This window comes from Dipteris shenzhenensis, chromosome 18 (genome assembly GCF_047967505.1).
Source record: "Dipteris shenzhenensis isolate YYH24624 ecotype China chromosome 18, Dip_SZ_1.0, whole genome shotgun sequence".
Classification (NCBI taxonomy): Eukaryota; Viridiplantae; Streptophyta; class Polypodiopsida; order Gleicheniales; family Dipteridaceae; genus Dipteris; species Dipteris shenzhenensis.
In genome coordinates, this window is record NC_141613.1 from 2,551,374 (window position 1) to 2,623,462 (window position 72,089).

At 41.8% G+C, this 72,089-nt stretch overlaps 2 protein-coding genes and 1 long non-coding RNA gene across 6 annotated transcripts in view; 1 reads left to right on the top strand and 2 right to left on the bottom strand.

Moving 5' to 3' along the window:
• The window catches only part of LOC147890703 (beta-phenylalanine coenzyme A ligase-like), a 20,494-nt gene extending 15,348 nt beyond the window's left edge, over positions 1–5,146 (top strand). Inside the window, exons 4-6 of the mRNA XM_087389542.1 lie at positions 4,162–4,229; positions 4,347–4,449; positions 4,822–5,146. Coding sequence (XP_087245668.1) covers positions 4,162–4,229; positions 4,347–4,449; positions 4,822–4,947 — 297 coding nt within the window. The 3' untranslated portion in view covers positions 4,948–5,146. The remainder of the gene's footprint in view (positions 1–4,161; positions 4,230–4,346; positions 4,450–4,821) is intronic.
• A 15,346-nt stretch (positions 5,147–20,492) lies between these two features.
• LOC147890704 (pentatricopeptide repeat-containing protein At3g53360, mitochondrial-like) lies at positions 20,493–34,053 on the bottom strand. 4 transcript variants are annotated; one of them, XM_087389831.1, is made up of 5 exons: positions 33,611–34,053; positions 33,439–33,527; positions 23,740–23,858; positions 23,421–23,593; positions 20,500–23,177 (listed from the first exon to the last, which is right to left on the bottom strand). In XM_087389831.1, the coding sequence occupies exons 1-5, from the start codon at positions 33,717–33,719 to the stop codon at positions 21,442–21,444; spliced, it is 2,226 nt and encodes a 741-aa protein (XP_087245957.1). In that variant the 5' UTR covers positions 33,720–34,053; the 3' UTR covers positions 20,500–21,441. The 4 variants fall into 4 exon arrangements, with proteins under 4 accessions (XP_087245955.1, XP_087245956.1, XP_087245954.1 ...); XM_087389829.1 differs by having other exon boundaries at positions 20,493–23,566; XM_087389830.1 differs by having other exon boundaries at positions 20,495–23,593; positions 33,796–34,053.
• A 7,380-nt stretch (positions 34,054–41,433) lies between these two features.
• Positions 41,434–42,198, bottom strand: LOC147890705 (uncharacterized). Its single transcript, XR_015542558.1, has 3 exons — positions 42,096–42,198; positions 41,924–41,992; positions 41,434–41,798 (listed from the first exon to the last, which is right to left on the bottom strand). It is a non-coding gene; the product is annotated as an uncharacterized LOC147890705 (long non-coding RNA).
• Between the last annotated feature and the right edge of the window lie 29,891 nt (positions 42,199–72,089).

Here is a 72,089-nt window from a genome sequence, read left to right on the forward strand (position 1 = left end):
ATACTCGAGCTTCTGGAAGCTTTTCATATGTCAGACTCTCGTGCCATTTCCTCACCCATGGACCCCAGTACCAAATTATCCAAGTATGACCCCAGTGATCCAATGGATGCAAGCAGATACCGCCGGTTAATTAGCTCCTTGATTTGGCTCCTCAATACTAAACCAGATCTATGTTATTCTGTGGTCTTCTCAGTTCCTTTGTGCAGACACCTCGGAAGACCCATTGGGACACTAGTATGCGGATTCTTCACTATCTTCAAGGGTCTCGCAATCGAGGGTTTGTTCTATTAGTCCAAACAGCATTCCAGGATCCAGCTTTTAAGTTCGAGTGATTCAGACTGGGGGAGAGATTTCGACACTCGCTGCTCCACCACTGGATACTGTTTCACTGTTGGCTCAGCCGCTATCACTTGGAGCAGTAAAAGGCAACTGACGGTAGCTCTATCTTCCACTGAGGCTGAGTATTGTGTTGCATGTTCCGCTACTTGTGAGGCAGTTTGACTACGCTAGTTGCTCGGAGAGGTTGGGTTCCCACAGACATCCCCGACAGTCATCCACAACAACAATCAGAATTGTATAGCTCTTGTCAGGAATCTTGTGTTTCATGCCCGCACTAAGCATATTGAGATCCAGTACCACTATGTCTGAGAGAAGATACTTGATGATGTGATCCAATTGACGTATTACAAGATAGAGGACAACAAGGTGCACCTCTTCACCAAGCCCTTGGCATAGTAGCTGCTTAGCAATCATTCCAGCTCCCTCAAGATGATTTATGATCCAGGAGCTGAGAGGGGGTGTTAGAGGTCATCTCCTGTATCATAGAGCGAGAGCCTTGGTTGTGGGTCTGCTTGCCCATGTGAGGTTGAGTGAGGGCCACGCTTGTGAGTTTTCCCGCTTGGGGGGGAGAGAGAGAGAGAGAGAGAGAGAGAGAGAGAGATGGATGCTGTCCAGCCCGTGACACCTTCGAGGACGTATAGGGCAGACTTGGGGCCTGTTTTAGACTTGTGCCAAGGCTACCTATTGCTGCTACTAGGCTGCCGTCATGGCGCCCTGGCTAGGGACCTTGTATAGGCACTAGCTCTAGTCGGCTGCCCCTACCCAGCTCAGTCGGCTGCACCAACCAGGCTGGTCAGCTGCACCCTGCTCTCCTAGTCGGCTATCTAGGGCTGGGAGGGGAGCCTATATATAGGGTCCCTTGCCCCCCCATTTGAGCATCTCAGCTCATAGTACACACATCACTTGAGGGTTTTCTATTGCAATTGAAGAGGTTTTCTGTTGTTTTCTTGTGAGTGTTCGCTGTTTTCTCTCCGTTGTTGCTCCGCACCGCTGCACTTCTCACAAATCTTTGACCCAGTGATAAATAAATAGTACCTCATAAATGTATGATTAACATGAAGATTTGGAAGGCAAAGCAAGAGATGAAGCTTTTAGATCTTTCTACTGGTTGATAAAGCATATTGTGTATTATCTGCTTGTATATGCCAGTAAACTTGAGAAGATTTTAGTGACAACACATTTGAAATCATTTTTATGCTAGTCTTTTTTATTTCAGTCATTCAGAATCAGTGAACTTGGTATGATTTTTTGGAATGATAGAAACATCTAGGAAGTAGCAGACATGCAATCTTGGTTTAGGAAGTAGCAGACATGCAATCTTGGTTCTTGGGGAAGGTCAAGAGAGTCACACTCCATCTTTAGATGTTCATTTTACCACTGCATGAAGGGACAATACTCTTTTAGAATGCTTTGTGTAGCATCCTGTTCAACATGGGTAGGCATTGTTGAAACTTGATTATGTGGACATTCCGTCACAGAGAGAAGATGTGTTATGCCGCATGAGATCATGCTAATCATAAGAGAAGTTCATTGAGGGTATAGAAGGAGGACTCCTTGCAATGGAAGCAACAATAAGAAAAATTCTCTTTTAGAATGCTTTGTGTAGCATCCTGTTCAACATGGGTAGGCATTGTTGAAACTTGATTATGTGGACATTCCGTCACAGAAAGAAGATGTGTTATGCCGCATGAGATCATGCTAATCATAAGAGAAGTTCATTGAGGGTATAGAAGGAGGACTCCTTGCAATGGAAGCAACAATAAGAAAAATTCTCTTAGAAGGATATTGGTGGCCAGCCCTATGGGTAGATGCTTACGACTATGTAAAAAGATGTGATATATGCCAAAAAACAATCAATCCTCAGCACAAGGATTTCAACCCCCTGACAATAGTTACTGCTCTCAATAACCATTTGAAAAATGGGAGATTGATTTCGTGGGGTTCATACATCCAGCTGCAAAGGGAACACAAGCACGTTACATCATTGTGTCCTTAGACTACTTCATAAGTGGGCTGAAGCTAAAGCGTAAGAAAGGCATATGTCGAAGCACAACAAAGTTCTTATATGAAAGTGTAATTGCACGATTTGGATGCCCCATTGAAATTGGGTCAGATAGAGATACACATTTTGTCAAAGGTAATCCAAGAACTTTTGACTGGCTTTATAGTTATCCATAGAAAAAGCACACCCTACTATTCCTAAGGCAATGGACAGGACGAGTCCACCAACAAAGTACTATGCATTGGCCTCACCAAAATAGTGGAGTTCAAGAGATGTGACTGGGTAGAAAAGCTTAATGCAGCCTTATGGGATATTAAACCACTCTAAAGGTTAGTACAAGATTTACGGCTTTTCAATTGGTGTATGACCTTGAAGCAGTGGTCCTACTGGAATTTGTAATACCGAACCTATGGATAGTACTGCAAGAAAGACTATCAACTGGAAAAGCATACAGAGACAAGGTTAATTGCTTGCTATGCCATGATAGCAGAAAAATGAAGAAGGAAGATATGGTTTGACAAAAACCTTAAGGATAAAGAGATAAAGGAAGGTGACCAAGTTCTGCTATACAATGCCAAGTCCACAAGAGCAAACTCAAATATCTAGGTCGAGGGTCACATAGAGTCAAGAAGATGAATCTAATTGGAGTTATGCTGCTAGAAACATTGGACAGAGTCCAATTCACCACAACAATCAACGAGAGTGTCAAGTTCACAAAGGCAAACTCAAATATCTAGGTCGAAGGCCGTATAGAGGCAAGAGTGTGCTGTTGCTGCTCGTGCTGTTCTCCAGAGACGTGGTTCTCGTCCATTTTACTTTTCACAAGTAATCTAGGGTGATGATAATGTCTTGGTGCTTATTTATCTTGAGATCTTGCATCTGCCCAGTGTCTCCATGTTCTAGCTTGTTGTCCACTTCGTGTACTTGGTGTTGAGCTTTGCATAGCCTGCATCCACCCTGCTTTCAATTGAGATAAGATTTTGAGAAAAATCCTTCACACTTTCCTGCAATTGCGTGAGTTCCTGGGTGAGCAACATGTTTATCTTGTACATGGCCTCATATATTTGTCCCTTTGTGGATCTGTAGTGATGGGGGTCATGAAGCCCTTCACTCCCAGTGGGATGGACATTTATTAATGTCTTACTATTTGTTGTTCAGTGCTCAGCAGATTGTTAGTGGAGATCAAGTGTGTCAGCTTATATCACCCAATTGTAATTCAGTGAGACGGGGGCCTGCTTAGTTATTTCTAGAGTCACAGCAATGCCAGTGCCAGAGTCATTGCAAACAGTTTGTCGTGCAAGTGTGCTTCTAATAAACTCTCATAACAGATGTGGAGTGCGCTCAGACATTGTCATTAGATGTCTATCAGAGTTGCTTGTTGATGCACCAGCAATTGCCCATGCGAGTTGTCTTTAGTGAATAGTCATTTGTACCAATTACTGTACAATTCCAGTGCACTCTTTTCCATCGGTGGGTCGACAAAGTGATTGCATGGCCTTTTTGGAGGCTTGAGAAAGGTCCTGGGAGATAGACCTGGGCCCTAGCTGGCTATGAGCTGGTTATGGGTGGGTTGCAGGCTGCCTAGATCTACAACAGAGATCTCAGAGCGGATTGACGACGGACAAACCACGATATGAACAAACCTACGGATCTATGACAGATGGACAAGCCTCTGACTGATGGACCTACATCCACAGAGAGAGAGAGAGAGAGAGAGAGAGAGAGAGAAGTATGCCCTTGAAAGGTCACATCAGCAAAACTAGAAGTTTAAAAGTTAGAGAAAAACTCTTATGTGTGCTAAAGTCTAATCCATGCAACAGGTTGCTCCAGCAGAACTAGAAGCGGTACTTCTATCTCATCCAAAAATTGTGGATGCTGCAGTAATACCGTACGTCATTAAAGCCTGATCAAATATATTAAAGTTTTCTGCTGTTGACAACATTCGAGTGTGTTTGCTATGTAAATTCCATGGATTATGATCGTAATTATTGTGCTCCTCTCACAGATATCCAGATGATGAAGCAGGGCAAGTTCCTATGGCATATGTTGTTAAAGACCCTGGGAGTGCAATCACAGAAATTGATGTGATGAATTTTGTGGCAGAACAGGCAAGTTACCCATAAAAGAAATAGGGAAACTAGACGGGAATGGAAGCTGATCTCACATTATTCCTTTTTAAATTGAAGACTATCTTTCTCCGAAGTTCCAAAAGGCACTTTTGTTTCTAGTTTCATTGCTATCTCATAGCACCTGCTGCTTTATTTCTTGAAAAGTCTCATTTTTGGTAGAAGCAGGGCGGCAGAAATTACAAAAAGCCCACATGTGGGCAGATCTTCCTGCATTTCTGTCTTGCCTCAACATGATTTTTTCCTACTTCATTTTGGATTCCTTTTTTATAATTGAACATTGGAAAGTTATCTTTGTGAGTGGAAAGTCTAGTCTTTATCTTTTTAACTGGAGTTCTGTTCCCTGGACTGTAGGTGGCACCTTACAAAAAGATTCGCAGAGTAGCAATTGTAAAGAGTATTCCAAAGTCTACTTCAGGAAAGATTCTGCGACGAGAACTAATCGCCGAAGCCACCTCCAAAGCCACCTCCAAACTTTAATGTTCCTTGTGAATTTAGTAGACCAGAATGGGAAGTTGATCACAGCATGTACATACAGTTACGTGCCTAGGCCTCTTTGTCAGGGTTTTGTTAACAACATGTGACATTTATAACTGTCCATAGGCTAGGAAATTGAGTGCTACTGCATGTAAGAGGAGGTATAAAGAAGGATCCTATCCTAATTATTTTTTCAAGATGAGTCATGGCATTTTTCAGCTAATAGTAATGCAAGCTTTTCTTTTCACACCATTAGATTGCAGGTGCCTTGCAATGAGTGGAGCACAGATCATTCGCCTGTTTATTCTAATCACTGATATATAGGCCACCATGCAACAGGGACAGACATCTATTCAAAGTTGATGAGATAACACGACTTCACTTTTATAATATTCATTCAAAATGTCAGCTTGAGCATTTTAGGGAGGTTGCATTGGACTGTTTGCTGTGAATTTGGGGAAATTCTCACTATTCATCAATCCTTACCAGGCATTTCTCCCTTATATGTAGTGCCTGTCAGAGGCTCATGACAGTCATGAGTATAAATTAAATTGGTTTGGCATCTTATGGCATTATAAGTCGCATTTCCTATTCACTACTGGTGCAGCCTATCTGAGGCTTTTTATAGTGGTCACTTTAATAGTATTCTATATTTCTCATGCTGATCTTAATTCCAGGAGGGTAGCTAGTTGTATAAAGACTGAATCAGTCATATCTATCCGGAGAACTCATCCATGCTAGTTGAGTAGTACAACTTGAGTAATCTCCATGTCATTCTCACCCCACCATGCTACTCTCTCCGATTACCATCCTCAAGAATATTATACACCCTATCAACCACGAGCCCCAAGAACATGAAAATAGAGATATCTGATATGTATGACCCATGGCGTGGGCACTGGGTACAGGGGAGGATAAGGTCTATTAAATGGATGTTTTAGTTTTTAGACAATCAGTAATATGGCCATTTTCAAAATGAAAGCAGCCAATAAGCACCCAATCATTTGGAGCATCGTCTTGCTTACATTGTATAACATCAATGGCCATTATAGTAGCGATTGCCCCGACGAGAGGAGATGGCTCATCAAGTTAGCCATGGCCGACCTAGTAGGAGTGGGGGAGGATGAAGTGTGGAAGTTGCTGCAGACGGATGTTTGGAGAAGGGCAAGAAAACCAGGAAGGAAAGGTTGGCCGCAGCAGGGTAGGGAGCACTCTTTGTCGGATGAGTTGGGATTGGATGTTGTTAAGCCTGAGCTGGAACACTTGGCTAGAAGGGGGTTTATTTGTTTTTTACAGGTAGGATTCGTTCTATGGATGAACTCCAATTTCTTAAATTTGAGTGAGGTGTTTTGGCAAATGCATATGCTGCGATGGTACTGGTGACAATTGTAAACCTAAGCTTGTGGCTTGGAAGGCCCAACAAGCATGTGGAGAATATTAGGCCACCATGGCTTGGAGCTCAAGTGGCTTCCTATAAAGCCACTAGAGAGCCATCTTGTAAAATGGTTGATAATCAAAGTCTTATCTTTGATTTTATTGTGGTCTTCTCTCCTTATTCTCTTCTCTTCTCCCATGTGTGAGCTCCCACTTAGCACTCTAGATCCTAGACTTGTAACATGGTATTAGAGCCTTGATTGAGCCTCTTTTGTTGAAAGACCACACTCAACATCATGTGATTACATGTGCATAGCACTAACACATATAGAGTGCTATAAAGGAAAGGGTTAGATTTTTTAACCCTAATTCTAACTGGGTTTGTACATATTCTACATTTTCAACTAAATCTAGTTAATAGTTGGTCATTTGTGGTGTGCTCTTTAATTGTGCTCTCTCTCCTATCTCCACTCTTCTCCTCTCCCTTCTTTATGTATTGTCATGGTATTAGAGCTCCCTTGGCTTTTGCTGATGCATTGAGATCCTTGTGAGAGAGATTGAGTGATTGAGAGATTGAGCTTTCATTCTTTCTTTCTGATGATGAAGATTTCCAATGAGATGGAGAATTTTCGTTCAATTCCGTTCATTGAGAGGCAAAGTTATTCATTCCGTTCATAGTTACACTTTGAGTGAGAGAAAGATATGCTTCATTGTGAGTGAGGTATCTTGAGAGGGGAGATATGTTTCTGAGAGAGAGATATAGGTCTTAGTCTTTGAGAGAATTGTGTTTGGAGAGAATCTCCGAGGGACTGTTCAAGGCTGTTGTAACCGAGAAAAAAGCCAGATAGATCAACTCTAACTTCAGCTACGTACCTAGCAACCTCGTACGTGCAATCACTCCGAGCAATGACAATCAAAAGCCTCCATGGTCGTCTAGCCAACAACGACATCTATTGCAGCACACCCTCAAGCTAACAGGCACGTAAGGACTTACCACCGTGACGACTCCTGTGACTCCCGTCACTCTAGGAGTGTCCTTCAATGACCAACGACGCATGCAACGCACCAAGTTCCTTGTCAATAGCTATAGCTACCTCTACAACAGTAGCAACTTCCTCTGTGTGAGGATTCTTCACGCCATCTACGAGCCTCTCATCGACACCCTACAAGCCTCTTATGGACTTCTGTTGCATCTAAGCCGATTGCCAGCAGCAAGCTCCAACGCCATAGCCATCCATGCTCCAGCAAGCCTCACATGCAATAATCTGCATCATCGACTCTCGGTGGCTCCTCCATCTCTGCATCAGCGATGTGCCTTCTCCAACGCTCATGGCGGACAAACATCCAACAAGACCAACGAGACTAGCGAATCGGCTCCTAGGCAACAGCAGCTTAGTTGCGCCATCCACAACAACGAAGCATGCCATCTTGACCAGCAGGCTTGCCATCGCACCTCCATAGCGTTTGCTTCAAACAAGCATCTCCTATGAGCCATCACGCCAAATGACAGTCGCCTTCTCCAAGCTCCTTCACGGGCAACCTATAGTAGCAACGAACTCCAAGACAACTCCATAGTCACCTCCTCCAAAGCTCCAACAGAAACTAGGCTCCATCGGTCGACCAGCCTCATCTAACGCGGGTGCGACCAAGCAAGCAATGACCTCTCCAGTCTTGCAGCGCTTCAGAGCTCCAACGAAGGACGCAATCTCAAAAGATTTCGTTAGCATTAGAAAGATTACAGTGAGCTTCCCCACGACACTTTATGTGTGGATGCCATGTTCTGTGCTATGGTCATCTCATGCACTTGTGCTTTTGGCATGCTTTTTGGAGTCATGCGTTGCTTTTCCTTTTGTTGCAAAGGTCTTACCAATTGATTTCTTTCAATATTGGCAGTGTCTAATTGCATACACAATGATTATGATCTGACAGGCACGTAGAGCTCGGAAAGACGATCACTTTTCCTTTTTTGTCCTGCTAGATTGCAAGTTACGGCTTGTCGAAGTTTCTATGAAGAAGAGGGCCTTTGATGATGTGGCAGAGGTATCTACATGCAGAATTCAAACTGTGCTTAACAAGGGCCTCTGTGCTTAGGTAGCACTGTTGATGACATGGATTGTGGGAGTTTAGTGAAATCTAAGCTCGGTTAAGTAAACTCAGGTGATGTGGCAACTACACAGTCAGCAGATGACGTGGTAAAAGTTTAACCACCGCCTATACCCTGGTTGAGCTCAACCCAACCTTGGTTACATATTATCCTCCAGGTGTCATCTCCTAAGGTTTGAAGGAGATGGAGATGGCGATGCAAAAGATGGCGCGCCGCTCTGAATGGGATGTCAGTGAGGCTGCTTGTAGAGTTTTCAAAGGAGGCGAGTTGTCAATGCAGGGGCCCGTGAGCCTATGGATGTTTATTTGTTTGTTGAGGCCTCGCCGTCTGTCCTGATCTGCAGGCTCCGTTTCAAGATGCCGCTCTGTGTCATTGAAGGCTGCGTTGTTTGTTGCAGAGTACTAGGCTGTATGCGTGGCGTGGCGCTACTTCGAAGCTTTTTGGAATGATGGTCATCTGCTGGTGCTAGCTGTTGTCATGGAGGTTTGCGTCAAAGCAGATAGCAGTTGCTTTTGAAGCCTTGATGTTGCTATGGTGCTGTCACTATAGGCCAAGCAGGAGTCCACTAATGGAGGTCGATGATCCAAGAAAGCTCTCTCTCTTGGCTTTCTCTCGCAAACAAATCTCTCACAAATGAAAATTTCTTCCCCATAGAGAATAGATCTCAACACTCAATGAATCTCTCTCACACACACATAATATGTCTCTCAAAGAAGGAAACCTTTCAATCTCACACGGGCGGAAATATCTCTCAAACGGACAGAATTTTCTCTATCACTCAACGGAAGTGAAAGGATGGAAAGACTCGATTCTCAATCTCTCAATCCTTCTCGCAAGGATCTCAATGCCTCAGCGGAAGGCAAGGATGCTCTGGTACCATGTTAAAGAGCCAACATGTGATCGCCACTAAGCCTAGTGCACACAAGATCAGCGGAAGAACTAAGGAGGCTCAAAGCACACTAAATAAGACATGAGAGGGAGATAGCAAATCTATATCTCTTGCAATGTGTGTTCTCAACAATACATGATAGGCCTCTTATATAGAGAGTGCCCTTTGGATAGTCAACACTTGTGCGATCCTTTGGTCCACATCTCTCCTTGTGGATATCCTCAATCCACATCTCCACATCATGTAGTCCACATCCTAGGGTGGCTATTTTAATTCTTTCCTATACCATACCTTAGCCTCTAATTCATGTGCTCATGGCACCATATCTCAAGACGTACTCAAGATCAAAGATTATAACAATCAACTCGCACTAGGAGAGGGATACGAGAATCTAGTCCAAAGTATTGCCATCCAACCGCAAACTTTGACACTAGAAGAACTTTAGTCAGTTTTACTTGGTGAAGAACTCAGGACTCACACCATTCAAGCACGCAAAAGTCATTTTAATGATCAAGCATTCACAGCTTCAGATAGAAGCAGAGGCAGAGGCAGAGGTAGATCATTCTAGCGAAGTGGTCATCATCAACATCAAAACCATCATCAAAGTCAGAATCAGCATCAGCATCATCCTCAACAACATCAAAATCAGTAGAGGAAATCATTCCAATCAAGAAAGATTCCAAGGGTGAGGGAATGCATCCACCAATGTGTCAAACATTCAGTGTAACTACTTCCATAAGTTTGGACACTATGAAAGAGATTGCCGCAAGAAGTAGTACAAACAAGGTGGTCAATCCAGTAGCAATCAAGGGAATTTTCGAGGAAGAGGAAATCATTGTGGTGGCCATTCTAGTCATAGTCATTATGCAAATGAACCTGGGAATATGTTCCTTACAAACGAGGAAATGCAGAAGACCAATACACTATATCTTGACACTGATTGCAATTCAAAAGAGGATTTCATCTATCAAGTCAACCAAGCAGATCAGGATCCTTGGTACATCGACAGTGGCGGTGCATCATCTCATATGACAAGGCATCAAGAATGGTTCATAGAGATAAAACCATTAGAAGGTCAGAAGAATGTCATCTACATGGCAGATAATACACCGAATCCAGTTCAAGAGATAGGCTTGTCCCTATGCAAAATGAAAATTATTAATTGGATTGGGTAGCTCTATAAACATAATGAATTAGTCAATGGAGTAGATGAAATCTTAAGCAAGAACCTCTTGTCAGTAGGTCAAATGATGGAACACAACTATCGAGTCATCTTCGATGGAGATGAATGCACTATCAAAGACAAATCTAGAGGATTTCAGGTAGTAGGAAAAGGAGGCAAGTAAGGACGCTTGTTTAGAAGGCTAGCCACAATACTAGATTTACATGCCATGTCAGCTCAACCACAACAGATGCCACTTTCTGCAAAATGGCACAAGAGATATGGACATGTCAATTTCAAAAGCTTGATAAAGCTTAGAAACCAGAATATGGCAATTGGGATTCCTAAGCTACAGTTTCTTGGAAAAGTTTGCGAAGCATGCTGCTTCGACAAACAAAAGAGAATGAACTTCGGCAGAAGCACCTCTCGAGCACAAGGTATTCTTGATTTGATACATACAGATGTATGGGGTTATGCCCAGACCCGCAACATCAACAGTTCTCTTTACTACTTGACTTTCATCGATGATTAAAACAGATATTGTTGGGTCTACTTTTTGAACGAGAAATCTAAAGCCTTTTCCACATTTCAAGAATTCAAAGCCATCGTAGATTCAGCACCTAGATGGCTCTCTCTTTCGACAGAGAGTCGAGATTGTAGGTAGACAGGACCAGTGCAGGTTTGTAGGACCCTTGGGCACTTTGCTAGAGATTGCCTAAGGAAGAGAAAAAGACCCAAGAGGTCTTCTGGTGTGGCTCCTTCACTTACTACCCCGACTGCACCTCCCCAGTGCCCTGTACCATGCCCTCCAGGACCACCAGGAGTAGCAGGGCACCCTACTTTGCGCACCACAGAACCACCAGGGGCAGCAAGGCGTCCAAAGCCCGCAGCACACCCAATACCACGATGGAGAGAGACCAGAGCGGCTCCCTTACCTCAAGAGGAGACCTTTGATCCGGTTCAGACAGACGCCATCCAGACTCCAGAGGTAGAGGTTGCTACAGCCCCAGACACTACAGTTCCACATCAGGAGGGGCCTTATGCACCAGTACCAGCCCCAGTCACTTTCGTTTCTGATCATGAGGGGGCTACCGATACTTCTTTCCCATAGACTGTTTCTGCCACACTCAGGATGACCGAGGGAATGCATGCACAAATGAGGACTCCATATTCCTCTTCAGCCCAGCCACAGGCCTCCTCAACCCCCAGCTCCAGTTTTGCTGATAGAGGCCTAGCATGTCCTTCTCCTCCATCTTCCACGAGTGCAAGTCTTCTTCTCACTCCTCGGCTAGACCTGCTTCTCAAAAACTCTTTTTCGGCACTGGCAAACTCGGCGACTTTCATGGATGAGGAGGAGTTTGTGCCCTCTACCTTAGGGGTCCCGATCATTGGGATTTCTTTTGATAGGGCCTCCCCCTCAGCAGGTGTGGGGATCCTTTAACCTGTTGAGTTTCCTGCCCTCAACAGGAGTGTTTCGGCCTCGTTTTGGCCCAAGGGAAGCTAGTGTCCTCTACTAGGTTGGGTAAGCCTTTCCACCCAGCATCCTCCTGTCGAATGAGGATAGTCAGCTGGAACATACAGGGCCTAGGCAGAGTGCCACACCATCACCGTAGGTAGCTGATCCAGAGTCAGCTTCATCCAGGTGTCACAGGAGGTGCTATTGATATCCTTTTTATCCAGGAACACAAGTTGGATGCCAATGATTGCTCTAAGTCTAGCAAACTTCTTTCAGGACATACCTTCTGGTCGCTTGCTATGGGCACAAGGGGAGGTACTTGCATTTCGGTCTCTCCTTCTATTCTACCCTTGGTTGCTGGTCATGGTATTATCTCCCCCTCTAGAGCTCAGTGGATCATTATTTTGATTGGAGGGCGTAAGATTGTCTTCTCAATCTATATGCCCCCAACAACAGAGGGGAGAAAGTCTCCTTTTGGAAGGAGTTACTATCTTGGGCCCCCATTGCAGATTCTTGGATCATTGGTGGTAATTTCAACATGGTTGAGTTGCCATCAAACAAAAAGGGAGGCAGACAGGGTGGAATTCATTCTTTGGAGAGGGCAGCCAAGGATGCCTTTCTCTTTTAGTATAGTGGCAGGGACACTTGGTTTGATGATGCCTTTCATGTTATGCCACAGTCACTCCTGTACTCTTGGTTGAACAGGAGAGTACACATGCCCATCCATGCATGTATTGACAGATTTTATGTAGACGATTGGGCACTTGACAGAGGCAGATCTGTATACATTTCTACTGGGGTTACCACCTCAGATCATTTTCCAGTGGTGTTGCAAATTCATGAGCCTCATCGGAGAGGACACTCTGCCAGTGTCAAGATTCCGGATGCTTTTTATGCAAAGGAGCCTCACGGAGGATATTTTACAGATTTGGGTTTCTCAAATAGAGGGTGGAGTTGTCCGCCCATCTCAGCTAGCTGCAGCCTTATCTAGAATTAGTGACTATTATCATACAGTGGCTGATTCCAGGAGACGTGAGATTGGTATGCGCCAGTAGTTAGCATCCCTTCAGAGGGAAGAGCAGAAGAGGCCCACAAATGCTTGGATTCAGGAGCAACTTGCTACAACAAGGGCTCATATATAGATATTTATGGATCAGAGAGCAAAGTATGCCTTTCATGCATGGGAATCCTTTTGGATTCAGATGGGTGGCAAGGTCACACTTTTTCTCTACTCATGGGCCCAGGCATATTAGAGATAGTGTCTCACAGCTTGTTGACTTGGACGGGGTGTTACAGTCAAATCCTAATGCTGTCATGCATGTAGCTTCAGATTTTTTAGGATCCCTTTTTACTGCAGATCCGGGCACACAAGCCATAGATGATGCCAGAGAGGTTATTTGGCAGTGTATCCTTGTATTGGTGAAGGATGAGATATATGTTTCTCTTAATGCACCTTTCACCAATGTAGAATTCAAGACTGCATTACTTGCCCTTCACAAGGGCAAGTTAGCCCTTCTTTTTTTATTACTTTTTGGGAGCAGATTGGTGATCACATTACACCAGCCTTGCAAGGCATGTGGGACTCTGGTGAGATGCCTGACTCACTTATAGATGGTCTCATTCATCTCATCCCAAAGGGGGGTAATAGGAATCTAGTATCACAATGGATACCCATCACTCTATTGGGCACTTTTTACAAGATTCTAGCAAAAGCCATCAGTCAGCGGCTACAGGTCTTTCTTCCAGATTTGCTTCATGACACACAGACAGGGTTTGTGCATGGCAGAAGTATTTTCAATAATATTTTCTCATTTTGGGAGGCCTCAGAATGGGCCATGCAGAGCCGTCAGAGGTTGGCCATTCTACTCTTGGACTTTGCGAAAGCTTATGATAGAGTAGACTGGGATTTTTTAGAGGGTTCTCTATCTCGCTTTGGTTTTTCAAATGCATGGATTAGAGGAGTATCCTCTCTCTACATATCAGCCCATAGCCAGGTGCTTATTGGGGGGGTAAGAGGGGACAGATTTCAGATCAGTAGATCAGTTCGCCAGGGATGTCCTCTTGCCCCTTTTCTTTTTGTCTTTGTGGCAGAAGCTATGAGTATCTACCTTAGATCTCAAGCTGATATTTATGGGCCGAGGCTTCCTCTTTGCCATCGGGAAGAAGAGCTCCTGAATAGTGGCTTAGCAGATGACACAGCTATTTTTTTGGATGCCTCCCCTAAGACACTCCCTTCCTTCCGGACAGCCTTGGTTTTATTTTGCACGGCTGTAGGTGCACACATTAATTGGCATAAATCCAATGGTTTTTGGATTTGCGATGATGACACCCCAGATTGGGGTAATGATATTGGTTTCACTTGGGTACAGAGGGGTGTCTCCATTAGATATTTGGACTGCCAGGTTGGGGTGGGCATCTCTCCTTCACAACAGTTTGCTCCGGTGTTGGAGAGCATCAGAAGAAAGCTCCTTTTATGGAGCTCAACCAAACTTCACTTGGCATCCAAAGTGGTGGTGGGGTTAACCAGGTTCTTCTAGCCACAGCATGGTTTGTATGCTCTTGTTGGTGCCACTCTAGGGATTGTATCACTCAACTCAAGAGGCCCGTACAAAACTTTTTATGGAGTGGTCTACATGGCAAAACTGATGTTACAGCCAGGGTGGCTTGGGAGACCTTGATTCTTCCTACAAGAGAGGGGGGTTTGAATATCATCGACCCAGATCTACACTGCAAAGCCTTACTCTGCAAGGTCATTGTGAGAGGACTTATGCTAGGGCAAGAGCATTGGAAGGACTTTTTTATCAGATGCATAGATAGAGATTCAGAAAGTATTAGTGGCATATTGTAGCTTGTTCATCTTACACTATAGATCTTTCATTATAAAGCCTTATTGGCTATATTTCTAGCATATTGTGCACATTTTAAGCCTTGTGATGCCTTTTAGGCTATCCCTAAAATATTTTTCCATATCAAGCCTTGTAACAATTTTTGATTAGATTGCAGTTTCTTTCTTCACCAACAGATTGTAATTTACAAAGGTAGCATTTTCATAAAGAGTACTCTTGCATCATGTCTACATTTAACACCCTCAATCTTGACGCATTTGCCAAGCTAGAAAACTCTACCAATGCTACTTGGATCCACTTCACAAATTTTTGAGGACTATAACTTAAATTATCAAGAGCTAAGGCAAGCTCCTTCAAAATGAAATTGCATTCTAGTAGCATGGAATCATGCATATCCCACCAATATTTCATGTCTTCACAACGTGATCCCCTGTGTCTCTACCTAAATTTTGAATCCTAGGTATTATGCTTGGATCTCAAGGTCTCCTATAGCTCTTACATCACTAGTATAATTCCCATCTCCTCCTTCTTACCTCCTCCTCACAATGGCTCCTCCTCCTCCTCCTCCTCCTCCTCCTCCTCCTCCTCCTCATCTTCCTCCTCTATTCCTCCAACCCAAAAAATGATCCAAACCATGTCAACTCCTTGGGTTTTGGCATCTGTTGGAAAGTAGATAGCAATGAACTCGTTTAAAACTTCGTGAAGGTCTCGACCATGAATCTCTGAAACATCAATAGTGCAAACCAAATGGCATAAGTTTCAGATATGCACCCCACTAAGTAATGTTACAAGCTCTTGGGTGCCAATGAAATCTGATGGGATCAACTGTACCCATTCATGACCCATTCATGAACGAGTACATCTCATGCCTTGCTACTTGGAAGATATCTTGTTGATGTTTTCACGTTTGTCTTAATCCATTATTCATGAACATAAATTTCATTCCCAAAATGCATGAAAAACGTGGATCCAATTGGTAACATGACAAATCTACTGATGAATCAGGTGAATATACTATAGTAGTAGACAATATATTGATGGTATGCAGCATGAAATTGGAAATTTCAGTGCATAATGCTAGAGATATTTTTAAAAAACCAACAATATATTATATTGAGTAAATGGTACGTGTAATTATATTGGTGGTATATATCATTCTACCGACTATATTTTTGAGTGGCTTTTCCACTCATTTTTTTGCATATAGAAAGCTTGTGAAAGTTGTAAGCACTCTTCATTCGGCAAGATTGTAGTCGAGAGATCCTATACTTATCGTGTTGGGGTAAGGGTCAACCATAATCGTGAGGCAATGAATGTAAAGGGGATTATTTGAGGGATCAAGAGTTCTAGGAGGTTTTCTTTACTCAACTATTTATGCACAGTGAGAGAAGCTCATGTACATCAATTTCAACATTTGCATTGCCGATAAAAGCATGGTCCCCACTCTAGGGTATTGCACGTCCATTGGGATTTGCAATATAATTATCTTGTGAGATGGCAATGAAGGTCCCTTTCCATCTTGTAGGATAATATGTGTGTGAAACCCAATAGACCTAGAACACTCTAAATTGGGAACCAAGCTCTTATTGGCATTTACTCGATGTATATGAGCCTATCTCACTCTGCATGGTTCATATTTCCAAAACACACACACACACACACACACACACACACACACACACACACACGCACTTACTTTTATTCCTTTGATGGTGCAACTTGTCTTTATCTTCATGTGAATGAGATGGCACAACTTGCTTTTATCTTTATGTCAAGTGCTTATTCTATTTAGAGAGATTGTATTGATGCGTGTTTATGCATTTTGAATTTGCAATTTTTGTTTGAAAAAAATATATTTGGTTGTGGAAGTTGATCACTGCTACAATATGTAGCATATTGGGATAGGCAAGCCAATGAATGCAATGTGAAGAGAGTGGGAGAGAAGGAAGGAGTCTCACTTACAGCTTTCTCACATACACATATACACAAAGGTGGAGGTTGAAAACAGTTTTTCTCTTCTTAGTTGTGAAAGCCAAAAGAACTCTAAGTACAAAAGAATAGGTGAACCCTATATGTGGGTCTCAAACCAAACTCAGCTAACTAAGGTGGCATACTAACTAAGCCACTAACTAGAGTAGATAAAGATAGCTGTCATCCAGCTATTATTCATAGGCGGTGTATCAACCGCATCTGCAGCTAACAAGTCAGTGACATAAATGCACAACGGTCACCCTGGCATATCACGAGTTGAGCTCGATATCTCAACACTCCCCCTCGAGCTCAATCCCAATTCCTACATACCAAGTAGGTCTCTGAACTTGCATAGCTTCTCTACACCCAATGCCTTCATGAATATGTCAGCCACCTGATCCTCTGTGTTGACATAAACTAGATCAATAAAACCTACTAGAACCTTCTCCCGCACATAGTGATAATGCACCTCAATGTGCTTTATTCTAGCATGATAGACTGGGTTATTTGCCAAGTGTATACTGCTCATGTTGTCACAATAAATGACAACTGGCCCATCTGTAGACTGATGCATATCATAAAGTGGCTTATGCAACCAAGCTACCTCACATGCAGCCATTGCTGCACCCCTATACTCAACCTCTGTGCTCGACAAGCCAACTGTAGGTTGTTTCTTGTTGCTCCAAGTGACTACAGCACTCCCAAAAGAGAACGTATATCCACTTGTAGATCGTCTATCAGATATACTACTAGCCCAATCAGCATCAATGTATCCATGCAACTGTATTTGAACCCCAGTCTCATAAAATAGTCCATATTGCAATGTGGACTTCACATACCTCAGTATGCGTCCAGCCACATCCAAATGCAGTTTCCTTAGAGCCGGCATAAACTGACTTACCAACCCAACAGCATAGCTCAAATCTGGCCTGGTAATAGTCATATAAATCAAACTTCCTACTATGCGTCTGTACATAGTAGGGTCTTCCAGAAGCTCACTTGCATCTGCGCTCAACTTCACATTCTGCTCCAAAGGAACTGAAATAGGCTTTACAGCCTATCATCCCATATTTGGACAGCATATCCAATCCATACTGCCTCTACAAGAGCCATATTCCACTTGTGGATCTAATCACCTCAATGCCCAAGGAGTAACGCAGCTCTCCCAAACCCTTCATCTCAAACTTCTGCTTCAATAGCATTTTCACATTAAGGATATCTCCATCACTATCACATGTGATGATCAAATCATCAACATAAATGACAAGCAACATAATGCCTTTCTCTGTTTTTCTCACATAAAGTGAGAAATCTGCCTTGGAAATCTAAAAGCCAATAGTGACAAGATATTGTCTTATCTTGTCAGACCATGCTCTGGGTGCTTGCTTCAAGCCATACAAGGATTTCTTCAACCTGCAAACAAACTTAGGATGAACAGCATGAACATAACCTGGTGGCTGCTCCATATAGACCTCTTCTTGCAAATCACCATGCAAGAAAGCATTCTTTACATCCATCTGATGTAAAGACCATCCCTTTGATGCAGCCATAGCAATGACTGCTCTTACGGTTGCCATCCTTGCAACCGGATTGAATGTTTCTTCATAATCAATGCCGTATGTCTGTGCATCCCCTTGACAACTAATCTTGCCTTGTATCTGTTCACAGAACCATCTGCATTGTGCTTCACCTTATAAGCCAATTGCATTCTTGTCTTTAGGCAAAGGCACCAATTCCCATATAGCATTTACTTCCAAGGCATTCATTTCTTCATCCATGGCTTTCTCCCATTTTTCTTTTCCCATGGCTTGCTCAAAAGAAGTGGGTTCTAGTTCATGTATCACTTTGACCATATAAGCATAGTGAATGGCTGTAAATCCATCATATTTCAACCTATCCACAGGATACCTAGCTCTGGTAGACTTGTGCAAAATAGGCTCACTACCAGGTGCTCTCAAAACATCCCTTGTCTTCCAGTATCTTTAAGATGCAAGCACCGCCCACCACAAGCAGCCTAGGCTCTGATACCATCTAGAAAATTCTGGAAGAGAGAGAAAGAGTTGACTACACAATTGAGTGAGAGAACACACATAATAGGATAGGATAATCTTACACTACTTTAGAGTAGATCTAACATGACTTTTATAGATGAGCCCATTTGGGTTATGTCTCCTGAGTCATTTCGTCCAATCGAGACATACACTATCTTAATGCCACTTAAATGATCCAACAACAAGGGAAAGGGGGGAGGCATAGGGGCAAGTGTGCTTGCATGTTGTGCGCACATGCATGCACACGTGTGCCATGTCAAGAAACAACGAAGTATCTACACAAGAGTCTATGAAAAAGGTTGCAAGAAGAGCTAGCTAACAAACAACTTGAAACAAACCCTTTAACCCAATAAATCGGTTCCTAGGAGGAACCATTGAGAACCTTTTGGACTCCTCCCAAGGCCACTGAAGACCTCTCTTCGGATACACACGAAAACACAAGGGAGTAGTAAATAAGGTAGAATGCAGAGACCTCAAGTCACACCAATGGAGCGACACTCAGTGATGAGGTTGAATTCGTCTTCAACTTTGAGCCCATCTTGTACAATAGTTATACATGCTTTTGGGTTTTTCTGGCGCTCTACCACACGTGCATGGTTTGAATCATTGCTTGTGTGCACAGATGGAGTAGGATCTAGAATATTGTGTGCATGCATGGAGCAGGATCTGGATCATTGTGCAGTCTCTACGGTTCAAAATTATTACATTGCATATAACGGTTAGGCCTTGGCTCAACCTTCTCTACTTTGCGGCTTGACAACTCAATTTCTTGGTTCTTTGTTAGCTTCTCATACTTTATCCTTCTCCCCAAGTTGTGCTTTCTCTAGCTCCTCTACTATATGGATCACCCTTTGATCTACCTTTAGATGTTCCTTGCTTTGATCTGCACCAAGTGACTTCCGCAACTACAGTAAAAGCACTAACTCATCCCCTTGGTTCCGAGCATCGACAACTCCGCCTCACTGGTAACATGCACAATTCCTCTACGCAGCTCTGCTTTCATCTCTCTCAAATAACAGTTTCTCATTTTTCTTCTCCCACAACCAAATTTAAAATTGCAAGCTATTTCAATTGTCATCCAACAAGCATGCCGGATAGCAACTCACAGAAGTAACTATTAAATTGTGGATACATTAAGGGACATGTCTCAAATGCTGATCAAATTTTTTTGTCAGACGTTATTTCTCATAAAAGCTGAAGCACGATATGCTGATTTATAAAAGCTAAACGTACAAACTCATTTAAACGTGCCCCAAACCGTTATCAACCAGAGCAGCTTTACAGTATTGATTCCTATAAAATCTCTGATGATGCCATTCTAGTCATTTTTAATTTGTTGCATCATAAACATTGTCATGAGGCTCTGATCTATTAAAATGACCTTTTGACAAATCCTTTCAAAAGATTTCTCAATTCCCTTGCCTGCCCACTTCTGTCTGGTGAAGCCTTTTGAAGGTGCAACAGCAAGTCTGGCCTTTTACCTTCAGACGTAAGATCATTACATAATGTTGCTCGCTCCATAAGAACCCTCTGCAAATTGATTCCAAATGTCTTCCAACAAGTTACGAAGGATGAAGCAGATAAAAAAGGGCTGTCCCTGCATGAACAACCTTTCCTGTTGAATCAAGAGATCCAAACATCTGAACGACAAAAGCCTTGTCATCTTGTAGCTCTGACAACATCCCCGTGCCACATGCACTTCAAAGAGACTACTGAAGTGCCCGCTTCTACCACTAGCCGGCCAGAGCTGTAGCAAACAGGGTGGATAATTGAGTTGAAAAAAAACAAGTGCTTTCCAACATCTCATAAGGACTCAACTTGCGTCAGCTCCTTTGGACATGCAAAAGCCCTGAGGCTAAGACTGGCTACAAATTTGCATAGCAATTTTGAAACTCAGACCAAATGCTTCTTCAACTCCTAAATGGAAGCTGCCCTTTTCTGCTTTAGTACTTCACGCTCAGGGATGCACTTCCGCAAATCTCCTTTTATAATGGCTTTTGACCTATGCACTTCCCAGCATATCATTCTTGACTGATGAAAACTTGTTCCTCTCATTCTTTCGGCCTCATATCCATCATAGCATCATTCTTAACTCATAAAAACCTGTTCCTCTTATCCTTTCGACCTCATATCCATCATAGCATCATAAGAGTCGTAACAGAAGCCTGAACTGAGAAGTTTCTGACCGGTTACAATTGAATCAGCTTGAATTTTGGTGAAGAAACAAACCAGCGGGTCATCACACATCACCTTCAAATAAACAGTGCAATGCACATGCTGTGAATTAACTGATATAAGATCCCCAGAAGAATAAGAAAGCACCAGATTGAATCACCCTTTCAAATATAGAGTCCATTGCTTGGTTTGAGTCATGGGTCCATAAAGCAGAGTGTGGAATTTGTTTAACGCCCCTCACAGCAATTTTTCATTTGGTACTCTTGGAAATGGGCTTGGTACTAGGTAGCTGCATGGGATACCATGCCCGATGTTCTTGACAATGTGGATTAGCTCTCCCCTAGGGGATGCTGATGAGCCAAAAGAATAAGGAAACTTTAATGTAGTGGCAGAAAGGAAATGCATTTGTGCTCATCCTCCCAAATCGCAAAGCATGGGCTGAGTATCTTATCCTGCCTCTGCCAGCACCTCATCCAATCTCGTTTGTATGTGGATATGACTTACCTCCTTCAAGTAATGCACCAATACAGCTGACCCCTCTTTCTTTAATCCCTCGTCTCACCTTTGTATTGCCTTCACATTTGCTAGCCACTGCATAAACATTCGATAATAGCACAAAAGCTGCAGTACTCTCTGGATCTAGCTCGATGACTCTTTCTGCAGCATATTCTGCTACTTCCAGGTCTCCCACAATTCTGCAGCCACTGAGCAAAGCCATCCACACTGAGGCACTCGGTCGGAGCGTCAATTGCTTTATGAAGTCCACTGCCTCCCTTAAGCGTCCTGCTCGCCCCAAAAGGTCAACCATGCAGGCACAATGCTCGGATGTTGGGGTTATACCATGATCTTCTTCCATGGAGTTGAAATATTCCTGACCTTTATCAATCAAGCCAGCATGGGTACATGCTGTCAGGACACCGATGAAGGTGATATTATCCATCTTCACACCTTCCTCTCGCATTTGCAGAAAGAGTTCGAGAGCCTCTTCAGCATGGCCATGCTGGGCATAACCTGTAACCATTGCACTCCAAGATACAGTATCTCGCTTAAGCATGTTATTGAACACTTGGCGTGCATTATGCAAACTCCCACACTTCGCATACATGTCAATAAGAGTGCTCCCCACATAAACATCTGAATCAAACCCCTTTTCCACAATAGAGGCGTGTATATTCTTTCCCTGTTCCAAAGCTGCTGAGCTTACACATGCCTTGAGGATGGTTAAAAAGGTGACCTTATCTGGTTTCATGCCTTCCCATCCCATCTGCTGAAATAATGCGAAAGCCTCCTCAGCAGGTCCATGACTGGAATACCCCGCAATCATAGCATTCCATGAGACCAGATCTTGCTGAGGCATGCTGTCAAATACACGGCGCGAATCCTCAACACTCCCACATTTGGCATACATGTCAACAAGGGCACTTCCCACAAATTCACTCGTCTCAAGTCCGTCTTGGGCAATGCAAGCATGAATCTCCTTGCCCTTATCCAGAAATTCCAGGCTCGCACATGCCTTCAAAAGGCTGAGAAACGTGACCTTGTCGGGCTTCATGCCATCCCTCTCCATTCCAGCAAACAGTTTGAAAGCTTCCTTGGCATCCCCATGCTCAGTGTATCCCAAAATTATTGCATTCCAAGAGGGCACATCACGTGATTGCATGTTATTAAATACTGTACGTGCATCCTCTATGCTTCCACAGTTGGCATACATGTCAACAAGGGTGCTTGCCACAAATATGTTTGACGCAAATCCACTCTGTAGGATTTCAAAATGAATCTGTTTTCCATGTATTAAAGTTGCTATTGCCTTTAGGATGCTCAAAAAAGTCACATCATCAGACTTAACGCCTTCCAATTTCATCCTCTGAAAAAGTTCAAAAGCTTTCTCAGTTTGGCCATGCTCGGTGTAACATGCAAGCATCGAATTCCATGAGACCACATCCTGCACAGGCATTTGGGTGAAAACCTGGAGTGCATCCTCTATACTGCTACATCTAGAATACATGTTCACAAGGGTGTTTCCAACAAATACATTTGTCTTGGTCCCAATCTTTATTATATGAGCATGGATCTCCTTGAGCCTTGCTAAACTTGAGCAAGCCTTTAGGATGCTGACACATGTGACTTCATTTGGCTGTACTCCGTCAGGTTCCATCTGACAAAAGAGTTTGAAAGCCTCTTCTGCATGCCCAAACTTCGTATAACCTCCGATCATCAAAGTATATGTAAAAACATTTCGACGAGACATACCATCAAAGATTTGGCGGGCATCCTCAACACAATCACATTTCACGTACATATGAACGAGAAAATTATTGACCACAACATCATGCTTGAAGCCATTTTTCATAATACGGGCATGGATCAGCTTTCCCGCAGCCAGGTCCTTCATGTCAATACACCCCTTTAACAAGCATGCATAAGTACGGGACAAAGGTGGCGTGATACCTTGCTGGCTCATAAGGTCTAAAACACGCAGTGCCTCGTTCAACCGTCCTTCCTTGCACAAGTTGTTCAAGTCCTCAGCAGTATTGAGACTACGTCTATGATCTCTCTCTTTTGAGCTTCTTGCAGGGCTGCCTACACTCTGATTCCTAGCGTTTTGAAGTATTTTAGGTGGCCTGCATGATTGCAGACGATGGTAATGGCAGAACAGAATATACATTTTCCATTCAAAAACTTAATACTTAAATTTAGGAAAGGTTGACAACAAATGTTGTATTGACTGAATTAGGGAAAAGAAAAATTACTCTGCAATGGAAATTACCAGTAATTTTTACAGTCAAAACCATTCTCAGAATGAGTTTCGACTGATGACGTGAGAGCCGGATCTCCTTTCCCCCAAAAGAGGTCGTTGAATGCAGGCCATTGAAGCCTTGAGACTATCTGTAGATAACAGATGACATTGAAGTATGGTCTTTACTTGGCCAGCACTAGACCGTTCTTTCCACTTCTGAAATCCTACACAGCCACGTGTTTCATTCTAACAAGATATTTCTAGAAAATGGAATAGGGGTGTTATACGACTAATTGGGAATCTTCGGAGTCATTTTCTGAGTGCTAGAATAAGTGTGGAACAGCATCAATTGGTTCTGATTGACTAAATCTGAAAGATTTATGGATCTCAAGGAGTATAAATATCTGATAAACATATAGAAATTATCATTCGACAACTGACATCGAGAGTAGTAACTTCGGAAGACGGAATAACTAATGTTTTTCCACCTGGAGAGCTTATTGAATCATCACAAGCGCAGCGAATGAATCGTGTATTAAAGAAGTCGATGTTTTATGAACCCATCGTGGTGGGAATGACGAAAGCATCTCTCAATACTATTAGTTTTATATCGGAGGCGAATTTTCAGGAGGCTACTTGAGTACCGTCTAAAGCTGCTCTTAGAGGTCGAATCGACTGGTTAAAGGGATTAAAAGAAAATGTTATTCTTGGCGATCTCGTTCCCATCGGAACCGGCAGTCAACGAGCAGAACACTTAGCAAATTAAGCCCGTCTTCGAAGGTAAACGTCCGTGATCATTGCTTCGAGCTGTTGTACACTATTACAATGCTTTCACCTTCGCGAGGCTAATATATTCTAAGAAAGAGAGCAATGAATAGTCGAGTATGTATCGAAGGTATACAAACCGAGACGGGCTTTTCAATAGCGATCAATCGATACCATGAACTGAATACAGCTGGTTGACAACGAGCAGAACACTTAGCAAATTAAGCCCGAATACAGCTGGTTGACAACGAGCAGAACACTATTTCAATGCTTTCATCTTCTGTCGAAGTGATCAACGTGAGCAAGGATTTCGTTCGTCCGTTTCACCTGTCGAAGTGATCAACGTGAGCAAGGATTTCGTTCGTCCATTTCGCCTATATTTAAAGGTTTTGCCTTGGCTTTTTACGCAGCTTTTCAAAAGCTTTCAAAGCTTTTGGGCTTTCAGAATTTCACCTTCTGTCGAAGTGATCAACGTGAGCAAGGATTTCGTTCGTCCGTTTCGCCTGTCGAAGTGATCAACGTGAGCACGGATTTCGTTCGTCCGTTTCACCTATATTTAAAGGTTTTGCCTTGGCTTTTTACGCAGTTGGCTTTTTACGCAGCTTTTCAAAAGCTTTCAAAGCTTTTGGGCTTTCAGAATTTAAAAAATCTAAGGGTGTATATTGTGCCATGTGGAAGCACAGGATTTCAGAATTTGAAAAAACGTCCTAGTGCTGGCCAAGTAATCATGACTTTAGGGTCTCGCTTAATGAGACTCCCGCTAACCATCCTTGTGAGATTTCGGGGGCCCTGATTATGAGACACGAAATCTGAAATCGAAAAGCTTAACAAAGTTGGAGAGGCTCTCAAAAGAGGTGAAATTGCTTCCCTCACCAAGTAATGATTGAACGAGAGCGATCGAGAGCATTGAAGGGTATTAAAATCAGGCATATCGTTCAGGATAGCAGCTCGAGTAGCCTGCACGAGAAGGTTTAAGCTTGGAGTAGCCTGCAAGAGAAGGTTTAAGCTTGGAGAGAGAGAAGCTAAGAAGCACCTAGGGTAGCCACAACCGAGTGACTGAGTGTGACGAGCAGGTCCTATGGTAGCTTTGGAGAAGAGCCCGAGTTCAGCAATCAACGAAGGAGCACCTTGGTTTTCGAACAGTGAAAGAAGCCGAACGTGAACGCTATTGGGAGTTCTGCAAAGTAGCTTACTATGTATGTTTTTTGAAAATCGGAAAAGCAACGTTGTTTTTACTTGTTGCAAGTGCGTGGAAAACCATGATCATCGGCCGCTTGAAAGCTCCATAATGATTGAAGGACTCTATGAAACTTTCGAAGAAAGTAATATAAACGCAGCTATAAACATAAAGCCAGCGATAAAGTTAAAGTCGAGCTGCAGACAAAGAAAAACGGAATAACAAGGAAAACGAAACCATGACAAAAGCACACCTGGAAACTTGTAACCTGCCAACCTTCAAATAAAAGAATTCGCCTTCTCCAACGGAAAGCAGACGTTGTTTACTTGCTTTTACTTGGTTACTTGTGCACATTGTTTTTTAAGGTGTTTTCACATTGTTTTTGGACGTGTTTCGCTTGGTTACTTGTTTATTTTTAGCGAAGGGACGATCTAACGAGTTAGAATGAAACACGTGGCTGTGTAGGATTTCAGAAGTGGAAAGAACGGTCTAGTGCTGGCCAAGTAAACATTGTTTTTTAAGGTGTTTTCACATTGTTTTTGGACGTGTTTCGCTTGGTTACTTGTTTATTTTTAGCGAAGGGACGATCTAACGTGATTCCCGCTGAAACAGAAGCGATCGAACGAGATTCCAACAACTGCTCAACTTTCGGAAGACCTTGAATGATATCCCTAGATCTCAATCTGTCATATAGTAATGTTATTAAAGTATCTCCTTCTCTGATTATATCCCTGTAATCTTTATGAATAGTTGCAAACATCAATAATTGTTGCGATCTGATCAAAGTTTGCAAAAGTGTCAATGATAACTATTGCCAACTCATAAGATCATGGACATAGTGAATCATTTTAGATATAATAAGATGTTATTTATACGCACTTTTATATTTCCATAGTCGTAATTTTTTGGAATCTTGCAAAGGCAAAAATTGTAACTACAACTGCTCGAAGATGTGTGAAGATGATTACCTTGATGGTTTGAACATCTTTGATCATTGGATTGTGTATAGCTTTTGTGCTTGAATTTATCATCTTTAGGAAATTGCACATATGCTAACCAACATATCCAAACATGCAGAACATGAGGAATGCATATTGACTAATCATGATTGTTTTTCAGATTCCAACATTCCAGCAAAGAAATAGGCGACTTCTCGTCGCGCTGTGGACGTCACAAAGGATACTCCACGTAAGTAGAATGTACGGTCATTTCAATTCTGAAATGTTTCTGCACCGTCTGTTGCTCTGGTCCGCATTAATGCGCTACACCTCCAACACTGGAGGTGACTATTCGAAACGGGGGGATGGCACGTTCCCCTATGATATATAATTTTTGGAGAGACATGTGCCGGCTCTCCACCATACATTACGTATGGTTTTTTTTTTTTTTTACACCTCATCTTGAGCACGCACACTTCTTCACACATTCTGTTTCCGCAAGGGAACATTACATTTGCTTGGTTCGACCAACATACTAATCATGTCTGCAACACTTCTGTTTTCGAGATGTTTGCAGCCTCCAAACGAGTGTCTTCTCCTAAAGGTATGCACAACACAATGTATTTGCTTGATTCAAGTTATTTTATCAATTCTTTCACCTTCTAAAGATAGAGGTTCAGTCCATTTTGTTTTTCCTGTTGCGTTTAGACAAAACCACGTGAGTTAAATTGTAGCAAAGTTTCGAATGGTTTTTATTATTAATCCCTGTAGGTGTTTAAACCCGAACATAAGACATCGATTCATGTCACGATGTAGAAATGACCACCGGAAACTCCTTCGAACATGACCATTCGTCAACGCTCACAGCAGCCAGAGGTCGAGCTATTCAACTTGATATAACATCAAGAAAGATGTCCTTGAGGCCAGCTACGTCATCGTGGTTGACCATCGCAGATAGATACAAGCAATGGGTTAGTAATTGCGCGGCTATTTTCTCTAGCCTTCAAATCTGCGGTGTCTGTGGCATAACCACGCTACTGTCTGCAAACCAAAGGATCGTTTCTTCGCAAGGCATAGGCATCTCGAGCCACAGCGCCGCACTCAAAAACATGATACTTTTGGATGCCTGCGAGAATATGGGCATGCAAGTGACTTACTGGAAATGCCAAAGCTGCACACGAGATGCCCAGCGGAGTAGATACATTGTGCGGTTGATGCCACAGTACTCTCGGCAGTTGCTTAAAACAAACCACCTCCACACGCAACTGCTAAGCATCATAGATATATCCATTTCAGTTACCACGACTGCAAATGTGATTGCTCGTGGCACACTCGATCGAAGGTCACTTCTAGACAATCGTCTGATATCTTGGCGAAACATCCCACTAAGCTCGGCTCAAGAAATCGTGATGAACGAGCTGTCAGGTGTGCTTGCATACAACATCGAGAACAATCCAATATTGCGCAAGTACAATTCTTTAGCAAAGCATGCAGACATCAAGATGGGTATGTGCATCTTGAGTCCTCAAACCATTGCAGGTATCTTGGAACTACACAATGAGACAGCTCCCTTCGAGTTAATGTCAATAGCGGAATCTCAGCCTGAGCTCCTGCTTTTGCAAAACATGGTGGACCCCGCGAACCGTCGCGCCTTTGATGCAAGGGACAAGCATGAGTTTGCCTCCATACAGCTACGGGGTACAGAAATGCTTTCAGAGAGGGTCGCTTCATTCCACGTCGACGGAGTAACAGCAGCTGGCAGTGCGTACGTTGACATAACCATGGAGTCAGCAGTGTTCCCCTTCCTGTTCCCTTTCGAACGGGGCTACTATGATGGCTGCAGACAGTTCAGCAACTATGTGAAAATGAGAATATGCACCTTATTCTCTATCTACACGCTCTACAAGCCGTACTTGTTGATCATGTTCCAGTTAAAACAGGCAGTGATGATTGCCAATTCAAGCAACTCTACATGCTTGCAATGAGACATCGACCAATATAGGAAAGCCAACCCTGCCACGACCGATGAAGACGCAATGAGACACGTGCTTCGCTACAGCATGCCATCAACAATGCCGGGGTCCCCATCGTGGCATCGACGGCATCTGAAGGACCTCATAACAATGGTCGATGCTTGGGGCCTCCCAGATTTCTTTCTGACATTCACTGTAGACGAGGTCACCGATACATGGTGGCAAGAAATTAATGTGATCGAGAGCATCGCAACACATTATAATGCACAATTCACTTGGAAGGACTGTCCTGTTGAATGCGTGGCACTTTTCCATGCACGCTTCCACATGTTCATGCGCAAGCATTTGCTTTCATCCGACGGTCTGCTTGGCCGAATACAACACCATGTCATTTGTTATGAGATACAAAACAGGGGCTCCCTACACGCCCATGTCATATTGTGGGTCCACCATGATGACCGTCAGCGAATTGCAAATGAGATTGTGGCTTACGTCCCCAGGGACGAGGCCCTGGATCCTCGAAACACAAGGCTGCGAGAACTAGTTCTCAGGAAGCAGTTGCACGTATGCAGGAAAGCGTGCTACGTCGGACCGTCACACCACAGTTGCAAGCACGGCTTCCCTTTCGCAACACAGCCAGAATATGAACCCATCCTCGACCCTCTGACGCAACGTTGGTTGTATTACCGGCCGGGACATGAGCACCGAAACGTCGTCCCTTACCACCCTTCCGTGTTACTGTTGTGGGGTGCACACATGAACATACAGCGGGTGACAAACTCTTCAATCTCTCACTACCTCCTCAAGTACGCGATGAAATCTGAACCAATGGGCAAACTGAACATCCGTTCAGAAGATGCCTCGCGTTTGGGGTTGCAACATCTCGACGAAGTAAAGCTGAAACTCATCACTGCGAGCCTCCTATCAAAACCAACCTCTCCAACAGAGGCCGCGCTAAACTGCATGCAGATACCAACAATCACAAGGAGCGAGACCATTCACTATGTCGACTCCTCGCCACCATCTCTAAGACAATGCATCATCTCGCGAAACAACAATGTCACCCTGCACCCGGTCGACATATACCGCGGGAGACCGAGCGTCATCGAGGATAGCACGTTCTACGATTACCATAGGCAATATGTGATCCGAAAGCCCAAGGAAACACAACGTGGAACGGTCGGTCTTGACCTCTTAGGCAACAGGATCGCAAAATGTGAGCGAGTAGTCAGATTCACTGACTAACACCCTAGACATCAACCAGAGGGGTACTTCTACAATGTGCTCTTGCGAAAACTCAGCTTCAGGAATGAAACAGAGCTCATATCACCTGCCAACATAGCTGGATCCTACTTTGTCGAATGCCAAATGCGCGGCCTCATATTGAGCAACAAGGACCTCGAGATGTATGTGACCGAATACACGCAAAGGAACTTGCTAGCGACTGACCACATGGACCAGTTGATCAATATGATATTGCAAAAGGTTGCGATCATCCGAGACTGCCCGATGGAAGCACCTAACATCGACCAGCAAACCCCGTCGAAGGGTCAACACGCGCGAGGATGTTGGAAAAAATGGCCGAGTTTCGCACCGTCGCCAATGCTGCATTGACAGTAGAACAACAAAGAGTCTTCGAAAGCCTAGCTTCAACAAGCTCAGGGCTGCACGTTGTCTATGGAACACCAGGTAGCGGCAAAAGCTTCTTGATACGGTACTATGTTTCGCATCTGGTAGCGCAAAACAAAACGGCAATACTCTGTGCATCAACAGGGGCGGCTGCGACGCGGCTGAGCGGGATTGCAACCACTGTACACTACCAATTAAGGATCCCCGTGCGCAGCAGTCAGTACCCACTGAACATCCATGAGACGGATGAGCGACACCTCGTAATCAAGGAAGCCAATGCGATCATCATTGACGAGATGTCCATGCTAACAAGGATGACTTTCGATCTCGTGGTAAGACAAATCGTCAATGTGACTAATGGCACATTGCATGAGCCATTCAGACACAAAATGCTCATAATTTTTGGTGACCTGGCGCAATTACCGCCAGTCTGCAAACACCGCGAGGATCTCTGTGAGCCATGCCACATCACGTCCTCCGCGCACTGGGCTCAAGCGAAAATGTACCACATGCAATTCTCGGTGCGACATGCACGAGACATGCCGTTCCTGGCATTCTTGCATACCATAAGACTCAGGACGCCCACAACTGACGAGATTTCCGACTGTTTGGGGCAGTGCATTGTCGACAAGGAAGGTGCATGCCACTTCATCGATGCCGAAAAAACCATCATTTGCACGCACAGAGTCGATGTCGCTACCTTCAACGATGAGCTTGTGGAGAAATTCAACACTCCCGAGATGATTGTGCATGTTCAAATACACAGTAACGCCGCAAGCGAACCAGCTCTCAAAGAATGGTTGGAGGACAAAAGCTTCAACGAGATAGGAAAAATTTGCATGGGGGCGAAGGCAATGATAACGGAAAACATCGACCTTGTAATAGGTGCCGCAAATGGAGCAATGTGCAAAATCAAGAGCATCAATGCAACTAGCAGGGGAGAAATCAACGGTATCACTATCGTCGTGGACACAACAGCGGCCGTGCTCACATTACGACGCTCGAAGCATCAGCGAAAGGCAATAAATGGAAAATGGTTCCACAAGTCCACATTTCCACTAACCCTAGCATACGCTATCACGAGACACAAATCCCAAGGCGCAACCATATCCAACAAAGCGCTGCTCATATTTCGAGGAGTGTTTGCCCCTGGCCTAGCATACGTGATGTTGTCTACAGTGACTGAGAGAACGAGGCTGCGCATACTACATTGCCCACATCCAGACATATTCAGACCAATTCCACGAGAGTTCTCACAGCCGACAACACAACCACATGCATAAAGGTATTCACTACCAGAGATTAAAAAAGGCAGAGGCAAGTCATGAATATGTTACGTCAAACATGCGTGCAAGGAAAATGGTTTTAATATCTTGTCTGTTGTCGAGAACAGGTGCAGAGGATCAGAAAGCTCGGGACATTGCAGCATAAGACATGGACGCAGACAAGCTAAATTCCACCAGCATGAAAGAATCTTTTTTTCTTGAAGATTTAAAAAGACAGCTCATTTGAAAAGACGGTGTAATAAGTCGTGCTTGCAAGCAGCTATTTGAGCTATACAAAAGCAACGCGAAGGCAACAAAACCTCCACCAGCAAAGAGGAGGTTCTTCCTAACCACAAAGCAATTCCGGCTAGCAAACAATGCAGGAGAACGTCCGGGAGCTTACATCAACGGCTTCAACATGTATGCGGAACTACGCGACTTCATTGACAAGTGCAATAGGCGTTTGCCAGCTAAAAGAGAGCGGGGAGGCTTGAGATTTGCAAATGGTATGTAATGCTTCCGAAAATTAAAAAAAACCGCAACAATTGAGAAAAAGAATTAACGAGTTGCAAGAACAACAAACTCATCATGGATTGCACTTCTCCTGCAGGACTCCTCAAAGAGATCCTTGTCGAGCTTGACATTGAGTTCGATGAGACCGATAGGATGATGGAAAGTTTGGAGGGGTAGAAGCTACTAGACACGAAGACGAAAGGGATCACAGCGTATGCGTGCGAGCTGCTGCATTACGGGTACAACGTATCCTTGGAGTTGCTGAGGGACACGACGTGCGATCAAGGAATGGCTATACTCGAACAATTTATGGAACAATTTGGAGGGACGCACGACGCAAAGCACCCGGTGACGACAATGGAGAAGCTTACGTATATTTTCGATAGGGACTTATATGAGGAGCGCTTCGGTATTGGAAACGATCCTTTAACGCCAACAGAGAAAACCAGGGCAAGTAAATAAATGCATTCTATTATGGACCTCAAACGAACGAAAAAAGACCGAAAACCTCGATGACTAACGTAATTGTCAATGTTTATGCAGGTATGACATTGAAAGATGCGAGCCTCGAGATGAAGGAGGAGCCTCCACTGAAGCGCCCGCGCAAGGGAATCGTGCGAGCCTCGTCGTCTACTGCATCACGTGCAAGCCCAACAACAAAAAATACCTAGGGAGCACAACGGACCTGCCGCGGAGGATCAAACAGCACAATAAAAAACCACCGGCGAAAATGAAAGAGGACTTGCAGCGTTACAAGCCCTTCAAAGAAAATTTCAAAATCAAAGTTTTGGAAACAACAGCCACTGTAGACAAAGCATGAACTTTAGAGCAGTACTACATAAGGAGCCACAACACAGTAGGTCCATTAGGTTACAACACGCTCGAGGGCCATCCGGCTAGAGCGCGGAAGTACTATTTCCTAAAGCGTAGGAACATAATTTGACCCAAAAAATAAACATTTGTGCCTTCGAAAAAAGGGATCCAATGAAGTTGCAAATGGTGCTGGAACTTTTGTCGTACATGCAATGCAGCTTTGGGTTTGGATTATTCCTGTCACAGTTGCATGCTTCTGTCTCAATTTGGTTTTGATTTATTATTTATACATTTCTGAAATACATCTCCCCGTCGTTCGCTCGAAGTGGAATGACAATAGATTTGCTTACAGTGCAAAGAATAGGAATTTGTCTTCCTCCGAAAAAAAGAAAAACTACGTTTTACTGTCGACATGAACAACATCAAGTGCAAGCAGGACTGGATGATAACGAAATCTCTAGAAAAGGTTGCATGCCATTGAACATCAATCTTCTGCATCATTTCTGACAACGTGACTCATGTGAACCTCAACAAGATAGCAAAAGAGAGAAGTATTCATTAAGAGCCTAGCTGGCCAAGCAATCTAGTTATGCCTATAACGCCCAATCAAATTTACTAGGCCTCACTGCGTCATATTCCATATTCCACCGGTTGACCTGCAAAAGCCTTTCTCCGCCTCCTATGCCATCCGTAGTGACACGTAGGTGATTCAGGATCCCGTAGGACACAGAGCTTCCAGTTCTCCCTGTTTTATTGAGAAACGTCGGTGAATCAATAAACATATGTCGAACAATCATGAAAACAAGATGTTTCAAATGCGCAGTGTACCAATGGTGGCAGATGCCCCTAAAGGAAAATTAAAAGATGCCCATAATTGTTTCAAAGCCAGGGTACATCGAGTGGCATGAATGTTCCTCCACAACGCATGTTTGAACATACTCTGAACTTGGGCGAAGGCTTTTGATGGTGAACTTCGAGGAGGGTACGAAGGGTGTTACACAGATTGTTCTTACCATTTTCAAGAGACATGTGTTGATTGCTAGTTTGAATCACAAAGCTCAACGGCAAACGTCCGACCACTTACCCCTCATGGCCTGAATGATTGGACCTTAGCTAGAACGCGAATACTCATTCTAAACCAGACCTGTTCTAAAGTAGCTCCTTTAGAATGCAGTCTAGGGAGATGGTTGTTTTTTGTTCTTCCATGTATAGTCTTTCTTGGGGGTAGGGTTTTTTTTTGGACTCCACATTGCTTTGGTGCATGGGCGGACAAAATTAGGCTTGGCCAATTGTGTGTAACTCCCTTAGTAACAAGTTTTGGGGGTCCATCTCAAAACTTTGTGAAATTTTTGGGTTTTTTGGTCCTTGCAAAGGGTCCTAAGGGATGGCTTGGTTTTTAGATCCATAGTTTTGAAGTTAGTTCATTTAGTCAATTTGACCATCCAAATTGTGGTTAGTATGAGCTTTAAGTGTGTGTTAGAAGTAGTTTAAGAGCTTCTAATGTGTTTATGGTTTAAGGTTTTTGTTTGCTTGTGGAGGTCCTAAATGTTCTCGTCTTTTATTTTTGTCATTTGTTAGGTATTTCTCTCTAAAGATAGAGGCTCTCTTTGTCTCTTATATGACACCACCTTTATATTACTCTTCCAATAGGCACGTCCCCACTTTTGTTTCATGGTCAATCCACCATGCCTCTTTCACCTCTTTTCTCTCTCTCTTTCACTCGTCCACCTTTCCTCATATTCCTTCACCTTCACTTGCTTTTTCTCTTTTCCTTTCCTTTCAATTTACACCCATCGTTACCCTTTTATAAGTTATTGGAAATATTTATGGAGCTTACACTTAGACTTATAATGTCACTTCAAAAGGCAGGGCCTTAGTGGGATCCCCACCTTGTTTAACAACACATGAACTTTGATTCATGGTGGCTTTAGTCCACTTCGCTGGACGCTGCATGGCTCCTTGCATGCGCTCTATTCCTTTGCTTTCCATGCATTACGTTTCGCCCGTCGTCTTCCTTCAAATCGACATTCCTCTTTCATTTTTGTTGGAGCGAGGGTGTGAACGAGGTCAGAGATGTGGAGCAAGGGCATAGAATGAGGTCAGAGGTGTTGAGGGCGAGGCGAGAGGCATCAATTTGCGACGTAATGCCATCTCTTGCCTTGTTTCATCACAACAAGTCCTTACTAAATGTTTGACAGGTGGGACACAAGGTCTCTAACGGGTACCTAGTCGCTCTTGAGAATTCGATTGCGTCCATTTGACACCCCTCTTGTATGTACACAAGATCAAGCAGTCTTACCAACTAGGGCAGCCTCCTTGGGTGGGCTTTTGCTCTTGAAAGCAAACAAAATGTGCTTAAATTTCCTTCTTTGAGAGAGAAAGAGATCTAGTTTGTGAGAGGATTCATTGAGAGACTCTTGAAAAGTTTCATGAGAGATGTATGCTGAGAGATTTCTATTGCGAGAGAGAGACTTTACTTTGAGAGAGTCTGTGAGAGAGAGACAAAGTCTCTTTGCAGGTCCTATCCTACACTTCGACCACACTCTTCACTTGAACTATATTGGTGGTGAGCTACTTTAGGGGGAGCCTTGCCTTCGATGGATTGCAAAAGTAACATCTACAAGCGGGATTAGCATCTTCAACAACCAGCAAAGGTAACTCCTAATCTGCAAGCAGCCCCAAATGACCGGCTCCTTCCATCACAACTCCAATAACTACCTCTAAGGCTCTGTAAGCTTCAGCAGTGCCCTTGTACCAAGGCCTTCTACCATCGATGACTAGCTCCGAAATCCCACGCTCTACATAGTCACCAACAGCAGAATCATAGCACCTATTATAAGCCCTTGTAGTACCTCCAATGAAAGCCTTCAACAAGCGTGCCCTCCTACAGCCGTTCGCGATCAGCCTATCAATAGCCTTTGCAAGCCTCTCCATCAACCCATGATAGAGCCACTCTATCAAAGACTCCCTGCTCACAGGGCCAACGAACCTACCCTGCAATCGACGCAACGATGACCTCTGAGTAGCCACCCACGACTAGCCAGCTCAGGTATCCTCTGCCCCAACCTCAATGCTCGGCTCACAGTAGAGCTAAGGCCAACGACTGGCTCACGGTCTTAGCTCTCGAATAACAAGCTTCTTCATCATCAACTCCTATAGAGAGCCAACGGGCTACTCGCCAATGATGCTCCATCGCCTCCAGCTCTTCATCCAAGCTACAAGGATGCCCCACGACATAAGAAATTCCAAGCCTACGGTTGTCAATAGGATCCAACAAGCTCTCTGCCAGCCCGCTTCACAAAGCGGCTCCCCATAGTGCCAAGTGGCACCTTCAAGCTCCCTGCACGACAATCCAGTGACTCAGCAATGAGTTGAAGCACCAACCGTGCCTAAGCTCCTTCAACACTGGACTGCAGTGCCTTCTTCAACAACATTTCATGTAACTCTGCTCCAGAGCCACCCAACGAAAGATTTTGATAGAATCTTTAGTAGATTTCGATGGAATCTTCAGTAGATTCTGACGTCCCAGATGGGGACACGTGGAGGATAGCTTATCCTTAAGGTCAGGGTCACCTCACTAAAGCTTTGGTTAAAAAATGAGCCACGTGGCACCCTATCCATGTTGCCACATCATCACTAGCTCATCAGGTGCCACCTCATCCTTATCTACCATGTGATAACCAATTGCCACGTCAGCAGAGTCCAATCAGCATAGACACATCACCTGACACATCATCTGTGCCATGTTGGTAACACGTCATTTGTGCCACATCATTTGCCATGTCATTTGTGCCACATCATCAATGATACATCACCTGACACATCATCTGTGCCATGTCATCTACCACATCATCCTTTAACCAGTCAACACTACCACATCAGCATCCCAGCCAACTACCGCATCATCATTGCCACGTGACACTCTGACCCCTGTAGGCATAGTTATCACTTTGCAAGCACACTATGCAACCTGCATGTGCACACAGTTGCCACCTCAGCACACTGCTTCATAGGCACACCTCTTGCTAGGCATAGTGCCACATCATTACTGCATGTGACCCATAATGACACATCATCATTGAGCACCATTTGCACTCCTTTTGCCCCTCCACCTAGATCAAGGCATATCTCTTGATCCAGGAAGAATTTGAGGGCGCTCCAAAAAGGAAAGTTGCTCATTTTTTTGTGCTCTATGCGCTCATCACATCACATGCACATTTTGATGCAAGTTATACTCACTTTTGAGCTTTGTCCAGCAAAACCACTTCCTACATGCAGATTCGCATCTACATCGACGCATCTGACCCATCACTTAAAAGGAACAAAAGAAAAGGAATTATTTGATGTTCTTTCATAGATCGATGGTTGGTATAGATCTAGATCAGAGTAGACTACATATTTCTTCAATCTCTAGAATCTTTAGACTTTCGAAGACTCTCTCTCTCTCTCTCTCTCTCTCTCTCTCTCTCTCTCTCATATTTTCTTCAATTTCTAGAAGATTTGTACTTTTAAAGACTCTCTCTCGCTCTCTCTCTCTCTCTCTCTCTCTCTCTCTCTCTCTCTCTCTCTCTCTCTCTCTCTCATATTTTCTTCAATCTCTAGAATATTTGGATCAGTCTATAAGAAAGCAATGGAAGGTCACTAGTGAGGAACTAGATAGTCATCTATCCACCTAGGTGTAGTATCCTATGTCAACTATCTAAGGGACTAGAGTCCTTGATGAACAAAGCCTAGAAGAAATAATCAAAGTTGACAATCGCTTTGGTGAATGCTAGTATTGCCAAGGAATGAAGTCAATGTTAAGATGATATTGTTGATTAGCTTGGGTAACTTGCCTACGTCCCTTGTCCTCCTTTGTGGCCTATGGGAGATATCTTATCACCTAGCAAGCACTACCCCAAGTCAAAGAGGAAGGAGCGAATATCTATGGTGCTCATGTGGGGTCAACATGTTGATGAGATTGTCATACTCTTGGTATCTTGATTCTGTCATCTCCCTAGAAACCTCTAATTATTGTCTCTTGAGTCAAAGAAGCTTTTGATCTCCCTTAGGTTGGGTTCATGATGAACTCTTGATCTCATCTCTAAACAGAGCGATTGATCTTTGTGTCATTGGGCCTCATGTAGAATAGTCACCATGCATCTTTGATCAAGGTGGAATGGTAAGGCTGAGAGTGGTCTAAATACACTCTTGAATATAGATTGTTTGTCACATATTCCTTATTTTTTATTGCTTGCACACTATTTGTTAGTGTAGAAGGGTCTATCTTGGGGAATTCTATTGATATAAGTGCTTGAGGGATTGCCAAATCATTGTCAAAAGTCCTAGTCAAAATCTACACAATGATTATGGATTCTAGCCTAGTCTAGATCACTATCATATTCCGTGCTTGTCATGAAAATTGGTACTTCTAACGCCCTTAGTCAGCTTCTGGTTCTAAGTCCTGGTCAAAATCTACATAATGATAATGGATTATAGCCTCTTTTGCATCACTATCCCATTCCGTGCTTGTCATGCAACTTGGTACTTATAACTCTCTTAGTTCCTCATCCTAGATTAGTGGTTCTAGTTATATCATTGATGCATCCACTTTTGGACACATTGGATGTGTTGCTTTGTAGTTATCAATTTTTGATAATGCATGTATCCCATTGTTGGTGTCACTATATCACCTTCTATCGGCTTGAGCTCTTTCATTGCTAAGATTGATGCAAGGTTGGTGCTTGTGTTGGAGAAGAGGTGTCATCAATATTATTGGGTTGCCTACTCCCATAGTTATATCCACCATAGTATCTATATTCTAGATGGTAATCTAATTAATGCCCCAATCATGGAGTACTTCTCATAGCCATGGTCTACCAATGGTATTTAGTATGTTGTCATCCTTTGGGGAGATCCAATATGGTGAATTGTATGGTGAACCTAGTTTTTGTAATTGCAATTGGTAACATTATTTACATTTCCCAAAGGATTGATAGTCTTATGTTGAACATGTCCATCCTCATCAGTGGCAATCCCCAGATTCATTATAGAGTTCCTTTGCTAAGATGTTCACTCCTATCCAACCATCCACAATTGTAGGATTTGGGCCCTCAAATTTATGCACCAATGGGATGGTTACAATTTTGTATGTCATCCCTATCATATAATTACATTAAAATATCCTTATCTTCTTCTTCAAGGCATGGGGACCTTGTGTAGATTCAATTCATTCTTTGAAGCATTTCCATATTGTAGGGTAGTTTCTCAATGGGGTTCCAATTGGGATTATGACCAGGTAGCCAATTATATTGGCTAATGCAGCTCCTTTCAATGAGGGCTATGGTATCCATAACCCTTTAAGTTGGGTGGAGCTTCAATCATTATTTCTATACTGGGTGGCATTGGTCCCTTGGCAAATTGTTCTCATTCCCTTGTTGCCCATTGTCTCAAGGCTTGAAACTAGGCTTTCTCTCTTTTTGCATTGGGATAATCCTCTTTTTCTTCTTTCTCTACACAGAGGCTTGATGTGGTAAGTGTTGCTTCAATTTTTTGTGCATTGGGAAAGGCTTGTCCATCTCTCCAGATCTTTTCTTTTCAAACAGGAGGTAGTTTTTGATGAGTTGTTTCTTTTTGCCTCCTTGTTACCACAAGTACTAGGTGGGACGCCATACCTTTGGGTTGCCACAATTTGATTTTTGATGTTGATGGTTCCAAGGGGTATATCATTTTTTGCTTTATTGGGATATTGAGTCTTGGTTCTAAGTGAGGAATCCATAGATACATATGTTTCCAACAACTACATAGTTGCTATCTATGTGAGGGTAATCTACTACTTGGTGGTTTTACCCACATCGAAATCAATTGATGGGTGCTTAGTATGTAGTTGGCTTTACTTGATTAGCATATACTAGTATGAGAACTTCTGCACCTTCTAGGTAATACATTGGGTACTTTGGCTCAAACTCATATCATGGTTCTAGGCCATCAATTTGCAATGGTTGAGCTAGCATGACTACTAAATGGGATGGGGAGCTTTGGGGTATTGTGGAGAATTAGGACTCCCCAACACTTGAGGCACTTGTGTCCTCATAGGAATAGGATTCAGTCTTTGCATTTATTCATTAGGTGCCAATGTGAGTTGCTTGTACCCAAGTCCATAATTTCTTCTATTTTGTCTATTTTACTAGTAGTGCCATGTGAGATGATATGGACTGAGATGATTCTATGTACAACCAATATTGACACTTTAGAGGGTTCAAAGGCATGTTGTAGCCTTTTCTTTGTTTTAGTACCTCTTCAAGGCATGTCAAGTGATCCTTTTTACATGCATGTATATATAAGTCATCTAGGGAGACTTGTAGAAGCTTATATGCATAATTCATCTAGGAAGACTCGAACGCATGCATAAGTCATCTACCATAGCTTGTATAAATTTTGGGGTATGTCTTTAAGATGGTGTACATGATGAATTGAGAAGCAGCTATAGGACATTGCATAATCTGAATGGCATGTCTTTATTTTGCAAAAAATTCCCATGTATGGAAAAACTTATCTTTGATTAATCTTCAAGAGTGATTTTTACTTGGTTATACCTATAGAACCCATTCATGAAGCTATAGACTTCTAACCTAGCTACCCATTCCAAAACAATGTCTGTTAGTGGTAGGGAGTGGTGAACTTTGATTGTAGCTGCATTAACATTTTGAGATTCACACATAAAACGACAAAGCACCAAGCTATCCCATGATGCTTGCTAGTTCATCATATCAAATAGAGCAAAGGACGAGAACAACACATCTCCAATGTGATTTAGAGATAGTGGGATTCCCAATGGGACCTACTCAAACCCATCAACTCAATCATATGGCTGATATGTGACAAGCGACCCTTAGGGGTCACACACACGCAACTAGATAATGTTGGTGTTTTGAAATTCAATTGAAATTTAAACTAGTGTTACACGTGTCCTAGACACCTCGAAATCCCCAACACGGTTTGTTTCCTCTTGCAAATCTGATTTGCTCTCATAGGCCTTTTGGCCCTTTGTAGAAATTAATAAATCTCTCTCTCTCTCTCTCTCTCTCTCTCTCTCTCTCTCTCTCTCTCTCTCTCTCTCTCTAATTCTCTCCAAGCAAACACCCCCTCCCACACTCACCCAGCCATCAACATGCCTAGGGCTCCATATGAACATATTGCCGCCATCTCAATACATCTTGGAAGCCCCACCTACCTATCGTGAGGCAAAACCAGTCATTAGGGAGGATATCCTACAACTCCACTCATACAAAACCTGGTTAGTGCCCTGTGAGCTGTTAATAAAACTCAACTTTTATGGAGATCATTGCCTGCAGATCTTATAGAAGGGCTTCATCAATCCTCTCAACTATACTCGGATCCATCCTTGAGCATCTCGATTGGCCAGTTTCGGGTGTCCTCGCAATGACTACATATTGAGACAGGACATGTAAAGGGCATCCCAAGGGGGGCAAGATTCACATGTGGCAAGCAACCCAAGGGAGGTGCAGGGACAAATAATCACTTGGGGGCATTGTGGGGAAAAGCAAGCCTTTGAAAAGAATGAGGGGCGGGGGAGCCACAAAGGGTGGAGGCAGGGTAGCAGACATGGGGAAGGCCAAGGGAAGCAAAGAGGGAAGGATGAGGACGAGGACGAGGAGGAGAAAGAAGGCGGCTAGCTGAGGGAAGAATGGCTGGGAGGGAATTGAGTGGGAAGCCAGACAGGGAACACTGTAGCAAATCTTTATCACAACTAAAAGAACTCCAAATGAAAATGAAGCTCAATTCAAGTCTCAAGAAATATACCTAGGGAACTTGTAATCCTATAGCATTAGGAACAAGATTTCTTGGAGGATGTGCCAACTTGATATCAAGATACCTATCTAGTTCTCCCCAAATCACTGTAGCAGGCAGATTGATAGGACTAGTACCAATTTTGCTCCAGTAGCCTACATATGAAGCCCTATAATAATTGAGCATTCTAGTAATTGCTCCCAGTGGAGAATAGGATCTGAGATACCTACAACAAGTATCTCATGAAATACTTGTATGTGGGGAGATAAAGTTCATGACAAGATTAATAAAATGCCCGATAAATACTTCCATCTGTAAAGGGAAAGTCACACATGACTAGGATTCTCTCACCTCTCGATGTCTTCTGCAGATTGAGAATTTTTTGTAGTGTTTTTAAGAGCCATCCTCAAAGCCCAGAACCTTGTTAAAGCCCATATATAGTCAAAAAGTACTTTATCAGAAAACTATGTTTATGCAAACAATTTTCTGTATAAGAAAACAACTGTGCCAGAATTTAGATCACCTGTTAAACTGTAAGAAGGCCTCTCATATTCCTCGGAGTTAGAAATACTAGAACCAGAAAAAAAATCAGTGTAGCTAATCTGCCTAAAAATGTTTTATTTAACACTGCCCAGCCAACCTACCATATCTTCCACTGCAACAACACTAGCAAATGAAAAGAAGGCCACTCTTTAATATATAAAGAGATTATTATCCACCAGAACTTTTCTGTGTCAATGATTAGAAGTGTGGGTTATACCCTCATATAATGATGTGGCATGTACTGAAGTTTGGGTATACCCTCATGTAAAAAGTTGTGACAGCCAAACCGATATATTTTAGAATCTCTAATTGTAGTAAAACGTTTTCGTCCATACATGCTCACCATGTCCTGTCTAAACTTTTTGGTACCATCATACACATTAAAAATATTTTATCATCATGTATAAATATGAATAATTTGAGTGTGAAGGTAGGATCTTTTGAGAGATGTCATCGCTTTTTACTCCTTAGCTGATGACTCCCTCAATGAAATTAAAAGCAAGGAGATGGAATTGTAACACTAAAAGCTTTTCTTTCAAGTCTATCTGATTTACATCTATGAGGAACATGTACATGAGCAACAGAAAAGTCAAAAATTTTGCCAAAACAATACAGTCTAAAAGGATGAGTATTTGTACATCTAGTAGACTAGGTAAGGTTTGGGTGACATAATCCTTAATGGACCTTTAAAATTATCGGACTACTCCCAAGAGATTTTGTAATTGTAAGGCATTTATTGGGGTTGATAACTCTCTTATTCGTTTGACTTTCTTCAGGTTGATGTCCCACTACTACCCCATAAAGCACACCAAACATGCAATAGAGTGGAATTGACAGTTTGTGAATACATTCCTTACCCTATCTATATGACTTAAAGGGGTTGTTCCCAGAATTTAAGTCATCCATAAAAATCTCGAGGTCGTTTTTTTTTTTCCCCAAAAGAAAGGAACCTTCTATTAATGCTTGAAAGATTTCATACAAGACAGCAGCCTCGAAGATGCTGAGTATGGAAAAAGAATCGGGAAAAGGCTGAAAGAAAGAACCGGCTTGTTCTAGAGAAACCCAGCTCACTACCTAGGGGATCTCTGGTACTGGGGCTAACAGCCAAATGAGGGGACTATACAACCAATGAATCCCTCACAGGGTGAAGATGTAGAAAACTCCTATAGGCCAAGCCTTGCAAAAACAAGCATGCCTCTCGATAGTCGCCCTAGAGCCTGGAGTCCCATGCTCCCAGGTGGATCGTAGTGTGTATATGATATCCTACCAAATGGCGACTACAGTATCTGAGGGTGGAACCGGGTGCTCACCCATCACAAGACTGCAACGAGCCATCCAAATGTTCCATGCCCTGATGCTGGCTACCACCTCCCAAACATTGTCCTCCCTAGGAGAAGGAGAAGCTAGAATGTCAAGAGGGACTGCCTTGTGGAGTGCTATCCTCTAGAGGCTCTAACCCTGTATCCGATAGGCTGGGGAGATCTCATCAATCTAAAATGTGTGGCCTCCCTCTGTCAACTAGACCACCATCCCCCAGGTGTAGTCTCTCTGAAGACTCTGAATACATGTCATGATCCTAAGGGCTCTCATCCAAATCCTCGCTGCGCTACGATAACTCCACAGGCAGTGCGGGATAGTCTCCAAGAGACCATCGGAGCAACAATGGCACTGCCCCTCCACTCGCATCTACTCCAACCACGGTCCAATGGGCAAGCCTTCGTGGGTGGCCAGCTAGAAGTAGGATATCTTCCTCGGTTGCAAATTGGACCATAACTGCGTCCAAAACCTAGAACGAACATCTCGGGGCACTCTCTGGGTCACCCAATGCCTCTCCCTCAACGAGTTCCACCTCGACGAGTCCATCTAAATCCTCCTGCCTATATGTGTGGCATAGGAAAAGAAGGACACCTCATCCACCTACTCAGCTAGACCGCCCTAGAAGGCCAGTACCACTCTCTAGGATCCCACTGGAAAGGTCTACCCTCCCAGAGCCAAAGGCACCATCTAAGGGCATCCTGCTTTGAATACTGGGAGGGTCAATGTGCCAATCCTTCCCAAAACATCCCACCACTCTAATCAACTACCAGTGAATCCCATCAAGACTCCCATCCATCCCAAGGTCTCTCTCAGTGAGTGGCTGAAGTAGGCCTCTAGGTCCTATGGGAATTTGATATCAACCAAAAAGTGTTACTATAAATCATAAAGTGCAGCTAAGAAGTATATACTAGCCAGTGATTGGTTGTGATAATGGTGCTAGTGTTTTTCATGTGTTTACATATCATCTTTTAGAGTTGATTTAAAGTTACTGATTGAGCTATAATGTAAATATTCAAGCTTCACACTGGCCAATGTGGGATGAACCTGAAGTCTTCAATCACATCCTATTGAAGTCTCTCTATTAAGTCAAGTGGATTCCATTTTTGCAAGATATCATAGAGATATCAACACATTATGGCATGTCCTTGGATTCATCTGGATATATGCTCCTGCCATATTAGTAGACATGCAAATTTCAATGCTATTCAATATTTTTGGACTGTTATCACTTTATTTGGAATTTTTTTGCAAAATGGGGACCTCCGAGGAACTCTAAAATTCAATAAATTTGCAATACTACATAGATCAGCTCCACACAAATATAGCCTAACAAAACTATAAATGCAAACAAAGTTATAAATTGTTAAAGTCCTCTTAATAAGAATTTAGTAAGCTTCATATTTCAATTTACTTGCAACACTGTCACATCCATACCTTTCTTTAGTGTTTGATAGTGAAAATGTAATCACATATTATATAGAATAATAATCATGATGCAAGTAAAGTTATTAGAAAGTTCATTGAATTTCAAGATGTAGTAGTACAAATATAGCCTAATAAATTTGCAACGCAACATTGTTATAAAGACATTTAACAATGATTCAAAATTGCAACCCTTATTATTCTATGCTTTTGAATCTTAGTTAGAGTCATCAGGTTTTCATGTTGCATTTCTAAATGGATCAAGTCTACCCAAATAATATTTGATATGTGTTTGCTAGTATGATAGAGTTTTTCACATCATATTCATGCTATCTCTTAAGACTTGGAGTCTTGGTTTAGCAATGAATAATGCTACTCACATTTGTCTTTATGAATTCCTCTAGGTTTGGAATGCATTCATGTTTCTTTTAAAAGTAATTCTCATAAAGTCATTTCTTCATAAATTTTTTAAAGAGACTTTTCAAAGGCTTCGGTTCATGCCATTTAGCTTCAAAAATGGTATGAAAAAAAGCTAAGCAATGCCCTTTACTTTCAAAAATATCTTGATACAAACTTCGAGGTAAAGGGCATTGCTTAGCTTTATACAAACTTTGAGGTAAAGAGCATTGCTTAGCTTTTGAAAGTAAAGGGCATTGCTTAGCTTTTTTTCATACCTATTGTGATATCTCTATCAAATTCAAATCCTCATGACTCATCTTGTTGTTTTAAAATAGATTCAAAATATTAAATGTTCATAAGTTTTTTGTTCTTTTAGATATTCAATAAGGGCTTCATATTTTATCTAATATTTTTACATCATACTTTTAACATATGAAAATTGCATTATTGGATTGTTGTTATGAATGCTAAACCTAAAGTAGTACATCCTCTTATTTTAAATGCAGCTCTATGGATGCCCTTCAATCTAAAGACAACTACTCATAATTCTTCCTTTTAAGAATCTTTACTTTTTTTCCAATTCAATCTAGCATATCCTCCATATTCAAAATATTCTTTTAATTTAATTCTTCAAAGAAAATACTAACTACTTAATCAAAGATAATACTAAATATTTAATCTATGTCCATGTCTTGAAAAAAAGAAAATCCACTTATTCAAATTTTCAAACCAATCAACACAAAGCACAAGCCAAATATGTATCTATTTTTTCTTCTCTCTAGTAATTATCACCTTATATACACAAGATGCGCGATAAATATCCATGTGCATCGTTATTTAATTGATGAATGTTGCCATATGGTTATTATTAGGGTCATGCAAACTATCAATCTATACATCATAAAATAATCAATATACATGTAGCAATACCATGTACAATTGAGTTTTTAGTCTACATTTACTCTTCATTTGAGATGGAGTGCATCCATATCTTGGCAAGATTGTGTTTTGATTCATGTTAGCATTTTAGTAGTGTACATAATAAAAATGAATGCTCATCACCTTCCTCAAAGTTGCTTGCCATTGCTATGTTATATGATATTTTTGGATGTATCACATATCCTGCCTCTTGAGATCCTTTGCTTTGATGGTGTTTTGAAAGCAAAGGTGTTTTGCCATTACAAATCACCCATGTCAAATTTTGTGTAAGGTTGACCTTGAAATCATACTTTCTTCTTTGTCATGTAAAGTTTAATTAATAGGTTTTTGTTCAAAAAGTGGTGTTAGCAATTTCTAAGACACCCTTCTTTGTCATTTGAGAAGGTAAGTGGTCATGAGATATATACTTTCCGTGATGGTTACTCCGGGTTTTATCAAATCAGAATTGCTGAGGAGGATGTGCTTAAAACCATATTTGCCACACCTTGGGGGACATTTGCATTCAAAGTAATGCCATTTGGCCTCACCAATGCTCTTGCTACCTTTCAAAGATTTATGCAGATGGTGTTTGCTCCTTATTTGGGGGTTATCTTGGAGGTGTTTTTAGATGATTTCTGTGTATTCTCAACACGTAAGGAGCATGTCATGAAGGTTAGGTTGGCCTTCCAAAGGGTCAATGATGCGAATGGCAGCCTCAACCCTGATAAATACACCATTGGAGCCACTCAAGGGAGGTTATTGGGACATATTGTCTCATCTAAGGGCGTCAAGCCTGACCCCGAGAAGGTAGAAGCTATCCTCAAGCTCTCCCTGCCAACAACATCAAGTATGCTCATTTGTCAATCTAGTAGGATACTATCATCACTTCATTGATCAATATGCTGCTTTGACATGACCCATGACTATGCTATTAAAAGATGGAGTTGATTTCTCTTGGGATGAGGATTGTGATCATGGGTTTGTACAAATCAAGAGTGCTCTGGCTTTAGAACCCATTCTATACAATCCTGATTGGTCAAAGACTTTCTATATCAATCTTGGGTTTGGTGAGCACACTCTGGTGGGTATTCTTCTCCAACAAGGGGAGGATCGGTTCATGTATCTCGTTCGATTTGCTTCTCGATAATTGCTCGAAACTGAACGACGCTACTCTGAGGCTGACAAGCATGCTTTGTCTTTGGTGTTCTGCATTGAGAAATTTAAGCATTATGTTGCTGGAAAGTCCGTTATAATCTGTAGCAATGGTCTTGCAAAGTAGGTTCTTCAATCACCAACGGTTGGCCAATGGTTGGTAGTTTCACAAGAATATGATTTTTCTTTCAAAATTGCAAAAGGGGGTTGTTCCAACTTGATGAATGCTTTGATTGATTTAGAGGAGTGCCTCAATGTAACCGTTGTAGTAGCCATAGAAGTTGGGGATCCATGGTATGGTGGAATCTACAGGTTTCTGACCGCTTTCTCCTTTCCTCTAGAAAGTACTAGCTATGAGAGAAAGAAAATCCGTAGAGATAGTAGGTGCTACACTCTCTTTGATGGGGTGTTATACCGTCAAGGCCTGGATCGGGTACTAAGATGGGCCATTGATGCAAATGAAGTACCTAAGGTATTGAAGCATTATCAGGATGGATTTTGTGGAGGCCACTATGGCGGTGACTATACAGCTAAGAAGATTTTACATGCTAGATACTAGTGGCCGACCTTGTTCAAGGATGTCACTATGTATTGCAAAACTTGTGAACCATGCCGATTCTTTGGTAGGAAGGATTTGCATCCTGGGCAACATCACCCAATGATGCCCACCCATCCGTTTCAGAAGTGGGGAATAGATTTTATTGGGCCCCTACCTATGACTGCCCACAAAAAGAAGTATCTTTTGGTAGCCACTCAATATGTCACTAAGTGGGCTGAAGCTATCGCCCTCCCCGCTGCAAATGGTAAGGCAGTTTCAAATTTCATATTTGAACGTATCTGCACAAGGTTTGGGACACCCATGGAAATAGTATCTGACCATGGGAGTCCATTCTTAAATGAAGCAGTGGAGTTGCTCATGGATCGCATGGGTATTAATCACCGCACTTCTAGCATCTATCATCCATTGTCCATGGGACAAATGGAGCAAACCAATGGCCTCCTTTGTAAATCCATGGGAAAACTGGCCACAGGGAACAGGAGCCAGTGGGATCAGAAGGTCAATGAAGTTGTGTGGGCTTACAACATCACTCATAAAACATCTATAGGTCACACTCCTTTTGAGTTGGTGTACGAAACTGAGGTAGTTTTACCACTAGAGATAGAGATTCCAGCCTTGAGATTGGCATGAGAATAGAGGATGACAGAAGATGAACATGTAGAGGCTAGGTTGGTACAACCTGAGAAGTTAGAGGAAACTCGAGGCCTTGCACTACATCAAACAGAGATCCAAAAGAATCGACAAAAGGCCCGCTTGGATGCTAAAATTCGCAAGGGATGGGAAAGACACTTTGCTGAGGAGGATGTTGTGCTATGCTTTGATAATAGATTGGACCACCAAATGGATAAGAAGTTCCTGCCACTATGGACTTGTCCATACAAAGTCATCAAGGAATGTAGCAATGGGTCTATACAAGTTCAGGAGCTGCATGAGCCATATGGCAAGAAGGTGATCAACAAGCGTTGTCTCAAGCCCTTCTTTGTGTCTGATCGTCCCAAGCATGGAAATGTTGTGCATTCCCTGCCTGGGGGGGGGGGAATTGTTATGGATAAATTTGACCAAAGTAAAAGGCATAAATATGTTTGTGTGCTTGTATGTGTGGCAATAGTATAATAAAATATGGTGTGCATAAGGCCCAGGGTTGAGGTGGCAGGGCATGACCATGTGCCACCCTTCCATGTAAGAGGACCCATAAGGTGTGTTGTACATAATCCATGGTAGTAATAATATAAAATGATAAGGTGGCATGGGTCCTCCATGCACCACCCCTCCACCTAGGCAGTCCCATGCCTGCATTTAGTGAGATATGGCCCAAGTACCATGGGAGAAGTAATATAAAATAGGTAGAGATGGATTTATATTGGATTATTCCCTCCATGTAGGATAGGCCCATGTGGGGGGGGTGTAGAAAGTCCAAGAATGCAAGTTAAATAATGGGGAAGTAGGATGAGGTGACAAGATTCCTTGTGCCAACCTCCACTTGTCCTCCTAGATGTTTGAACGTATTATAAAATTGTGAAGAGACCAAGGGAATATCTTAGACTTCAGATATGGGGGTTGATGTATGTGGAAAAATGAGGCAAAGGATTGTTGCACACAATTGAGAGTGCGTAACCGCCTAGCCCACATGGGACACTCTTCCACATACACCATGCATGTGAGAGGATGCATTTATTGGGTGAGACCCCCTCTCTTGGCTATAAAAGGAGGGGGGTATTCCTTGATGGAAGATGCTCATTCTTGTAAAGCCACCTAGCTAGTACTTTGATTTCCCTCCCCATCTTTCCAATAAAGCATGACTCTCTTCCCTTGATGTCTCCATCTCTACATTCCACCTCCCATCATGTACATGCTCCTCTTCCCCCTCTTCCTTCCCCCTTGTGCCATAGTCCCCCTCTTCATTCCCACCCCTCTTAATTATTTTCCCCACCTATGTTAATGCTTCTTCCCTCACATTCCCTTTTCCTCCATGGCCCTCGAGCGTCACCATGCCTAGCGTCTAGCCTCATGCATTGAATTCTTTTCTAGTTAATAGCACGTGCACGTATGCATTCACATACATGTACATGTGCATGAATATGTGCATGCCCATGGTATGCCTCTTATTTCTAGGATTTATGACCTTAGTTTTTAGGCCTTAGGACCCTTATGGTTTGCAACAACTTGGATCTTGTATGGTACTATGTTTGGGCTTGATATTTTTAAATGAGAAATGCATTAGGCCTTGTTTTGCATCTTACAATCTAAGTATGATCTCTAGCTATTGCCAATGGCAATGCATCAATGATAGTCTGTAATATGCAATAATATAATTAAACTAATGATTACTTTGTCTACATAATCTTGATTGCAACCCTATTAGTCTATTTAGACATGCTATGTAGTAAAGTATTTGCCATTCTTTTGTATTGTATACACCTACACACATGTAATGTAAATTACATAACTTTGTCTAGGTCAACAAGTTAGAGAGGGCCAATAAAAGGGAGGGCAAAGAGAAAGAATAAAAGGATAGGAGAGAGAAAGCATAAGCAAGGGAAAGGTTGCAAAAAGAGGGGAGGAACGAGGGGGAGAAAGGAGGATTTAGAGAGGTGAACAAGAGAGAGGGAAAAATGATAGAGAGGAGACAAGAAGAGAAACAAAGAAGGAGACCAAAAATTGAGATACAAATTACCCCATATAGGGAAGTAGAGGTGTCTAGCACACCAACAAAGATGTAAACTATGAAAGAGTTGTTGAGACATCCAAGATAAGATGGATAAAGCCACAAGCATTTGGATTCTCTATATATCAACTCAACAATATGTATACCTTAGGTATTTGGGCCTTGTGGCTACTCTAGCATGAGTGATTTAAGTTGCACCTAAGTCTAGCTAGGGTCCCCATAAAAATCTTTGTGCTTCTATAGCATGTGTAAGATGTGCCATTATCCCCCCTTGCTTCACTCCATCAGGTGTACTCATGGACGTCACAAGATAACTTGGCACTAATACAATGAAGGTGCCACATACGGGACATAAACTCATTTGGCCCATGTCTAATCTTTTTCTAAAGTGATGTCCTTGGAGATTAGTTTTGGGGGGAGGAGAGAGAGAGAGAGAGAGAGAGAGAGAGGGGGGGGGGGGGGGGGACAGAGTCTTCGAAAGTCAAAATATTCTAGAGGGTGAAGAAAATATGAGAGAGAGAGAGAGAGAGAGATAGAGAGAGAGAGAGAGAGAGAGAGAGAGAGAGAGAGCAATGGAAGGTCACTAGTGAGGAACTAGATAGTCATCTATCCACCTAGATATAGGATCCTATGTACACTCTTCTATAGAGACACAATAGTACATATCTCTACTTGTTCATTTTTTGGTTTTGAATATAAATCTTGGGTGTGGTTTCTTTCCCCCCCCATCAGATCCTCTCTAATAATAGAGAGGGTCTGTTAGCCCTCAACGTGGTTGAGCATAGAAGAATTTAAGGTGATACTCATTGGTGCGTCTGAATATGATCATGCCATCAACATCCTCAAGCTGATAGGTTCCATAGGTGAGTTTCTTCTTGATTCGATATGGTCCCTCCCATCAGCCGATAAACTTTTTGTCTAGTCGCTTGTCCAAACGGCCTTCAAATCTCATGACCAAATCTCTTTCTGCAATATCCTTCTTCTTGCATAATTTGGTGTCAAAATGGGCCTTACGCCTTTTTTAGAAGCTTCCAAGTTTTTAAAGGCATGTAATCTGCATTCATCCAAGGCTTCTAACTGTACCAAGCATTGAGCATAGGTATTTTCTTGTCCTATTATTGCAACAGCAGTGCGAAGACTATGTATCTCTAATGGATGCATCAATTTTACAAGCAAAAACCTATGAGCAGAATTATCCGAGCGTGTTTTCCAAGAGATTTAAGAAATTGTATTTCTTTAGGAAACATGGTTTTTACAGTTTTATTTTTACTAGAACTAGATCCCTTCATCATTCAAATATACAGAATTGTCACTCATTCAATTTTACATAACATAAATTTTCTTCTTCATAGATATCCTTTGTACCCCTGTTATTACCTAAAAAAAGTGTTGAAAAATAATTCCTTTAAGAAACATCCCTCATAATCACTCTCAATGTAATAGTATTATACATCTAATTACTTATTAAACACATTTATATCAATATGACAAGAGCTTTCTAGCGTTTAAATAGCATAAATAACAAGATAGTTATGGATATGTTTCTAAAGAAGTTTAAATTACTATAAACAAGTATTAACTTGAGCTTATATATCACTCTCATAAAATTTATGTAATATTTAATACTATATATGCAAGATTTTCTAAAATATAACTCTACATATGTGCTCAAATGGGGTTTTGCGATCAATTTGAATGGCTAAATGACTATATTTGGACATTGGATGTGAAAGTTATGCCACTTTTAAAAGTGTTTTCCATGGTAGTTTCTCTAGCGAAACTACCTTGGAAGACCTACCTCAAAGGGGTTTCGCTGGCGAAACCCTTGATGGCTTACTTCAATGAGTTTTTGAAAACCCTTACTTCAATGAGTTTTTAAAACCCTTTCATGAGGCTAGGTTAAGAGAGGGTTTTCAATGTCACCCCTATTAAGTAAAAGTTGTATGAAGGATAATAAGGAATTTTCATAGAGAAGTCTACCCTACATGTGGGTTTCTCCAAAAGCCATCCCATTATGTTACTCACCATTCCCAAAGATTCATGTAAAGATTTGTTTCAATCTATTTTTGCCATATTTTTACATAGTTGGAAGCTTTTTTTTCTCTTCCCTCGGATGCTTGGACAATTTCGCTCGGAAAATGCTTCTCCCCATCTCCAATTCAATGGGCAAAATGGCTTCTATTCCATATACTAGTTGGAATGGTGTAAACCCAATAGCTAGCTTGTGTGTGGTTCTATAAGCCCATAAAACTTCTACAAAGTGCCTATCCCAATGCCTTTTGTTGGTGTCTACAAGCTTTCCCATTGAATTGCACAACAATCCATTTGTTTTCTCAGCCAAGCCATTACATTGGGGATAGTATGGGATGGACATGCTATGATTTATCTTTAGCTTATGCACCACATCTTCAATTAGTTCATTTCTAAAAAAAATTTCTCCATCAGTGGAAATTTTCAAAGGAAAACCAAAGCGTGAACAAATTTGATCAAATAGAAATTTTGCAACTATGCTTGCCTTGTTGTTGATTGTGGCCTTGGCCTCCGCCCATCGAGTTGCATAATTTGTGGCCACTAATATATAATTCTTGCCCTGAGATGAGTGAGGGAGTGGTCCCACAAAGTTCAACCCCCACCTCTCAAAAGGTCCATATGCTGGAATAGGCTTCAAGGGCTCAAGAATCAATTATTACCTTTCAAACTTTTGGCATCCTATATAACTTTGACACCTTTCATATACATACTTATGGAGGCGTGGCCAAAACTAACCTGCATTAAGAATTCTCCTAGCTATACTCACTGAATCAAAATGACCGGAGCATTCATGACACATTTCTAGGATTCTCCTAGTGTCCATGGGATGGACCGCTCGACAGAGCACCTTATCTTTTCCTAATTTATAAAGAATGTCATCAACAATAATATAGGGACAAAGCCTTCCTTACCAATCTCTGCTTCTATTGTGGAGTTAACTCTTGAGAAAACATGCCTTCTTCCACATATTACTGAACATCTTGCAGTTTTAGCCATCCAATGTCTACCAAAGAAACCACTCCCTTGTCTTGTATTGCAATGGCTTGAGTAGCTAACTAATCTGCCCTTTGATTTTCTTTTATGTTTATATGTACAAACTTGCAAAAATTAAACTCACTACATAGTGCCATACCCTTCTGATTAAGCTCCTTCAAATGAGGTCTTCTTGTCTTGTAATGCCCTTGAATTTGTTTTATAATACGTTGAGAATCTTCTCTTACTTTCAATCCTTTAACTTGACTTTGAAGACAGCCCTCCAAACCAAGAATCAAAGCATTATACTCAGCTGAATTATTAGTTATGATACTTAGAAGCTCTTGTCCTCTTGACCTTCATAATTCACCAAGACCATCCCCCCGGCTCCTTGTTGGCATGAAGGACTAAGAGCCCCATCAGAATTAAAAAATAAAATCTTTTGGTGGTGTCTCCCTTTCATCCTTAATGTCCTCCTTATATTTCTTTTCTTCTCATGGAACCTCCCGTCGTCCTGTGAGGAAATTTGCCATAGTGGACCTAGTGGTATTTTCCATGACAAAAGAGAAAGAGAACTCTTAAAACTCTGACAACCATTTTGCAAATCTTCCCCCAGGATTAGGCTTGTGAACTAGATATGCTAATACAAACTGAGAGGTAAGGAAGAAGAATGGTCGAGGCAATAAATAGAAGCAAAACTTTCTAATTGAAAACACCAAAGAGAGAGCTTGTTGCTCCATTTCTTCATACCTTGTTTCCACCTCTGTAAGTTGTCGGCGGCTGCCATAATAGATGGTTTGCATTCTACCCGCCTCAACTTTTTGTAGCAATACAACACCAACTGAATGCAAATATACACTTGGATTTACATAAAAGCCTTGGGACTAATTAGGGGGCTTCAATATTGGGCCCTTACTCATGGCCTCCTTAAGTTGCTGGAAAGACTCCTTTGCTATACACCCCATTGGAAAGAAAATCCTTTTCTTATCAACAAGTTCATTAGATGCACTATCTTTGTGAAATCATCACAAAAGCATTGATAATACTTGCTCTTTCCTAGAATTCTGTGAACACCAGTCACATTGTCAAGACTTGGCAATGCCATGATTGCTTGAACCTTGTCATGATTGATTTGCAAGCCTTCTTCAAACACAATATGCCCCAATAATACTACTTTTGTTTGAGCCAAATGACACTTGCTAGGATTTAGACACCCTTTTGCTTCATCAATCTTGGCTAAGGCCATCTTTAACTTCTCCATATGATCTATGCGCTGAGAATAAATGCAAAAATCATCCAAAAATACCCTTATAAACTTTCCCAAGTAAGCCTTAAGCACTTGACTCATGAACCTTTGAAATGTAGCTAGTGCATTGGTCAACCCAAAAGGCATGATTCTATAGGAAAATACTCCCCAAGGTGTAACAAATGGCATCTTCTTTTGATCTTCCTTCAGAATGTGAATTTGAAAGTATCCAGAATACCCATCACATATAGAATACATCTCATGCCTAGCTACTTGGTCTATTATTTCATCTTGGAATGGCAAAGGAAAATGATCCCTCTTAGTGGATGCATTCAAAGGACAAAAGTCCACACAAACCCACCACTTCTTTCCTTTCTTTGGTGTGACAACTACAGGAGATATCCATTTTGAATCATGAATAAGAAAATGGAATCCAGTCTCAAGTAGTTATGTTACCTCTTTCTTTAGTGCCTCAACTTGGATCATTCCCACTTTAGTGGCTCCACCCTTTAGTTTAATCATACCATTTTTTGGTTTTGAATATAAATCTTGGGTGTGGATTTCTACTTTAGTGGCTCGAGCCTTTAGTTTAATCATACCATATTTCTTCAATCTCTAGAATCTTTTGTCTTTCGAAGACTCTCTCCTCTCTCTCTCTCTCTCTCTCTCTCTCTCTCTCTCTCTCTCTCTCTCTCTCTCTCTCTCTCTCTCTCATATTTTCTTCAATTTCTAGAAGATTTTTACTTTTAAAGACTCTCTCTCTCTCTCTCTCTCTCTCTCTCTCTCTCTCTCTCTCTCTCTCTCTCTCTCTCTCTCATTTTCTTCAATCTCTAGAATATTTGGATTAGTCTATAAGAGAGCAATGGAAGGTCACTAGTGAGGAACTAGATAGTCATCTATCCACCTAGGTGCAGTATCCTATGTCAACTATCTAAGGGACTAGGGTCCTTGACCAACAAAGCCTAGAAGAAATAATCAAAGTTGACAATCGCTTTGGTGAATGCTAGTATTGCCAAGGAATGAAGTCAATGTTAAGATGATATTGTTGATCAGCTTGGGTAGCTTGCCTATGTCCCTTGTCCTCCTTTGTGGCCTATGGGAGATATCTTATCACCTAGCAAGCACTACCCCAACTCAAAGAGGAAGGGGCAAATATCTATGGTGCTCATGTGGGGTCAACATGTTGATGAGATTGTCATACTCTTGGTATCTTGATTCTGTCATCTCCCTAGAAACCTCTAATTATTGTCTCTTGAGTCAAATAAGTTTTTGATCTCCCTTTGGTTGGGTTCATGACGAACTCTTGATCTCATCTCTACACAGAGCGATTGATCTTTGTGACATTGGGCCTCATGTAGAATAGTCACCATGCATCTTTGATCAAGGTGGAATGGTAAGGCTGAGAGTGGTCTAAATACACTCTTGAATACAGATTGTTCATCCTTGGACCTCAGATGAATCTTTGCATGTTCCATAAGGTGTAGGGCCATCCCTCATAGGGGATGCCCTACGTGTCATTTCTCAATATGAAGTCGATGTTAAGACATCCAAAGCTATCCAATTGAGATCCTCTAGGCATTTGGGACATGGATTTGAGTATAGTTGGGAGGATCAGCGAAACCCTCCTCTATGATCTACATGATAAGGATAGGTGGGGCCTCCAGGCTATACTAAAGTAGCGGCAATCTATACATATAGAGAACTAGGCCTACAAACCATCTATGTGTTTGAGTACACCAACTCTTCTAGTAGCCTCTGTCTCATTAGTACCATAAACAAGGTCATGGACAACCAAGGTAGCTTGCTCTATCTTCATCTCATGGTGCCGAATTCCCTTACTCTATGGAGGTTCGAGTATACCAACTCCTCTAGTAACCCTATGTCTCACTAGTGCCATACACAAGGCCATGGCCAACCAAGGTAGCTTGCTCTGTCTTCATCTCATGGTGCCGAATCACCCTACTCTATGGACGTCTGAATATACCAACTCCTTTAGTATTCCTATGTTTCATTAGTGCCATAAACAAGGTCATGGCCAACTAAGGTAGCTTGCTCTGTCTTCATGTCATGATGTCAAATTCCCTTACTCTATGGAGGTAACCCTCTCTCTCATTAGTGCCATAAGCGAGGTCATGGCCAACCAAGGTAGCTTGCTACTTTGACTTCATGGCATGGTGCCGAATTTCCCTAATCTATGGTAGCCTTTCGAAGGTATGAAGAATTGTTACCAAGAGGATCTAGACTTTTTTGACATATGGAACAAATTAGAAAATAATAATTGGAATCCTATGTTGGAATATTCATGCAATGATGGATACCTCTTTTATCAAAAGAAGTTATGCATCACTCGACCCTTTAGACAAATTGTTATCGAAGAAATGCACCAATCACCATTTATGGGACATAGGGGAGTGATGGCCACTTTACAAATGATAGTAAGAGAATTTAATTAGCCTACTATAAGAAAAGATGCGGCTAAGTTTGTAGCCAAATGCATCACTTATCAGAAGATCAAGAGTTACAAAGGAAATACTCTTGGATTGCTAATGCCTTTTCCTATTCCTATGCAATCCTGGGAACAAATATCCATGGATTTCATAATAGGATTTCCTACTACAATGAATCAAAATGATATGATATGGATGATTGTGGATCGCTTTAGTAAGCAAGCCTATTTTATCCCATGCAAGAAGACTTTAACAACTCAGTAAGCTGCACATACTTTCATCAAGCATATCTTTGCCCATCATGGCTTGCCAAAGATCATAGTGTCTGATCGAGATTTGAAGTTTTGTAGTAATTTTTGGACTATAGGTGCATGTGGCACCAAGAATTGCACCGGGTGTGGGGGTCCCATACCTCATCCCATAGCCACATAGAAAGGCCTCTCTCTCTCCCAAAAAGTCCTGGGAGGGATTAGAGAGCGGGGCTCAAATCAAGGCAATATATCCAAGGCCCCTAAGGGGGCACCTTTGCATGTGGGATTATTTCCCACCAAAGTACACGTGTCCTGTAGTCACGAACCCCTGCCAATAGACTATGTTTCACTAGGCCCAACCAATCGAGGGGTGAGGCCACCACCTCCAACACCCCCCCATGGACAAACCCCGAGGTGAACAAACAATGTGCCAAACCTTGACCACATCTAGACACAAGACTGGGTCAATCACAAAGTCCAGCCACCAACAAATGCCACGGGTAGCACAGATGCCAAAGACCATGAGGAAGTTGCCACATGAGAACAATCAGATGGCTGCCAGTGCAGTTTTTAAAGTCGCACTTCAAGTCACTGTCACGGATTGCAACAAATCTGTCGCCAAAACAGTTCGCAAGTCTCGAGGAAGCCACACGTCAAGCGTGCATGATAGCCACAGTCCACCAACAGCTTTGATACCATTTGTAGGTGCATGTGGCACTGGGAATTACATCGGGTGCGGGGGTCCCATAGCCACATAGAAAGGCCTCTCTCTCTCCCAAAAAGTCCTAGGAGGGATTAGAGAGAGGGGCTCAAATCGAGGCAATATATCTAAGGCCCCCAAGGGGGCACCTTTGCAAGTGGGATTATTTCCCACCAAAGTACATGTGTCTACAGCCATGAACCCTCACCAATAGACTATGTTTCACTAGGCCCAACCAAGGGGTGAGGCCACCACCTCCAACATGGACTGCATTATTTCATAATCTAGGCACTAAGGTAGGTTTCTCATCAACTTTTCATCCAAAATCCAATGGACAAACTGAAGTCACAAATAGTACTATTCTAGACATGTTAAGAGCTTATGTGGGAAGTCAACAAAAGTCTTGGGAAAAATATCTTCACCTCTTATAGTTTGCTTACAATAACACTCCTCATTCCGAAACTAGAAGGCCACCCTATAAGATCATCTATGGGAAATTTTTACCTATACCTATCACAAGATCGACCCATAGAGTTGAAGAATCGGATGCATTTACCCAAAACTATCAAAAGATTCTCAAAGAGGTTAGAAAAGACAATGCAATTGCTCAAGAGAAGTACACAAAACAAGCTAATAAGAAACCAAAACACATGCTTTTTAAAGAAGGTGATTATGTACTTCTACAGATTGAGAAAAGAAGATTAAAGAGCATTGAGAAATGGCCAGCAATCAAAATGTCCCCTCATTTTTATGGACCTTTCAAGGTGATTTAGAAAATCAATGATCTAGTATATAGGCTTGAATTGACAAATAATTAAAAAATACATAATGTTTTCAATGAACAGGCATTCTTCTAATGGCCCACAATGACATGCTTATATCCTCTTCTAAGATTGTATTTCTAATCTCATTACTTGTTTATTGGAACCCCAAATTCACTCCATCTTGCATGTTGATGCAAGATGCTTCTGGGTTTGGTGTCTAAAATCTTATTTTATGAGTTTGCTTTTGTTGTCTTGACTCCATCCCATATCTAGGTCTATGGGAGCTACAAGCTTTAGAGGACTTGCTTTTTCTTTGAGCTGTATCTTTGTCACCATTGAGAACTTGATCCTCATATAAAGGAATACCTATTATTGCATCCTGTACTACTCGAGCTATAAATCCCAGGGTAGGTGTATTCCTTGAAGAGGCTCTGCTCAAAAGAGTTTCCATATTTGGACCACTTTCTTTGTATCTTCCAGATTGTTTGGAGCATTGAACATAAGAGTTGATCAGATCTTTAACACAAGCATCATAGAGTGATATTCTTCTCTTTTCACCCTCTCCTGCCAACAACCAACTAGCATTTGGTATGCATGCCCTCTCCAAAGGGCTCATGGACACTCTCAGACAAGTTCGTATTTGGTATGTATGCCCTCTCCCAAGGGCTCATGGTTCCCTATACATATTGAGAGGAATCTCATAAGAAAATCAAAAAATTTACATAAAATGTTGCTACTTTTTTACTACACCAAGAATAGGTACTCACATCTAGCTAATTACCCTAATGGTCAATTCTAATTTCCCACCATCTCAGCCATTGCTTCAATGTGATGATGTTCTCTTGAGGTAAATCCTTGATATGCCACCATTTCCTTATAACGACAATGCTTTTTTTTTGCACTCTCACTACTGGGTGAAAGGTGCTATGTTTCATACATCTGAAGGTGTTGTCTCCTAAGGTCAGGTGGCACCATCTTGCTTGTGTGCTTTTGTAAACTTTTCTCCCAATGGAATAAAAATGACCGCTCTCTATGCTCAAGGACATTGTTAGGTCCTCCATTGAAAATCATCCTTATGGCTATCCAATTAGCTCTTGCTTCATCATCCATGAAACCGGCAAAGTCAACTTGAGGATGACCACATTGGATCATAACATTGTTGAGATTCTCCCAAAAGAGAATTTGACCTCTTTTTTTATGTCACAAGTGGCTATCAATATTAGCCCTTGCAAACTGCATCAAGATAATTTGTCACAAATAGCTCACTTAAAGATTTTTCAACAACATGCCCAGTATTGTAAATTGAGCATGACATTGTAGCCCACCCATCAATCATGTGTGTATAGTCAACATGAACCCAGGCCCTTGAACCCAGGCCCTATGAAGGTTCCCTCCACCAGTATAATGTATATGATTTACCAAATGAACTCCAAATCCAGGTCCTTTAGTTGACATTTTGAAAACAAAACACTTTTCACTAGGCCCTCCTTGGCTTGGAAATCGGCTCCATGAAAGGATAGGAACATACACTTTTTCTTAAGCTCTAAAATATTATCAAAATCATCCCCTATTATTGTAGCCTCTCTTTTTTTCTGACAAGTAACAAGGCTCTTAAACCTACAAGACAAAAAAACAAGTCACACCAAATATTAATGCACATGTTTACAAGCAAATATTAAAACAAACAAGCATATACCTTTAATTTTGTACAAGAGGCATCAATTCTTCAAGAAATTGGACCTAGGACTACACATGGGCCTAGGGCGGCTACACCACACATGGACTCTTGTATGTGATGGAAAGTACATATATCCTAACACTGATGAGGAGGTATGTTATTCCTAACCCATTTCTAATGTTCTTTGTTAGAGAAGGCTAGTAATTTCCTTCATTTTCACTAAAAATAATCTATTTTGACTTTCTCTAGGTTATTGACTTCACAATGGGATTGTATTATTATGTGAGCATATAAGTGCCAGCTTATGATAGGGAGGAAGGGGAGAAGATCAATCCACATATGTTTCCAACCATACACAATTTCCTCTCTGAGAGTTTGGCAGTGCATTATGGTTTTGAGTGCACCACTGTTGATGGAGCTCTTGTTAGGGGAGGGGTAGAGATGTCTCCTGCATTCTTCAGGTGCTCATTTTGTCATGGGTCACAATACATTTTTCAATACTGTTGCATTTTTTTTCAACTTGTAACCATGATTTATGTTTTAGGTGGTTGTTGGTTGCCTTACAATTGAGTGAGATTATTCGTTACTAGTTGTAGAGGCTTGAGCCGTGCATCTGGAGAGATGTACCACAACTGTATGTGCTTGGAGGGGGACTTTGCCTTATATAATCAGTGACTTCTAGATGCTGCATGTGGGCCACCCAGTGATGATGCTAGTGATGATGAGTAGACCCTTTCTTGTTTGCATTTGCTACTATGACATGTTGTAGCTTTTGATCCTCTTGACCCCTTGAGTAGTATGACTTCATCTCAAGCTAAGTTTTGAGGTCTTTGTGTATGGATATGTCTTTTGCTGGTTGTGGAGACTTGGTCCATGCATCTAGAGAGATGTACCCTTGCTTATTCATTTGCTACTATGAGATGTTGTAGCCTTTGATGCTCTTGACCCCTTGAGTAGTACCCTAATGATAAACAAGCTTGTTGTCTCCAGTGGTATTTGTAAGTTAATGGTCATTGGTAAACATTGTTGATACCATAATAAACATAATGATGGACTAACATGATGTATAATGAAAGGAGAATCATAAACACCAAAATGTGAAGTAGTTAGAAATGAAAAGTTCTTGTACTCACAAGCTAGCTTTTTGGTAATTATGTATGCATAGATGGGTTACAATTCTAATCATATGCATGAAAATTCAATATGGAAAGGTACCCTTCTATTTCATGCTCTCACAGTGACATATGGCATAGAAGATCGAAGTTTTCTTAGTGTTTCGAAAAAGATCTAAATCAACAGCTCACAGTTTTATGACCCCCCCTTAGCGGTTCTTTTGAACTTTTCCTGACCTCATCAGTTCCTATAATCAAACATGCAACTGAGGTCGGTTGCAATCCAAGCAAGAGGGATGTTACAAATATTATATTTCTGGTATATTTTATTTTAGTCAAGTGTGACATGGCAAAGTATTCCATAGGAGTGCACCGGACGCGATGGGGGTCCTAGTGGATGCTTTGTGTGGTTAGGTAGGGATGCCTAAGTAGCTTGTGTTTTGCCATGCTAGATAGTCGATATTGTGGGTGATTCCATGTTTATACTGATGTCGCTAGTGTTATTGGTGTTGTGCTTGATTATTGTACTTTGATCGTGGGTTATGTTGGGATCGGTTGATTCGATGATTCATTCAATTGATTGTTTATAGCTAATGTAATTGGCAGCTTGAGTATAGGTGATGGAACTCATAGCAAGGATATGGCCATGGGCCAAGTTTTTCTTTCTTAAATATTGCAAAGTAAGAGTAATATATTTTGGAGAGGACATAAGCCCAAAGAGGCTATATAAAGCAAATCCCTTATTTTGGAAGAGGGGAAAAATTTGGCTCCTTGTGCTTTAATAAAATATTATAAATACTCTACATGAGGAAGTGTGAGCCACTCATCTAGGGGGTGGAGATTGTACCCAGTATGCTTGTCACTATCAATCTATGATTGTTTTCTTCTTCTCTAATTGAGTTAAGTGGTGAATTTGTGTGGAAAGATCTCCTTTTGGTTTCACTGGCACATTGCTGCACTCAAGGGGGACAATCCTAGGAACAATTATGACACAACAGTCCCTAATGCGCTGACACATATTTAACCCTAACACACATACATCAACATCGCAACATGAGGAGGACGTACCCTATCGACCTCTAGACAATTCTACATGTAACTACACTCCGGCCAATGTTTTCGACCACCCTCTAGCCCAATTTCCCCTTGTCATTGATCAAATCCATTTGACGCCTCCAACTCACAACATGGCAAATCGTTGTCAATGATGATGGTGACCTTGACCTAGAAGTGGATGGGGAGAATTTCTTTCTCCGTTGCAACAATTATGATCGACATAATAACAATCAAGGCAGGCGACCCCTGGGAAAACTAGAACTTTTAAAATACAATGGTTGGGGCGATCCAGCAAGATTCCTCCAGTATTTTGATGCTGCATGTCGAGCTGGAGGAAATCAATCAAATGAAACCAAGGTAGCATGGTTCCCCATAGCCTTTACTTCTACTAATGGACAAAGCCTCAAAATGGTACCTCGACCTCTTGGTGGAAGAATGAGCCACATGGGACCTGCTACAAACTGAATTCAAGAGGTGGTTTCAAATGGAAAGTCTTCAAGATGATCCCGCTCTCCCCCTAAGCAAGCTCGAACAAGGTCGTAGGGAGGATGTACGCATGTACTTGGGCAAAAGGGTCAACATTTTCTTGGAAGTAGCCAATCCCAAAACTATTTTCGGGGCCGTGACACGACACGTTGGTGGGTGAGATTTTGAAATTTGTGCAGATCCGTGCTCTTACCGAAAGTTTTCCCGGCATCATGATTGTCGCACTGGCGTAATAATGAGACACAATCTTATCATTGTCAATAGCACAAAGCTCAAAACATGGTACTACATGCATTTGCTCATGAGCACAGAGACTGTTACTCTGCCCTCCTTCGCACAGTGTAGTCTTTGGCCTGACTACATCACACAGCTTTTGTCTTGCCACTTGTTATTGCACAGCTTCACCATCTATCAACCACTGCACTAGTTCTTGGAGCTATTTTAGTTCCAAGCTAAGGAAAATGTAGACATTTGCAATTTACGATAGTTTCCTTACAACCACCACGCTAGTTATTAGAGTTATTATAGTTCTAAACCAAGGAAAATATAGTCCTATTTTGAAGCTATTTTAGTCCTACTAGTCCTTGTGCAACAATTTATGCTAATTCTTGGAGCTATTTTAGTTCCAAGCTAAGGCAAATGTAGTCCTATTTTAGAGCTATTTTAGTCCTTCTACAATAATTTCTTGTGAAACAATCACACTGGTTGCAGTAAATCCTAAATGAGGGCATTTGTGAACCATTTTCACTATAGTAACAACAATTTTTTCAATTGTTTCTTGTGCAACGATCCCTATGGTTGCAGTAAAATGTAAACGAGGGAAAAAATATGCCATTTGTTCTTCTTTAGAGCCACTTTCACCTACCGAAGTAACATCAACAATAGCTTTTGCAATAATGGTACTACATTGAAATTGAGACAAAAGAAATTGCATCCAATAGTTTTTGCAATAATAGTATTACATTGAAATTGAAACAAAAGAAATTACATCCGAAGCAAATTTAACAAAAGAGATTACATCCAAGGATGCTACCACTTTGTCTTTGTGACACTTCTTTAGTCAACACCACCACTATGGTGGGATTTGGTGCCAACTTTTGCCTTTGTTAGCACTTTCTTACACTTTTAACCTAGTGCCTCGTATGCAGGGGACAATATGAGCACCTTGTAGTTAGCACTTTCTTACGCTTTTGACCCATAACTCCTTGTATATAGGGGACAATATAAGAACCTCGTAATTTAACATAACCTTCTTCATAGCATTAGGAAAAAAGGGAGCTCATTTTGGGGCCCTGAGAGAAATTCACGATTTCTTCATTTTTTCTTCCTCTAAAACAATAAAATATGACATAACCCCAATGATGTACGATGCACAATTTCGTATTTTTGACATCACTGGCGCATTCAGAGTGGGCCAAAACCCCCAGAAAGGCTTTTGAAATGTCAAAAACAGGCCCCCAGAGGCCCAAGAAAGGCCAAAAAGGCCCGGAAAGCAACCCATACAAATGAAAGCGATTTGACAGGTTGGACCGGGTGATGTCAAAATACCAAATTCTGCACTGTACATTAGATATAATAAAGTAGCTCAAGTATCCTCATTGAATGCAAACTTGACGGCATTTCTTTTGTTTTCCTTTTTCTAATTTTTTCAATGTTACATCGACCCTTCTTTGATTGGTGGAGGGCTATTTTCTTTCTTGGCTAAAAGGCCCCAAAATGAGCTCCCTTTTTTCCTAATGCAACTTCCTTCAAGGAACTAGGAGAGAATACTCAACTTGGTGGTGAGCTCCCTCCTCGTATGTAGGGGACACCTTGTAATTGAACATAACCTTCTTCATAGCAACTTCCTTCAAGGCACTAGGAGAGAGAACTCAACCTGGTGGTGAGCTCCATGTAATTGAGCACAACCTTCGATAATGGGCAAGAGAACTCAATTTAGTGATGAGCTCTAGCACACTGATGCTCTCAGTGTGCTGGAGCTCACCACCAAGTTGACTTCTCCTCTCCCAATGCCGAAGGTTGTGCTCAATTACGAGTGGCTCTTCACCAAGTTGAGTTCTCTCCTAGTACCTAATGGAACAATGATGATATGCTGCTAGGCTGAGTTCTCCTCTCCCTTGCCCATGGATAGGCATAGAAAAGGCCTCATGTGCTCAGGTTGGACTTGGTTCTCTGCCACTATAGGCTGTTTCTTCACCTCTTCATGGTGGTCTCCAAACACAGCACCTATACTAGCTTGTTTGCCCATCAATCTTACTAACCAAAAGAAGGGCATGATGTTGAAAAAAACTTAGCTACTTGAACATGGCTATGGCTAGTAGAGTATTACAGGATGGAGATCCAATGCAAACAATGGATCCCATGACTTGGGTAGCATTATGAAGGGGCATCGAGGTTGTAGCAGAAGATTCATCACAGGGGTGGAAGGGGCTTGGAGAGCATGGAAGGGGGTAGGAGAGGGATTTTCGTGGGTGCGGTGAATTGTTTCTTTGCTCTTAAGGCCTTTATATAGCTAGACTTTTTTCCCTCCCACTCTTTCCCCCTTCATTTCTTATGTTAGTTTATGTGACTCTGGGTGCCTATCACTGCTAAGAGCACACAATCCACCCATTGGACTTTGTTGGTAGCCTAGCATAGGCGGTCATATACGTCATTGTCTAGCCATGATGTGCACTACCAAGAGCACACAATCCACCCACTAGATTTTGCTAGTAGCCTAGTCTAGCATAGGCAGTCATATACATCATCGTCTATACATGACATGCGATTAGATGGTTGCCATAGTGGGAGAATTTCTCGGCCATCAAAGGCAAGATCATAATAATTCATTGAGATGAGGGGGGAGGAGCAGTGGCACATGCACCAAGCTTGCTAGTTGCCCAGCCTAGTGACAAAATATGAAGAGGGGAGAGGAAGAATGGAGATGAGGAGAGAGGGCACAGCTAGAGAGCACACCACAAATGACTATTTGTACACTAGATTTAGTTGAAAATGTAGAGTATATACAAACCCATTTAGGATTACGGTTAGGGTTAGGGTTAGGGCATCTAACCCTTTCCTATATAGCACTCTATATGTGTTAGTGCTATGCACATGTAATCACATGATGTTGAGCATGGTCTCTTAACACTTCCGTCAAGATCAACATCATGAAGTAGGCCTTCCCTCAAGATGATGATTCTAGGGAATCGAAGAAGGACTGAGCATTACATTTCATCACACCCCTTTAATGGGAATGTCCTTCCTCTACGTCAAGAGCTTGTCCATGTTTCTCGAAAAGCTCTTTACCGAGTGGTTTGGTAAAGATGTCGGCAACATTCTCTTTGTTATCACAATGCTGCAGTGTGATGTCACCAATAAGTAACACTCTTTCTCTGATGAAGTGCTCTCTGACATAAATGTTCTTTGTCCTAGAGTGATATCCTAGATTCTTGGCCAATGCTTGAGCCGATTGATTATCACAACATATTGTTGTTGGCTTTGACTCATCAAAGTAATATGTTTCTGACAATAGTCTTCTGAGCCATATAGCCTCACATGAACCTGTAGTGAGTGCCCTATATTCTACTTCAGTCAAAGACAAAGAAACAGTTGGTTGTTTGTTTGACAACCATGATATAGCACCTTGACCAAGGAAAAATGCATATCCATGTATGGATCTCCTGGTCTCATGATCTCCGACATAGTCACCGTCACAGTATCCATGCAACCTTGGATGACTTCCTATGTATTCTATTCCAAACTGTCTTGTACCTTTGATGTATCTCAAGACTCTTTTGGTTGCATTCCAGTGAGACTATTTTGGATTTGTTATAAACTATGCAAGTAAACTTACTGCATGACAAATATCTAGCCGTGTGATAGTCAGATATATAGGAGATCCAATGAGCTGCATGTAGTACCTGTCATTGATTGTAGGCTTCTCTGAATCTTTAGTAAGTTTCAAACTCTATTCCATGGGAATGGCTGCAATCTTGCAATTCTTCAGGAGACTATCAACATATTTGAACTGACTCATGAAGATGCTATCTGAATCTCTCTAGGACCCAATTCCAAGACAATAGTGCATAAGTCAAAGATCTTTCATATCGACCGAACTCTGTAGATAATTCTTGTTTTAGTCTTTTTATGAAGCTATCCTTGCTTCTAGTCACAATCATATCATCTACGTACAAAAGTGCAATAGTAATGTCTTCCCCTTGAACTTTGTAGGAGAGATTATGATCTACATTGGACTTCATGTATCCCAGATCAACAAAATACTTGTCAATTCTGCTGTACCAACTTTTGGGTGCTTGCTTTTAGTCGTAGAGACTTTTCTTGAGATGGCAAACCCTTTTTATCCTTTCTAGGTTCAACATAACCTGCTGGTTGTTGCATGTAGACTTCCTCGTCTAGATAACCATTGAGAAATGCATTCTTGACATCAAGCTGGTACACATTACATCTGCTGAGTGTCACTAGTGACATCAAGAACTGTATGGAATCCATCTTTGCTACTGGAGCATAAGTCTCATTGTAATCCTAACCATACTGTAGTGCAAATCCTTTTGCAACTAGTCTAGTTTTGTATCTTTGAATGCTTCCATCTAGATTGTTCTTCACTTTGTATACCCATTTGTTTGCTATGGCCTTCTTTCCTAGTGGAAGGTCACATAATTCCCAAGTATTATTCTTGTACAAAGCTTTCATTTTTGCATTCATAGCAGTTTGCCATTTTGGCTTGTCTACTGCATCTTCAAAGTGCACTGGCTCTTTTGTAGCCATGATGGAAGTCATAAGAGCATAGTTGGTGGTTTCAACCTGGATTGCTTTGCCTTTCGGTGCATATGTCAATCTGGCTAGAGGTCTGCTTTCCCCCTAGTAGATCGTTGGAGTTGTGGTGGTTCTTCTCAAGGTGATTCTGACAATTCTTGCTCTTCTTCTCATCAACCCTTTTTGTAGATGACTGTGAAATCGGTGCGTCTATCTCCTATGTATTTGAGGTTTTCTATTCTGATTCCTCATCGAAGATTACATCTTTAGAGATAATGACCTTTCGGTTGATGGGATCATACAACTTGTATGCTTTGCTTTCTTCATTGTAGCCAACCATGATACATTTCTAGAAAACACTTCAGATTTCTTTTTCAAAAACTAGACCCAACAATATCTACTATAGTATAGAATACCTCGTGCTCGAGAGGTGCTTCTGCCAAAGTTGGTTTGCTTTTTTTCTCCAAAGCAGCATGCTTCACAAACTTTTCCAAGAAACTGAAGCTTAGGAATTCCAATTGCCATATTCTGATTCTTGAGATCAATCAAGCTCTTGAAATTGACATGACCATATTTCTTGTGCCATTTTGTAGATAATGGCATCTACTGCGGTCGAGATGACATGGCATGCAAATCTGGTACTGTTGCTAGCATTTTGAACAAGCGTCCTTCTTGACTCCTTTTCCTACTAGCTGAAATCCTCTGGATTTCTCTCTAATTGTGCATTCATCTCCATCAAAGATGACTCAATAGTTGTGTTCCATCATTTGACCTACTGATGACAAGAGGTTCATTCTAAGCTTCGGAACGTAGAGTACATCTTTCACCAATCCTTTCGTACCATTGAAATTGTTCATAGGGATAATGCTTGTCCCTTAAACTAGATTCGGTGTATTATCTGCCGTGTACATGACATTCTTTTGATCTTCTAATGGTTTCATCTCTGTAAACCATTCTTGATGATTTGTCATATGAGGTGATGTACCGCTGTCACTGTACCAAGGATCTTGATTTGCTTGGTTGACTTGATAGTTGAAATCCTCCTTTGAATTGCAATCAGTGTCTAGATACATTGTATCAGTCTTCTACATTTCCTCATTTGCAAGGAACATATTCCCATGTTCATTTGCATAATGACTATGACTAGAATGTCCACCACGATGATTTTCTCTTCCACAGAAATTCCCTTGATTGCTGCTTGGGTGACTACCTTGGTCATATTGCTTCTTGCGGTGGCAATCTCTTTCATAGTGTCCAAACTTATGACAATAGTTGCACTGGATGTTTGACACGTTGGTGGATGCATTCCCTCATCCTTGGAATCTTCCTCGATTAGAATGATTTCCTCTTTGTTGATGCTAATGTTGCTGAGGATGATGCTGATGTTGATTCTGAATTTGATGTTGATTTTGTTGCTAATGATGACCACTTCAATGGAATGATCTACCTCTACCTTTGCTTCTGTCTAAAGTTGTGAATGCTTGATTATTGGAATGACCTTTGCATGCATGAATGGCCTGAGTCGTGAGTTCTTCACCAAGTAAAACTTACTGAAGTTCTTCCAGTGTCGAAATTTCCCATTGGATGGCAATACTCTAGTTCCAACCACCGGGCTGGTTTAGTAAAATAACAATATATTGTTATTCTATTGCAAAATATATTGTTGTTACTATTTGTTCAACCACATTGGTTCAAGACAATCACATACTGGTGTTTGAGCTGAACCAACCACGATTGCATGATGTTCCAACCATCGAGCTGGTTTAGGTTAATCATATTAAGTCCATGCCATCATGATTCTGGTGTTTAAGCTGAAGCAGCCACCATGGTTGCATGATATTCCAACCATTGGGCTGGTTTAGGACAATCACATTAATTCTAAACCAACCTAGTAAACTATCCCAACCCTCAATCACAAACAACCACCGGGCTAGTGTAGGCAACCATTGACTTGTGTTGTATCAAGAAATGAAACAAGTAAACTATCCCAAAGCTCAATCACAAACAACCACCGAGATGATTTAGGCAACCCCATTGACCTACATTGTATCAAGCATGTGTATGATGTGCTCGTCAAACATCTTGTGTCCCATCCGCTTTCTATAAATGTCCTTGTTATTTGGAGAAACTCTCATATTTTTGTGTAAATACGTCACCACTATCACAATGAATTCCGCAGTTAGTTTGTCTCTTCTTTTCGTGCATTCTGTTGAAGCCCATAGACTACTCAGATCGGGATGATCATGCATTGCTTTCGCTTTGCACGCATCTCCTGAGGTGTTGGTAGGGTTATCACTCTATGAACTTTAGGGTGCATGCTAAAGCTTGTACTAAAGACTCGAGACTGTATTCACTTGAATCGCCTGATGTTGCTTCCTCGAATTCTACCACCAATCGTGACATCACGGATCATGTTCTTCACTCTGATGGCAATGATCAAATGAGTGCATCTGCTGCAACTGCTTCCTACTATTGCTCTGCAAGGAGTCTTCTTTCTTTGTGTTGTTTCTCCCTGTGCAAACACTGCAAAAGTGTCTTCCATTGTTGTTTTGATACCGTGCCATTTCTTCCCTTGACCTGTAATCTTTTCCTTGTATCCTGACTAAGCTTTTTAGCTCCCCTATCTCGCAGCCTCTATCTGCTTCTCTTACAAGCCCTGGCGAGCTGCATGTTGCCATTGCCGATGATCAGTGAAAGATGACAATGCCAAACCAAAACAAAGAGAAGCTAGCTGGTGAGGCAAACAAAGAATAGAAGACAACTTACTCGAACACAACAATGCCAAACCAAAGACAGCACAAGGTCATGTCAAGGTGCATGCAGGTTGCAGGGTGGGGACAGGTTGCAAGTACTTAATCTTCCAAGATTTGATGGGCAGGAGGTGTGAAATTTTGAAATTTGTGGGAGTAGCAAAATTTTCAGCTACACCAATTTTTCCCCCTCCGACAATACACGTCAGCAGAATGGGATATCCCAAACAAGTGCAATGTGGCCTAAAATGCTTCAAAAGACATATAGGCCAAAGGGCACGCTATTGGATTTAATATTGTATATTATGAAATGCAATGACCTTTGGCATGCTTATGAGCCATATAGCAAGCAAGTGCATGGAAAAAGAAACAATTCAAAATTGTAAATAGTGTTGGATTTATTAAAAGATCTTTGCACATGCACAAATTGCACATTCTTAACTTCTTCCATTTTAGGGTGAATCTAGATACCAATACCAACAACTATCAATGTTTTAAGACCACCATGCAGTAGTCCTACTACTTTGGATTCCAAATTTTCAATCCATTTTGATTTTCAACAAATCAAAAAAAAGTTATGGAGCGTGCCCTCAAATAGGTGTGCATCACTTTAGCACAACATTGGAGGCCCATTAATCCATGCCTAATGTTCTCATTTAGGTGTGCCCTTGTTGAGGAGAAGCTCATGTAGTGTACTTTTGAATGATTACTTGGTTGCATGTATGTACAAAAATTTTTAAGTTTTTGAATAAATTGCTATATCCTATAGTCTTCAGGATGCATGCTTCACATGCAACATAGCACTTGTAATGCTTAAACAGTCTCGTTCCAAAAACTTTTTCCATAATTTTTTGGTCTCATGTTCAAGCTTAGAATGTGTATGACAGCTTGAAGATAAATTTTGCCAAATTTCATTGAGCATTGCATAAGTTATGGATCATCCAATATACCTATATAAAGAAAATTCCTTGAACCTCACCAAAAATGGCTACACCCAAGCACCAATGACCCAAAATGAAGCGCCTAATTGCAAAGTATGACCCATGTCCCAATGATAAGTACCTGATAGCTTGGTTCATTGTAGGACTGAGGAAGACAATCTGCAAGGGCATGAAAAAGATTAGCAGCTATGAAACATTCAGTGCTACTCATGTAGCAACAATTGACATAGAGGATGGAATGATAGATTCTGCTAACACAACAGCGATGATGGAAGAGCAAGTGTGCGAGATAAGCACTCTAAAATGGGCAAAGCCAAGTCAACTGCAAAAACCTCTATGCACATTTCCTAGAG

Coding starts and splice junctions, on each gene's coding strand:
- LOC147890704 (XM_087389828.1), bottom strand. CDS start 33,719: ATGTTCAAACATGCGTTGTGGAGGAACATTCATGCCACTCGATGTACC. Junction 23,859..33,438: donor GCGGAGAAAGGCTTTTGCAG/GTCAACCGGTGG, acceptor TGTTATCTACAG/ATAGTCTCAAGGCTTCAATG. Junction 23,594..23,739: donor TTTGACTGTAAAAATTACTG/GTAATTTCCATT, acceptor GCAATCATGCAG/GCCACCTAAAATACTTCAAA.